The 72,089-nt window shown below is 29.5% G+C and overlaps 2 protein-coding genes, 1 long non-coding RNA gene and 1 other non-coding gene across 4 annotated transcripts; 3 read left to right on the top strand and 1 right to left on the bottom strand.

The window, feature by feature from the left end:
- The first annotated feature begins 1,846 nt into the window (after positions 1-1,846).
- On the top strand, positions 1,847-1,952 carry LOC148543801 (small nucleolar RNA R71). The gene has a single exon (XR_015900531.1). It is a non-coding gene; the product is annotated as a small nucleolar RNA R71 (small nucleolar RNA).
- Positions 1,953-20,566: 18,614 nt separating this feature from the next.
- On the top strand, positions 20,567-23,832 carry LOC148543800 (uncharacterized). Its single transcript, XR_015900160.1, has 3 exons — positions 20,567-20,700; positions 22,572-22,616; positions 23,695-23,832. It is a non-coding gene; the product is annotated as an uncharacterized LOC148543800 (long non-coding RNA).
- A 10,062-nt stretch (positions 23,833-33,894) lies between these two features.
- Positions 33,895-35,770, top strand: LOC107617040 (uncharacterized). Its single transcript, XM_016318873.3, has 3 exons — positions 33,895-34,022; positions 35,178-35,237; positions 35,581-35,770. Exons 1-3 carry the CDS (start codon positions 33,911-33,913, stop codon positions 35,760-35,762), a joined length of 354 nt encoding a protein of 117 aa, XP_016174359.1. The 5' UTR covers positions 33,895-33,910; the 3' UTR covers positions 35,763-35,770.
- A 35,453-nt stretch (positions 35,771-71,223) lies between these two features.
- On the bottom strand, positions 71,224-71,817 carry LOC110266756 (serine/threonine-protein phosphatase 7 long form homolog). The gene is made up of 2 exons (XM_088498718.1): positions 71,378-71,817; positions 71,224-71,281 (listed from the first exon to the last, which is right to left on the bottom strand). The coding sequence occupies exons 1-2, from the start codon at positions 71,815-71,817 to the stop codon at positions 71,224-71,226; spliced, it is 498 nt and encodes a 165-aa protein (XP_088354844.1).
- Between the last annotated feature and the right edge of the window lie 272 nt (positions 71,818-72,089).

The following is a 72,089-nucleotide window of genomic DNA, read 5'->3' as shown; positions in this document are numbered from 1 at the left end:
GTTTCTCCATCCTCTGGGTACTTTCTTTTTGGGGACCTCCTCCTTGGTGGATGATGCATTCCCGATACCAAACTTAGGTTTGATGTCAGGAGAAATTTTATTGGTTGTCACTAAAGGAGGTTTGAGCTACAATTTCTGCTGTGCATCATCATGGGTTCTTGAAGGTTTGGATCAATAAGCTCAGTCTGCATGTACCTCTCTTCTTCACATGCTGAATGTATATCTTTGAAGACATGAAAGACAAGTTTCTCATTATGCACTCTAAGCACTAATTCACCTTCTTCCACATCAATTAGAGCTCTTCCTGTAACTAAGAATGGCCTTCCTAGAATTATAGAGGCATTCTCATCCTCCCCTATGTCAAGAATCACAAAATCTGCTGGGAGGAAGAACTTACCCACTTTGACCAAGATATTCTCCACTAATCCGTATGCAGGCTTGATAGATTTGTCTGCCATTTGTAATGCTATCCATGTGGGTTGTGCTTCTTGGATTTGCAGCTTTTTCATCACAGACAAGGGCATTAAATTTATGCTTGCCCCCAGATCGCATAGGGCTTTCTCAAAGGTGGTGCTCCCAATGGTACATGGAATTTGAAAGCTCCCTGGATCTGGCATCTTCCTTGGCAAGTTATTCTGAATGATGGTACTACATTCCTTAGTCAAGACCACTATCTCATCTTTCTTTAAAGGCTTCTTCTTTGACAACAACTCCTTCATGAACTTGACATAGAGGGGCATTTGCTCCAAAACCTCAGCAAAAGGAATATTGATTTGCAACTTTCTAAAGACTTCCAAGAACTTCAAAAACTGCTTGTCCTTGGTCTCCTTTTGAAGTCTCTGAGGATATGGCATTTTAGGCTTGTACTCAGGAGCCTTTGGCAATGTAGGATAAGTGTCAAGAGAATTCGGGAATAGGTTGTCCGCACGCTTTGGAGGAACGTGCTCTACTTCTTCCTTCTTCTCCTCTGGAGCTTCTTTTTCAACTGGCTCCTTATTAACTTGTACTTTCGTACTTGCCACTTGTTCACTTATCAAGGTGATAGCCTTGCATTCCTCTCTTGGATTTGGAATTGTGTTACCAGGAAGGCTATTAGTGGTCCTCTGATCAATTTCATTAACTTTTGTGGCTAATTGACCCATCTGAATCTCTAAGTTCTTGATTGATACTCTGGTTTCCTGTCTAAAACTTGCCAACATTGCTTCCAAATCATTATTCTGCTGGGGCTGAGAAGTTGCTTGCTGAGATGACTGAAACTGGTGGTTATTAAAATTATTCTGTTGGAAACCACCTTGAGGCTTGAGAATTATTATTAAAATTTTGTGGCCTCTGAGGTTGCTCTCTCCACCCAAAATTTGGGTGATTTCTCCACCCCTGATTATAGGTCTTAGAATAGGGATCATTATTGGGATTTCTAGGAGCACTCCCCATATAATTGACCTGTTCAAAAGAAAATTAAGCATAATCATAGTTTTCATTTTGCATAAAATTACCTGTCATGTCATAAGAGGCTTCTTGGGGTGCCTTCTGAGTGTTGACGGCTGAAACTTGCATTCCACTCAACTGTTGAGTAATTAGATTTATTTGCTGAGCCAATAGCTTGTTCTGAGCAAGAAGAGCATCAACAGTTTTCACTTCCAAAACACCTCTCTTCTGAGAGGTATCAGAGTGCAAAGGATTCCTGTTGGAGGAATATAAGTATTGGTTGTTAGCAACCAACTCAATAAGCTCAATAGTCTCCTCTGGTGTCTTCTTCATGTGCAAAGAACTACCTGCAGAATTATCCAAGCGCATCTTGGACATTTATAAACCCTCATAAAAGATATCCAGCTGAGTCCATCTAGAGAACATGTCTGGAGGGCATTGCCTAGTAAGTAGCTTGAATCTCTCCCAAGCTTCATAAAGGGTCTCACCATCTTTCTATCTGAAAGTCTGAACCTCCACCCTTAGCTTAGTCAGCTTTTGAGGTGGAAAAAATTTAGTCAGAAACCCGGTGACAACCTTGTCCCAAGTATCCAGACTCTCCTTGGGTTGAGAATCTAACCATAGTTTTGCTCTATCCCTCACAGCAAATGGAAAGAGCATGAGTTTGTACACCTCAGGATTCACTCTATTGGTCTTCACAGTATCACAAATCTACAGAAAATCAGAGATAAATTGATTTGGGTCTTCATGAGGAAGTCCATGATACTGACAATTTTGTTGCACAAGAGTGACAAGTTGAGGCTTCAGTTCAAAATTGTTTGTAGCTATAGGAGGCACCACAATACTTTTGCCATAAAGATCTGCATTAGGAGCAGTGTAAGAGCCAAGCACTCTTCTAGGTTGCTCATTCTCAACTGGATTTACTACATTGGCATTAACATCATTATTATTATGATCCATAGTGAACTTTGCAGCCTTGTAAAGTCTTGCTTGTTGCAAACGCCGCCTCAAAGTTCTTTCAGGTTCAGGATCAAAGTCTAACAGAGGTTTCTTGTCCCTGTTCCTGCTCATAAACAAACCAAAAACAAGAAAAGATGGGAATCTCTACGTCAAAGTGCAGAAAATTCCCAGTGAGGTAACCTGTGTAAAAAAAATAAAATAAAAAACTAAATAAATAAGAAGTAAAAGCTTCGAAAATTATAAAAAAATGAACAAGAAAATAAAAATAACTAGGGGACACCAAACTTAATTTCAGAAATTAAGAAAAAATAATATAAGATGCAATTTTTTTTAAATTAAAGACAAAAATAAAATAAAACTAATAGAATATAAAAAGTTAAAAAAATAACAAAAAAGAAACAAAGTAAAATGAAAAAAATGAGAATAAAAAGAAAAATAAAATAACATAAAAAAATGACGAGATTTAATTAAATAAATAAAAAAATTTTAAAAGGAAGTAAAAAAAATAAAAGAAAACGGGACACGGGATGGGAAACTTCTAACGGAAAAAAGGAAAAGAAAAATTAAAGAAACGAAAAATAAGCAAATAAAAAAAATAAAAATTAATAATATTAAAATAAAATTAATTAAAATAAAAATGATCTAATCTAAGGAATCAAACAACGAATAGTTGTCAATCACAATCAATCTCCGGTAACGGCGCCAAAAACTTGGTGCGGAATTTAGAGTCCACAAACTAACCGGTAAGTGCACCGGGTCGTACCAAGTAATACCTCAGGTGAGTGAGGGTCGATCCCATGAGGATTGATGGATCAAGCAACAATGGTTGAGTGATTGGCTTAGTCAGACAAGTAGAAAAGAGTGTTTTGGTATTCAAAAGCATTAAACAGTAATTCAGAAATTAAACAGCAAGCAGTAAATTGATGAGAATAATATATGGAGAAACAGTTAAGGCTTCAGAGATATCTATTTTTCAGATTGATTTTTCTTACTAACTATTTTAATCATGCAAGATTCAATTCATGGCAAACTATATATGACTAAGCCCTAATTCCTTAGACATTCTTAGTCTACTCTAACTTTCATCAACCGCCAATTCCTTGGTCACTTAATTCCAATTAGAGGATGAAGTTCAATTCTAATTTATGTGCCACAGAAACTCTAATTACCCAAATATAAAAGGATTATATGTGATGAGCGGATAATTTATACGCTTTTTGGCATTGTTTTTACATAGTTTTTAGTATGATTTAGTTAGTTATTAGTATAATTTTATTAGTTTTTAATAAAAATTCACATTTCTGGACTTTACTATGAGTTTGTGTATTTTTTTATGATTTCAGGTAATTTCTGGCTGAAATTGAGGGACCTGAGCAAAAATATGATTTAGGCTGAAAAAGGACTGCAGATGTTGTTGGACTCTGACCTCTCTGCACTCAAAGTGGATTTTCTGGAGCTACAGAACTCCAAATGGCGCGTTCTCAATTGCGTTGGAAAGTAGACATCCAGGACTTTCTAGAAATATATAATAGTCCATACTTTGCCCGAGTTTAGATGACGTAAACTGGCGTTCAACGCCAGTTCCATGCTGCATTCTGGAGTTAAACGCCAGAAACAGATTGCAAAGTGGAGTTAAACGATAGAAACAGGTTACAAACTGGCGTTCAACTCCAAGAGAAGCCTCTACACGTGTAAAGCTCAATGCTCAGCCTAAGCACACACCAAGTGGGCCCCAGAAGTGGATTTCTGCATCAATTACTCATTTCTGTAAACCCTAGTAACTAGTTTAGTATAAATAGAACTTTTTACTATTGTATTAGGGAATCTTTGATCAGTTTTATGCTATCTTAGACCTTTATGGGGGCTGGCCATTCGGCCATGCCTGGACCTTCATCACTTATGTATTTTCAACGGTAGAGTTTCTACACGCCATAGATTAAGGTGTGGAGCTCTGCTGTTCCTCATGAATTAATACAAAGTACTACTGTTTTTCTATTCAATTCAAGCTTATTCCTATTCTAAGATAACTATTCGCACCCAAGAACATGATGAATGTGATGATTATGTGACACTCATCATCATTCTCACCTATGAACGCGTGCCTGACAAACACTTCCGTTCTACATGCAAACAAGCTAGAATGAGTATCTCTTAGATATCAAATACAGGGGACCGAGTCCGAGATATTAGAATCTTCGTGGTATAAGTTAGAACCCATGGATGGCCATTCCTGAGATCCGGAAAGTCTAAACCTTGTCTGTGGTATTCCGAGTAGGATCTGGGAAGGGATGGCTGTGACGAGCTTCAAACTCGCGAGTGCTGGGTGTAGTGACAGATGCAAAAGGATAGTAAATCCTATTCCAGTATGATCGAGGACCGACAGATGATTAGCCATGCAGTGACAGCGCATTGGACCATTTTCACAGAGAGGATGGGATGTAGCCATTGACAACGGTGATGCCCTACATAAAGCTTGCCATGGAAAGGAGTAGGAATGGTTGGATGAAGACAGCAGGAAAGCAGAGGTTCAGAGGAACGAAAGCATCTCTATACGCTTATCTGAAATTCTCACCAATGAATTACATAAGTATCTCTATCTTTATTTTATGCTTTATTTATCTTTTAATTATCAAATATCCATAATCAATTAAATCCACCTGACTGAGATTTACAAGGTGACCATAGCTTGCTTCAAGCCGACAATCTCCGTGGGATCGACCCTTACTCACGTAAGGTTTATTAATTGGACGACCCAGTGCACTTGCTGGTTAGTTGTGCGAAGTTGTGACAAAGAATTAAGACTATGAACGTGCGTATAAAGTTTTCAGCGCCGTTACCAAGGAATGGAACCGTCACGGTTTCTGCGCACCAAGTTGTTGGCGCAGTTGAGATCACAAATTCGTGCACCAATATGTCACGTATCCCGTTAAGTCCAGATAATTAGAAGTTTAGGAGAAATTATTTTCAAGCTGTTGTTCAAGTAATGAGCTTTTCCAAGTTATACAAGAACTCAATTAGAACAAGGGTCATACTTCCGTTCCACCCAAATTCATAAGATAAAGAACGGAAACAATTCTTGAAATAGAAATCAATTCATGAATTAAAATAGAAAAATAATAGTATCAATTCATACAATAGATAGAGCTCCTAACCTTAACAGTGGAGGTTTAGTTGCTCATGGTTCAGAGAGAAAACTAGGATTTGTAAAAAACTGTAAAGTGCGGAATGAGGTAGAAGAGAAGAGAGGAGCTCGAAGGGCTGATTCATTTCCCTTTTATATCTAATCCTAATTAATGTAAAATATATTTCCTAAAAACTAAATAATATCTTTTTCTAATTATAAAAATAATAAAAGTTTAATAAAAAATAAATTAGATTCTCGTGTAGCCTTTGTTGGAGTGAATGGGGACCATTCGATTCATTAAGCTCCACGCTGAACTTGGCTTTTTTCAAGTTCAACATGGAGAAGGCAACAAGTGCTTCAGCGTGTTCCTTTGAATCCACGCTGAACTTGGCTTTTCCCAAGTTCAGCGTGGAGAAGGCAGCAAGTTTTTCCCTGGAAGTTCTCCAATCAACGCTGAACTTGGCAAGAACCAAGTTTAACGTGGAGGATGTAGAGGTTGATGGAGGAGAAATGTGCACTATTGTTGGAAAGCCCTGGAAGTTAACTTTCTAATGCCGCTAGAATCACATCAATTGGACCTCTGTAGCTCAGGTTATTCCAGTTTGAGTGCAAGGAGGTCAGGATTGACAGCATCATTCGCTTTCTCCCTTTTCTGCTACAAAACCCCATCAAATCCCTCCGGATGCTACCTGAAATAAATAGAATTGTGCACAACTCAAAGTAGCATTCATAGTAGCTAAAAGATATTTAAATCTTGATTAAACTCAACAATTTGAATGCAAATTTACTAGAAAAAGATAGAGAAGATGCTCACGCATCAGAAGCCAGCGCCGCCATCGTCATCATCACGAACTGCTGCTGCGTGACATCGCCGCCGCCTCTGAGTCCGTCGCTGTCAAGCAGAGCGCGCACAGAGGAGAAGCCATTCAAGCCACTGCCAAGTCACCGTCGATGAAGCTTCAGCCGCCGCCGTACCTCTGGTTGCCAGAAACCACCGCTGGAGCCGCCACCTTCTTGGTATACTCTAGCCCTGTTCTGGTTTTATCTTTTTGTCGGTCAAAATTCTGGTTACTATAAGAGTTGTTGCTGAGGTTGTTTATGCCAGGGATTGTTTATCGCGAGTTGCTCTGTCGTACGCCGCTGTCGGAGCTACCATTCCACTACTGCCGCCTTTGCTCTGAGCTGTTGATTGTAGTGAGTATTCTTGTCATTGCGGCTGCTGCGTTTAGTCACTCCTCTTTAGTACAGTAAGCTATTCCTTATTTCAATTTCGAACTCTGTCAATCGTTGTTCTATTATATGTTGTTAAGATTCTACGACGTTAATGCTTTAGAATCGAGATCCGGTTGCTGCACGTTGGCGAATTTAAGTCACTGCTGTGGGTGCGGACACCGTGGAGCTATGGTTGCGGCTGTTACCAATGTCGGGCAGAAAGGAAAAGAGTTCTGGTGACGTGTTTGGTCTATAGTTTTGACTTATTGAGGTAGGAGTTTTTCTAAAAATCTATTTTATATTACAGAGTTGTTATAAATAGATATTGATGCAAAAAGATATATTTCTGTGATTATACTTGTCCTGTGGATGGGATGGTTTGTTAGACTGAATTGTTGGTTGCTTGATTGCTTGAGTGGTATACGGTTGTTGATAAGAAAATGATTTGAAGCGGTTTGATTTTGAGTTAGTCTGATTTTATATGATTTAATATGTGAGCTGCTTTGATTTTAAAAAGAGTTTTATTATTGGAATTGGTTCAATTTGAAAATAATTTGATATTGGAACTAGTTGAATTTTGGAAAATGATTGAGATTTAGAAATAGTTGAGAGAAGGTTTGAGAAATGTTTGGATGGGACCCGAAAAGGGTGGCAGTGTCCGAGTTTTAGAAGAGATGATGCCAAAATTTTAAGTTTTATTTGAAGTAATTACTTAAAAAGGTATGTTTTTAAGCATTATACATTTTAAGATTGATTTATTTATCAAAGAAAGAATTATGTTCTGAATTGGGATTGTTAATGGACGGGATGAAAAGAAGGATGATGAGAATTGATGAGGATTTTCTTTGAAATATGGTTTTTGAATGAATTTGGAAATGAACATTTGGATTGATGAATGATTATGATGTTGAGAATGTTGAAATATGATCTTTGAATTATTCATATGGCTTATGAATTTGAAATATCTGAGATACGAGGTTCCCTGGATTAAGTTCCGTGGCTTGCCACCGCGTGTACCAGGTTAAAAACTCGATACTCTGTTGACCCTACGATGTAAGCGTGACCGGGCACTATATAAATTCCCGGGAATGTTACCCCCATTGAGCAATATTGATTATTTGAGAAAAAGCTATGCATAGACTCTTGGAATGCACATCGGGGGACAGTCTAAAGACAATTCAGACTTGTCGAGTTGGCTGGATAACCGACAGATGAGCCTCATCAGCCATAGAACAGGCATGCATCATATGCATTTGTATGCTTTGCTTGGGTTTGAACTTGTTTTGGTTTGCCTAATTGCTAAAATGTTTGTAACTGCTACTTGAACTATTTGCTGTAACTGCTGCCTACTTGTGCTTTCCTTGTCTGTCTTGCCTGTGTTTGTCCTGGCGTGCTACATTTGAGAATGAACTTTGGTGCTGAGTTAATGATTGTGTTGTTTGATTGCGTGGTTAATTTCTGATTGAGATTCTCTTATAAGAAAGGAAAGGTTTCGAATTTTTTGAAAAATTAGACATTGTTTCTTCGAAAAGGTTTTGATCGACTACCTATTGGTTTTTAAAAGATTCATGAGGCAATGCTAATCACTAAACTTGAAAACAGTTTTCTTATTAAATATCTTCTTATGACAACTTTGAAACTCCGTGGTGAGACCGTGTGGTTAGGTTCTCACCCCCTACAGCTTTACCTTTTCAGGAACCCGATGAAGAAGCATTAAGAATAGTTAAACTGTGTTTGGTTTTATATGTTGTTGTATTAATTGGATTATTTTCTTCCCTCGTCTTTGTTATCACAAGTTTGTAAGAGGGATAGGAGTTGTATGTTTTATATGTATATTATATTATAAGATATTATGTAAGGAGTCTTGCATATGAATCTATGCCTGCTTGTATTTTTTTTTAAGATAAAGTATTTATTTTCCGGTTTTCAAAGAACGCAGCGATACAGTGTCGAGTCACAGGCTCCTATTTTAATATTTAGTATGTAAAATAGTCATAATACTTCTTGCTATCAGAGTGGCGCAGCCGGAAGCGTGACATTCTGGTAATGAGGGTGTTACACAGTCCATGTAAATCGAATAAAATAAAGTCGATTTATCTTAGTACGCAGTATATCGAATGGAATAGATTCGATTTACTATAATATGTAGTAAATTAAATGAAGTTTTTTCAATTCACTAGGCGGGAAGATGCAACCCATAATAATCAAAATTGTCCAAGATAAATCGAATGAACAAGCTTTGATTTAGTGGTTGTGATGCCCCTAATAAATCAATTTAATGGATTCGTTTTTATAATTCTCAGCTTTATCATTGATATTGATAAAAAAAAATTTAAGGATCAATTATAATATAAGTTAGGGATAAGTAATGTTTTAATTCCTAAAGTTTAGGGTCAAAATCAAAATCGTCCCTAATCTTATTTTTTATTTAAAATCATCCCCAACGTTTTATTTAGTATTAAAATCGTCCTTTCGGACAATTATACCCTCCTATAATCATCTCCATCACAATCCCTTATTCTCATTCCCACCGCCAGAAGAGAGAAAGAAGTTGAGACTCAGAGAGACATAGAGAAGCAGAGACTCAGAGAGAAGGAAGTCTCGCCGCGCCTAGCCGTCGCTGTCGTGACTCACCCTCACCATCACCATCGCCTCGCCACGACTCCCCATTGCCAGCACCGCGACTCCCCCACGTACCGTCACCCATCGCATTCGCAGCGCTGCGCCTGACCCTCGCCCTCCTCGTGTTTGTCGTCGCCGGAGAGGTGATGGTGGTGGTGGTGGTTGTCATGTTCCTCGCGTTTTCAAGTTCCTAATTTTTCTTGTTCATTACAATCCCTACTTTCTTAATTTTTGTTCTTGATTTGTGCTCGTGTTCTTCGTATATATATAAGCACACACAATTATAATGAAGAAACAAGAATTTGATTTGTAGCGTGAGATATTAAGACAGTAAAATGTGTGAGGTTGGTTATTTTTGAATATCCATGAAAGACAAAGCAGCAAGAACAATTGTGTAACACCCTAATATTCAAATCCTTATGCTCGAGTCATAAGTCAATGATATTACGGTGGTACGACTCTCAGGTGGATTTTTAATATATAAATATAGGTAATTTCGAAAAGAGTATTAATCGAGAAGCCTGAAAAGAGTAGAAATAAAATTGCGAAGACGTATCACTCACGTTTCGACAACAAAAGATAAATCGTGAAGCCGAAAACGATATACGGACAAGGCGTAGAGGAGATTAAGAGATAGATAACAGATAGATATATATAACATAAGTAAATAGCCACTAGTCGCGACCCGCGAAGTTTAGGCCGGCTAGGGTACAGTATGAAAGTAGATGACAACAGTATATCCTAATCTCTCCCAAAGGAAACATAAGAGCCTCTATAGGCAAGTTCCAAAAGAGTTCAATACATAATATAATCTTTTCAAAACATAGGTGGAGAGATTCTAATCAAACACAAAGTAGAGGAAATAAAGATCTTCGCCGTCTCTCAGACGACCCACAAACTCACTTCTGAGCACCTGGACCTGTATCTGAAAAACAAGAGATATATACGGAATGAGAACCCCGGGCCCATGGGTTCCCAGTACGGTAAAAGTGCCAAATAAATACAATGCACTGCAATAAAAACTCACCAAGCATCCTAAACTCCTTTTCACCAAGTATCCAGCCTAGATTCTCACTAATCTATAAATAGGCATCTGTCGTAAGGGAATACTAAATCTAGATCACATCTCATATGACTCCCAACTCGCTGACTCTCCCACGAATCAGATTTCAGAATCATAAACAAAGCCATCATCAGTCGTGCTGTCTCAGCAATTCTATATCAATATATCATGCCCTCCCTGGAACTAGTGAAACCACATCACTGCGTCTACCCAGGGAGCTCAAATCATCTCAACTAATGATCACCATCATCATGCAATCGCATCATCAATTCATCTCATCAAGAACAGCCCTCAACCTCCACCGACACCAACATGAGGGGCCTCTCAGTTGTACAAACACAAGCAATACAGGCAAGTAATACACAATTAGGGTACAAGTAGAACAAGTAGCACATAATCAGGTAACTTAGCATATATAATGTAGAAATCCAAAACAAATAAGCAAACCCAAACAATTCAAACATATGCAAATGATGAATGCCTGCCCTATGGCTGATGATATCATCTGTCGGTTATCAAGCCAACCCGACATGTCCGGTAGCTAACCCGGGCACAGTCTCTCTGTTGCGTATTAATATCATTAGAGGGAATATGTGCCCTGTCACCATTAGAGGGTATCTGCGCCCTGTCGCCATTAGAGGGTATCTGCGCCCTGTCGCCATTAGAGGGTATCGGTGCCCTGTCACCCTTACAACCAGAGAGAAAACACAAGCATGCTTACATTCAACATTTTTCATCATTATTCATTTATCATATTCGTTAATTTATCATATATGCCTTTATACTCAGCCATAATCCATAATGGCTTTGCCGTAACTCGGCAATAACTCAGCCACCCGGCTCACAGTTCAATCCAGAACTAGCCAATTTATCAACATGGCTCTGCTGTATCTGGCAAGAACTCAGCCATCCGGCTCATGGTCCAATCAAGAACCAACCATTTATCAATAAATATAGCCCTTCGGCTCATGGCATACACGGTACTTCCACCGCCATCCTCCATATCTCATATAATCATATCTGATCATCATTGATCATAACCTTTTCCCTTGCTTCACTCGCAAGTTACCACATCCCCTAGCTCCTTCCTCATTGCTAGGCATACCATAATGATTTGATACATAAGGGGTGAGATCGGAGGCTTAAAAGTATGAGGTTTGGCTTTAAAAACTCAAAAATCAACTTTGGCATGAAAATAGGGCCACGCGTACGCGCACTCCACGCGCACGCGTGGATGGCCAAAAACTCATCGACGCGCGGGTTGAAAAATATCCAAACGGCGCGCAAGCGTCAGCCACGCGTACGCGTGGGTGCTCTTGTGCCCAGGCACAAAACTGGCACGACCCTGGCACAACTCTCTGGAAAATAGCTGGGCATTTGGTACAGCGCATCGACGCGCCCGTGCACACCACGCGCACGCGTGGATGGTGCTTTCTGGAAGAACGGCGTGCACGCGCCAGGTGCGCCTACGCGCGTAGGGTCGTTCTGCTAAAAATTTTCTAAGTTAAAAGCTGCAGAATTTACAGATTCAACCCCCAATCTTCCGACGGACATAACTCTCTCATTTTAAATTGTTTTTCACCCGTCCTTCGAACGGCATGGACATCCCGGATCCAATTTCATTTCTAAACAGATTTGGCAGAAAACAGAGATCCGTAGTCCAGGTTATGTCCCGTCAAAGTATGCCCCAAAACCATGTTTCCATACAAAACCACAAAGTGCCATTTTCAAAACAAGTCATTTTCAACTCTTTTCAAAATCAATCAAAACATGCCAATTTCAGCATTTTCTTTGAAATCAATCAAAATATACCAAAATCAACATCAAGCCTCCTCAACTCGCACGTTGACACTTTCTCAAACTCAAACACATTTACATATCATATACTCTTTCACATGCCAAATTTCAACAACACTATTTCCAATCAACCATCATTATACATAATCAATATCGTACTCACTATCACGTGGCTTTACCCACAAATCAACCTTAATCATTCCTCAAGCATATATCACGACAAACATATCTCTAATGCATCATCATACCATCAAGGCATCAATAATCATAATCACATATATGACCATATAATATATCTCAACCAAAACCAACATACCTCATCTATATAATTGCACCCAAATTTACCAAATCCCATACCTCAACTCCTCAAACCTTATTATTCAATAACCAACCCAATCATTCATATATTCATTATCTGAAATTCATCCAATCACTTGTGTCATCATACAATGCACACATCAACTTACATTTCTTACCTTTTTTCGGCCTCCGGCCCAATATCATAATTTAAATGCATAAACCACAAATCAATACTCATTACCCAGTACATCAAATTCTCAATACACCAAGCATACAAGGCCACACAATTCTCAACCCAAATCATCAATTCACATTACATACCAACTATGCATATTAGCACCAACCATTTACACAATCCAAACTTAATCCTAGGGGCATCTAGCCTAGGAATTCTCATCACAACACACGGTACTTAAATGAAACTTAAACCGTACCTCTTGTAGCCAAACCAATTGATCCTCTTCTTTGGAAGTCTTCACCAACCTTAACTCCAAGCCTCACCAAAGCTCCTCAAGCAATACCAATCTCCCAATTGTGCACCAACATCACCAAATACACTAACATAACCAATATCACATACATACATCAACCTAGGGCTCATAAAAATGACAAGTCACAAGGGTTTGAGCACTTCTTACCTCAGCCCATATGAAGTAGGGATAGAACCCACTTAGAATCCATGTTGGAGTATCCCTAAACACCCAAAATCACAAGATTTCAACACTAATTACCCAAAAACGTGTAACAGTGAGGAATTTCGAAAACTGGGCAGAGATGAATGGAATACTCACCACAAAACTTAGATAGAATTGTAGAGGATGAGAAGAGCGACGCGTGGCCGCAAACGGCTCGTCAATCGGAGCTCCGTAGCTCAAGTTATGGTGGTTTGAAGATCAAAGAGAGTTAGGTTTTCTCTCTTCTCTTCTCTCTTCCCAATTTCAGCGCCCAACACCCCTTCTTTAGGGCAAAATGAGCTGAAATGCTCATAACTAATATTTATATATGTTGGGTCTTGGGCCCACTTAGGCCCGGTTCACTTATTTTTGTCCATTGACCCAATTTTGGGCTAAAACCTTTAAGATTAGCGCTCTAAATTGCACTTTAAATATTTCTACCTTCCCTAATTATAGTTCCTCATTTATTAATCTTATTTACCCATAATCAATTTTCTCAGCTGTAGTACCAGACAGATCTCAGCCGGTACTGCCGGTCAAAATTCTACTGCGCGCTTTTACGCAGAAAACTATGTTTTCCGACTCGAAAAAATTCACTGAATCCAAATATCATATTTGAATTATCAAATTCCAATTGCCAAATCTTCCAACCATATTCGCTCTTATTTAACTTATTATTTAATTAATTTCGGTTAGACCGGGTATTACAAATTGAACATGGAAGTTATTTTGCTTCTTCCATTTTTTAAGGTTGCTATGTTTCATGTGTTTGAATAGCAGGGTTGGAAGAAAACTAAGGGAGCCATTTTTAAAGGTTGTTGTGTTTCATATATATTAATTATATGTTCTTGGTAATTGCATTTATAAATTTTTTATTTTTGTAATTAGAGATGAATTTGGAGATTTTTTATTCTGGTTAGTTGGATTTAAGTTCTGAATTTTGTTAATTGAAAAAGAAGATGAAAGTTTTGTTATTTGACGAAGAAAAAGACGATGAAGAAGAAGAGTAAAATGTAGAAAAGAGAGCGTATTTTTGTCATTTAAAAAAATATTTTATTCAAAAAGGACAATTATAATACGAAATAAAACGTTAAGGATGATTTTAAATTTAAAATAAGGTCAGGGACGATTTTGATTTTAACCCTAAACTTTAGGGATCAAAATAATACTTATCCGATCCCTATAAGTTAACTAAGTCATTCTTCTCTTATTTTTTATTTTAAAATTTGAAAAAATTAGAGTAATGATGTTTTTTTTTTGTAATGAACTTTTTTTTAACTAATTGGTTTCCTAGAAAAATAAAATAGGAGAAAAAATATAAAAAATTAAATTGGCTTTGAAGAACTTCAAAAGTTGCATTAGCGATGTGCTCTGGGCACCCTTGTTTCTTTATTATGTAAGGAAAATAATTATGGTATTTTTTCCCTTTCAAAAAAAAAATTTGTAACTTGGAGGGAAAAAAAGCATTGTGGTGAAGACAATGCAAAAGGAAAATAATAGAAGGAAGAGAGGTGAGGATAATGACCCATAAAAAACAAGATTGAGATGAAGAAGAAGAATAAGAAGGATTGTCGTTAAACTTGAAGTAATGATTTTTTATGGCTGAGAAGGTGAGACCATTGTGGCCCCTATTGAGAGAGCCAAGTTGCATGCTTTCTGCATATACAAGACAGCGACGATGTGGATCGGATATTATTTCGAGTGGGTGTCACAGATTAAAGGGCGTGTTTAATTGTAGTGTTCTATCTTCTCTGGCATTCTTTCCGATATTTATTGGTATTTGTAACCCATGTAGAACAAAGTAAAGTGAACTGGGATGGGCAAAGGTGGTGATGGTTGTTGGTGAGATGATGGGGAAGGGTTAGGAATTGGAGATAAATAGGATTAGAGTTAGAGGTTGAATTAGATTAAAATAAAAAAAAGTATTTGAAAAATTTAAATAATTTTTTAGAATTTAGATAATTTTGTTAATAGAATTTATTTTTTTTATAAATACTAGCAGCTCAACAGGCACGACCTGTTCAGCCGCTTTTCTATTATTTTTAAGAAATTAATTTTATTTTTTGTTAATATATCATTCACTTTTTAAGTTTATTAGATAAGTATTTTTTTATTTTAATATTAACGTGACCTTATTTATATCATATTTTATTAAAATTAAAATTACTATAAAAAATTTTTTAAATGTTAAATTATAAAAGCACATAATAAAGAGGTATATATATTATCAGAAAAAATATAGTTCAAAAAATAATGATAATAATATTTAGAAACATTATTTACAAATTTACCTATTTAAAATTGTTATTAAGTTTAATTATTTATTTTTAATAGTATTTAATTTGAAGCCGTGATAAAAATTTATATTCAAAACACACTCTATCTTTATGCATAATTTTAATTGATAAAAATATATTTTTTAATTTTATATTTAGTTTTTTAAATTTTTCTTTAATTTCATTATTTTTTAAATTATTAATTTATATTTTTATTATATTATCTTACTATATTAAACACTATTCTTTCTCTTACTATTATTCAATATACACATACCTGTCATTGTCTCATCGTCATTATTATATTATCTTGTTCTTCTTTCTCATTTTTTTATAAGCATATATTCTGTTAACTTTTATGAGTGGTTGAAGTTTTGTTAAAAGAAGTAAGACATAAAGCGTTTAATTATTTTTTTTTCAATTATCATAATTTGATGTCAGTAATATTAAAAAAATAATATCAAAATATATTATTTTCAACTAAAATAATACATAATTGTAAGTTTTTTAAATAATAATTATAAATGTAAGTGGCAATTTAATATAGTAACTTGGGACAGAAGACAGCCATTGCTATCTATATTTGACTGCTACTATATAAGTTTCACATTTATTTTTTTGTGCACATTAATTAAAATGTACTTTATTATTTTATTTTACATGTTTTGAAATAATACCATTGTATTATAAGGATGAGATTAATTTTCATAATCTAACGGAAATCTTTTTATTTTTTTTATTTGTCATTTAAAATTTTGAATACTATCCATAAAAAATAGTTACTTAAAGTGAAACACTATATAAAGAGAGATAGAAAATTTTTAGATTTATCATTCTAGTTTGCTTCTTGTTAATCCTCACTTAATATACTCAAATTTAATAGCTTTGACGGTGGTGAATTTTTGTAATTAGTTAAAAAAGTTCAACTTTCTCTTTTTTTCTCTCTACCATTTTGGACAAACTCAATTTTATTAGTAAAAAGTTTTTTAAGTTCAGAATATTTTTAACTTCTTATATAATAATTAGACTTAATAAATTACCAAAATTTGAACCTATTCTCTTGAACTACTTTTTGATCATATAATTGAAATCGTTTAAACGGGAGATCTTTAGATTCTAAAATTTTCAAAGTAAAAAAAATATGATAAAATAAATTAAAAAACCTAATAAAATAAAATAGTTTAAAAATATTAGAATATATATATAGAAAAAATAATAAATTAAAACTTACATGGTCCATGAGATGAAAAAATAAAGAGAAGAAAATAATCATTAAGGTTGAAACAATAAAAAATGTATAACCCAATTCTTATCTTACCAATTTAAATATTATATGTCTATATAATAATCAATAAAAAATAATATTATTTAATGTAAAATAGATTAAAAATAAAAAAATGATTAACAAAATCAATTAACAAATTTTTTATCTTAGGTCGCCAGATTATTTGAAAAATCAATTAACAAAGTTCTTATATTGCTACATTTATTGTGTTATATGTTGAACTAATAATCAATAAAAAATAATATTATCCAATGTAAAATAGATTACAAATAAAAAAAAAAAATTAATAAAATATGCATCAGAATTTTTTTATTCTACCATTGATAGGTGTAAATTTTTTTGTATCTTTTATATGTTAATCAAGTGACAAACGAATAATATTAAATTAATTAATTTTTTTGCAATATAATTTAAAAATTAATAAAAGTCAAATCAAGTACTCTATATAATTAAATATCAAATTCAATACTCTACATAATTAATAGTTTAGATAGTTTAGGAAATTAACATATTAATATTTTTAAGCGAACTTTCTTGCGTCTTATATATATGTCAATCAAATAAATTGGCCAATATTCAAAACAAATAATATTGTAGTAGACAAAATTAATAATTTAATTTATTTTCAAAGTAAATATTTATGTACTCAAATATCAAATATAATACTCTACATAATCAATATATTAGAAAATAAAAAAAAATTATTACAAAGAAATTTAAAAAGAAAAAATAAGTTAACAAAATATTTATGAGACTTTTTTCATTCAATCGTTAATAGGTAAAGACATATCAAAAAATAAAAACACATATCAAATAAAAAAACTGTTTTCTTTCTACATCAAATTGATAAGATAAAAAAATTATTTCTTTTTACATTAAATTAATAAAAAAAGAGATAGTATTTTTTTTATACGTAAAAAGTTTAGAATAAATTAAAAAGATAGAGGAATTACCGAGAATATAGATTAGATAAGTAAATTAAAGAGAAAAAAAAAGGTGGATGTTATGCATGTGAAAGCAGTAACAGCTGCAAAATCGTCCAAAATTTGCAACCGAAGGCAATGAGAGATGATGAAAGTGAGGGTATTGAAGAAAGGAGAAGAACGAACAGCAAAAAAAATACAGAAAAATAGAAACCAAATTAACATAAAGTTACACAATAAAGCATGAAGATTGTGAAGAATGTGAAAATATTGAATTTGATTTTCGTCCATTTTTTGATTTATTACCAATTTGCAAACCGTCTACATCTTTTTTTGGAGATGTGTTATTATAGTTATAGGAGTAACAAAACGGTTTTTATTTTAGTGGGAAGTCATTGGATTTTTCAAAACAAATTTTTTGACTATTTTGTCCTTATAATTTACTTTATGAAATAGTTTCTTATAAGGTTAATACAGTCCAAAAAAATTGGACACTAAAGTCATAGTCAACCTTTTGTATTGGTTTTATATATTGTTATAGATAATATTAATTTCATGACTAACCTCATCGAACCGTAATCGGTCGATCGATACCCTCTAGTACAGGACCCTGGCCTGATGTTGATCTCTACTCTGCTGCTGCAATTCAACCAACCTGACAGTAACAGAGATATATACAATTCATTAATTAACAAACCATGTGAATTAACAACAATGTTTAACGCGAAATAAAAATGTAATATTTGGTTACCTCGAAGCTTGCGGATATTGCTATACTCCTCTATTTGGTGGACACCACTGAGAAAATCTCTGGTAAATCCAACTCATCAACAGCGGAGTGCAACCGACGATGTCCGTGACGTCCCGCTGTGCCACCAAACAGAGTGACTGGTAAGTCCAGGCCAGCACAGCAGAGCCCTAAGATAACGCCCTACACTCCCCGAAGTCCCGGAGAAGCGGTAGCCACCGTACGTGAACCAGGTTGTTGGACTTGTCTGTCAATAGATACCTTCCGATCAGTAACATAATATAGCATCGGGCATACTGTCGGAGGGTCTCAGGATCGTCGGTCGGGGGCATTCGGCGAACACGATCACGCAACCAAACCAGCTTTAGCGTGAACGACTCCTTCCTCTGCGCAGCCTGCTGTGCTGCCACCGGAGGCCTGACACCAAGCAGTTGCTCAACCATGCCTACGTCTTCGTGCCGTACCACCTACCAAAGTCACGAAGGCACCCCCCAACGGAATTTTCGTGTGCACGTAGGCCTAGGTGGTACGCCACGTCCTGCAGGGTGATAGTGACCTTACCCCATGGGAGATGAAACGTGTGCGTCTCCGGACACCATCGCTCCACGAGTGCCGAAATCAGGGAATTGTCAAATGTGAAGTCCTTGAGGGGCACCGTGTCGCCGAATCCAACCTCAGCCAGATACGGAACGATGGCGTCCGGTGAAGGAAGGGTATGGATAACTCGCTGGGGCAGTAGAAGGCGAGGCGTCTGCGAAATAAAAAAAAAAAAGATTTTTAACTTATAAAGAGATAATAATAAAATTTTGTACTCTACTTAAGAACAAAGTACTACTACTACTTAGGAACATACTACCATGTGTCTATTCTACAGATGTCTCTAAATTACTTATGTCGGTAAGCAAATCCTAATTAAGTTATACCAATCTTACACAAGCAAATATTGTTCCAAATTCATCATACAGTCCAATCCCTAAAGCATTTTAATCAGTGCTTGTCACTACCAGACTACCCTAACAATTTCCACATACTTAGATTAACCGAACATAACGTAACTAACCTCGAAGTCGGCCGCTCCGGTGTAATGCGACGTCTCGTTTAGTCTGTTGATGTCCCTATCGTTCCCCGCCTGACTGCCATCACCGTATCGGACTCAAATATGCATGGTAGGAAATGGTAAAAAGAGGGGAGAAAGAGTTTGACTAAGTCAAAATAGGGTCCAGGAACAGGCTGTAAACGACTTATACTTATAGGCGTCGTTCGGTCTTATCTTATTTACAATGTAAACGAGATAGCAACGTTGCGACTGACGTGTCATATCTCGTTTACACAGTAAACGAGATACATGCAATTTCATCTCGTTTATAGTGTAAACGAGATATGACTGGAGAACACAAATCGATAATATATTTTTAAAAATATTTATTTCGGTAATTATTATTTTTATTTTATTTATTTAAATAAAAAATCCTACCAAAAAAGTAACACGTATTTTAGAATGGAGGAGGTAAAGCTAAATTCTTTTTTTAATTTGGATTAATATTTAATTTTATAATTAATTTATTCACATTAATTATAAATTTGACTTTTTTTTCTCTGTTAATGTTTAATTTAATGTACATGAAATTAAGGATTTTTTATTTTAATAAATAAATTAATTATAATAATTATTGAAATAAATAATTTAAAAAATATTTATTAAAATAAATATTTTTTTCTTATTTCGTTTACACTATAAACGAGATAATTTTGCATGTATCTCGTTTATAGTGTAAATAAGATAAGACAGATGGACGTAATATGTGTATATCTCGTTTATAGTGTATTTTTATGTGTTTTATTTTTTGTAAAGCACATGTTTACACTGTAAACGAGATACATACAAAATTATCTCGTTTACATTGTAAACGAAATAAGAAAAAAGTATTTATTTTAGTAAATAATTTTTAAATTATTTATCTCAATAATTATTATAATTAATTTATTTATTAAAATAAAAAACCCTAAAATTAATTACAAATTTTTCTCGCATAGTTATCAGGGCGGGGGTTTTGTTTTGGGTGTGGGTGGGTTATATTTAATTTAAGTAACGATGGTCTTTCTTCTCTTCTATATAAACTATCCTTCTCTCGATTATTTTCACATATTTCTTCATCTAATTTTAGTTTATCTATTAAAAATGGCTTCAAAATATGCAATAGTCATTTTAGGACTTTTAGCTTTAGTTGTTATTGTTCCTTCAAAGATAGTTGCTAGAGATTTTTTTGAGACTTTCTCTAACTATGAAGCAGGTGATCCCTTTACGCATTACTGTATGTTATTCTCACATATTTTTAATAATTGATTTGTATCTGTCTGCCATATAATAATTGTTAGTTTGTTACGTAAACTATTTTATAAAACAAGAATAAAATTAGAATTAAATTATTAAAAATTATGATTTAAGACTAATTAATTTAAAAAAATTATTAATTAAATTTTTTATAATAGTAAACAGTAGACATATATGTCTTTTTATTAATGGATAATGTAAAATAAGATAAAATTACTCACATATTTCGTTATTTATAGTTATATATGTCTTGTTTGGATGCCATTTTTAGAAAAGACTGTTTTTTAATGATCTTTTTTAAAAAATCTTTTACAAAAGTAAAAATGATTTTATGTCTAGATATCTCATATACTATGATGCACGGACATTGACATGGATACGGGACACGACACAACACGGGACATGCCGACACGCGAATTTTAAAATCTTATCTGACACGGGGACACGTATACATATATAATATAAAATATTTTTTAGATAAATCATAATGATATTTTGATATTTTATTGATATTAAAATATAAATTAAAATTTTTAATGTCTTATTTTAATTATATCAATTATTTAAAATATTTTTTTGTTTTAATAAATAATAATATATACTATATCTAAATTTATTTTAAGAATATATATTAAGAATAAGACTGGACACGCTGACACGTGATGATATTTAGGCGTGTCCAGGTGTGTCCGGAGAAGAATTTTTTATTTTTTATTAAGACACGGTTGGACACAGCAGACACGCGTGTCGGACGAGTGTCGGTGAGTGTCGTGTCCGAAATGTGTCCGACACGCGGACACGGCAACTCAGCCAAGTGTTCGTGCTTCATAGCTCGTATAAAAGATCTCTTTATTTATCAATTATATTTGGGTAAAATAATATAAAAGTACTTTTTTGTTCATTTATTATGTGAAAAGTATCTTTTTTATTTCAAGAAAAAAAGATCTTTTAAAAAAAGATGTGAATTGTAACTTCTCAGAAAAAATATTTTTTTATCTTTGATAAATTTCTAATAGTAAAAGTAAAAATATTAAAAAAATTAAAAAATATCGTTTTTGAGAAGCTACCATTACATTTTTTTAAAAGATATTTTTTCCTTAAAAAAGATGTTTTTTGCATAATAAATAAACAAAAAAGTACTTTTATCTTATTTTACCCAAACATAAAATAACTTTTATTTTTGTAAAAACTTTTTTAAAAAAAGATTTTTTTTCTAAAAATGACATCCAAACAAGTCCTTAGAAATTTGCCAAACACACTAAAAAATAAAAAAAAAAAAACTTTTTTCATTGAAAATTTTTTTTTTTATCAATTTAGTGACACCCAAACAAACACTAAAACAGGTAAAGTTTTGTTTCAAAAATTATTATCTACATAACAATCTTTCACAAATAGATGTGTCCAATAATTAACGGTACATATAAACTCTACTATTAAATTTTACAAAATAAATTAATAAAAAATATAACATGTATATTCACTGTTTATTATTATAGAAGACCAAATTAATACTTTATTTTTTTAAAAAACTAATTAGTTCGAAGCCAAAAATTTTAAAAAACTAATAGTTACTTTACTTATAAAACAATTATACAAATAAAAATGATTGAAATAAATTTAATAATTTTCTTTCGCAATGACATCTTTTTGCCTCTAAATTCTCTACACATAATTCCCCTTATATATCTTATATATCTTAAATAAAGATTAAATAAAAATAAAATATTAATATTCCATAAAACATATTTATTTATATAATTGCTCTAAAATGTTTGTGTTGAATTATAAAAATCACCTTCATCATTAATTACTGGTGACGATATATTACAGCAGGTATATTAGTTGGAGGCAACCCTGCTCATGCCCCAAACCAAGGTATATATGCCTGCTTCCGTGCTTGTCTAGACCACACTCTTTCTTCTTTTCTTTTGCTTTTGTTCTTTATCCCCCCATGATTCAATGCAAAATTATCTTAATTATTTATGTGATCAACTGGTACAGTTAATAAAAATAATTTTTTGTATTTTAATATTTTAAATTAATTAATTACTAAAATATTAGACCGATTCGATCGGTTAATTAATTGTTTGATCAATTTTTTTATTTTAACTAATTTATTGTTAACCAATTTTTATACTGAACCGATTCGTTTTGGTGATCAATTCTTGATTAATTCCATCAATTAATTTTAATTGACTAAGTATTTTGATATAAGAAGTCATTTAAATAAAAATGCTTAAAATGTCTTTTTTTAAAGATATTTTTTAGTAATTAAAATTCAGTATATATAATTAATTAAATTATGTTATTTTTGTCAAAATTAAATCAAATAATTTGATTTGGCTAAAAAATCAGTGAACTATACCTTAAACCGATCTAAATTAATATTTTTTTATAAAAATGACTACAACATTTCTATATAAAAAATAACTAAAATACTATTATTATTATTATTATTGAGAATCCTAAATCTTAACATTTTTCTTCTTTCTTTGCTGTTATAGAGTTATGATTTATAATTTTCAATATATATATATATATATATATATATATATATATATATTATTTTAGTTATTTTTATAATAGAATTATTGTAGTTATTTTTTATTAAAAAATATTAATTTAGACCGATTCAAGATTTGGTTTACCTTTTTGGACAAATCAATTTATATGATTTAATTTCGACAAAAATAGCACGATTTAATTAATTATATATATTAAATTTTAATTTTTAAAAAATATTTTTAACAAAAGACATTTTAAACGTCTTTATCTAAGCGGCTCCATTTGATATATTGAGTTCAAGTTTAAGAGAAAAAAGAGAACAATCATTTAATTGATTCTTCTTGGTAATAATACTTAGATATGGATAATTTAATTTTATAAAATCCTAATTATTTGTTAAGTTATTACTTTGTGAAGAACTTTTCAAAGAATTATTGCGTATTTGCAGCATATAGGGAAGAAAAATCAGAATCAAATGTTGGATTAGACGGATTGGTTGAACAAAGTAATATGTCGGGCGTGGGAGGAAGTGTTGATAGACGTTGTTGGAGGTCTTGCTGCTTCTGGACAGGGTGTATATGTTGCGACTTCTTGTCTTTCTTTAATCCACTACCTGCGGGTAATTAAAGAAGAATGTGTTGTTAGAAATAATATATGTTTCGCTAAAATAAGATGTAGACAATAAAATTCTAAATACAAACTCAGTCTTCTTTTGCTCGTGTGATAGCCATGACTCTTGACTCATTTTAGTCTAAAATAAAAAAATTAAAAAAGTAGTAAATTAAAGTAAAAAATGAAATATAAATTAAAGAAAAATTGAATAGATCAAATCTATTTATTATTTTTTTTTTTTTTAACTTTTGATGGTGAACATACAGAATTTCATCAACTAGAAATTAGAAGCCCAACCTTGTAAGAGTATAAAAGAAACGAGGATTTTAGAATAAGATTCTAAGTTGTTTATTCAGGGGAATACTCTCATGAAGACATCTTCACATAAAGATAGTATTGTACACCATTAGATAAGTTGATATATTTGACTAAATATATTTGATTAACCATTTAAAAATTTATAATGTCATCTGCATATAAAGATATCATCATGTGATTATTTTCCGTTTATTTATCTTAAAAAGTTATTTTTACTACATTCTTGATATATGATACACGTCAGACGTCACTCAAAGACTTAAAAAAAAAATTGAAATAATGGATATATTTGACTAAATATATTTGATTAACCATTTAAAAATTTATAATGTCATCTTTATATAAAGATATCATTATGTGACTATTTTTCGTTTATTTATCTTAAAAAGTATAAAAAGTTATTTTTACTACATTCTTGATATATGATACACGTCACTCAAAGACTTTAAAAAAAAAAATCGAAATAATGGATATATTCTGTTCCAAATATGAACATGCTCAACAAGTTGAAATGTTTGAAAATAACTAAATAAGTTTTTCTCGTATAAAGAAATTAAAGTAGCAAGATTAAAAAGTTAAAACGTTTAATAAAATCTTACTTTATTTACGTAAAAATCATATAATGAAAATAATAAGATTAGAAATTAGCCACCCAAAAATTATTACCAGATACACTCTTTTCGTTTTGTCAAACAACTGATTAAGTACTAATTAATTGAAATATTAGTATGAGAAGTAGTTTTTTTTTTTATTTTGACTTAAATAAAGTAGGAATTATAAATTGAAGAAGTATTTCTATCAGTAATATTTTTATTTTATTTTTATTTTTTTAAAAATTAGTAGGTATTTAAAGCATAATTTGAATCATACTTGGATTTCTACTTCGCCTCAGCTTGATTAAGTTGGGTTAACAATAGAATATGTGATATAAATCTTTTCAATTTTGTTCTTAAACCATCATAATTAGATAATAACAAGCTAGGTCTTGACAATTTAAATCTTCATGTCATCTCTAGTTTTTTATTTATGTAGAAGCAAAAATTTACCTATATTTATTTAACAAAAAAAGATAAAAACGATAATATTGCTTATTTTTTATTTTTTTAACATATAAATAAAACAATTCAAAATAGGTTTTTATTAAGAAAGGAAAAAAAATTAACTCTCAATATTTTCATGTATTATATATTAAATGAACTAAATTTAATAAATATTTGGATAAAAATTATATTATATAATGATATTTTTAACAAAAATAATTATTTAATAATTTTAATTTTTTTTAATGAAACAATCTATCTATTTGTCAAGTAATATGAAATAAATATAATTATTTTATATTTTATATGTTATAAATAAAAATAATGATAATTCACGCAAAGAAATAAGATGCAAACCAATATTATATGGATATGTCTTAAAACCAAATATTTTATATGTATGTCTGGATTTAGAGTCTATTTTATATAAATTGAAACTATTAAACTCGATTTAGGGTCATTCTATGTAAATTGAATAAAATAAAGTCGATTTATCTTAGTACGCAGTATATTGAATGTAATAGATTCGATTTACTATAATATGTAGTAAATTGAATGAAGTAGTCACTAGGCGGGAAGATGGAACCCATAATATTCGAAATTGTCCAAGATAAATCGAATGAACAAGTTTTGATTTAGTGGTTGTGATGCCCTAATAAATTAATTTAATGGATTTGTTTTTATAATTCCCAGCTTTGTCATTGATACTGATAAAAAAAAATTTAAGGATTAATTATAATATAAGTTAGGGATAAGTATTGTTTTTATCCCTAAAGTTTAGGGTTAATCAAAATCATTCCTGATCTTATTTTTTATTTAAAATCATCCCCAACGTATTATTTAATATTAAAATCGTCTTTTCGGACAATTATATCTTCCTATAATCATCTCCATCACAACCCCTTATTCTTATTCCCACTGCCAGAAGAGAGAGAGAAGTTGAAACTCAGAGAGATATAGAGAAGCAGAGACTCGGAGAGAAGGAAGCCTCGCCACGCCTAGCCGCCACCGTCGCGACTCACCCTCACCATCGCCATTGCCGCACCACGACTCCCCATCGCCAGCGCCGAGACTCCCCCACGTACCGTCACCCATCGCATTCGCAGTGTCGTGCCTGACCCTCGCCCTCCTCGTGTTCATCGTCGTCGGAGAGGTGATGGTGGTGGTGGTGGTAGTCATGTTTCTCGCGTTTTCAAGTTCCTAATTTTTCTTGTTCATTACAATCTCTACTTTCTTAATTTTTGTTCTTAATTTGTGTTCTTGTTCTTCATATATATAAATTATAAATGAAGAAATAAGAGTTTGATTTGTAGCGTGAGATAGTAAGACAGTGAAAGGTGTGAGGTTGGTTATTTTTGAATCTCCATGAAAGACAAAGCAGCAAGAACAATTGAACATAGAAGTTATTTTGCTTCTTCCATTTTTTAAGGTTGCTTTGTTTCATGTGTTTGAATAGCGGGGGTTGGAAGAAAACTAGGGGAGCCATTTTTAAAGGTTGCTGTGTTTCATATATATTAATTATATGTTCTTGGTAATTGCATTTATAAATTTTTTATTCTTGTAATTAGAGATGAATTTGGAGATTTTTTATTCTAATTAATTGGATCTAAGTTCTGAATTTTGTTAATTGAAGAAGAAGATGAAAGTTTTGTTATTTGCCGAAGAAAAAAACGGCGAAAAAGAAGAGTGAAAGGTGGAAAAGGGAGAATATTTTTGTCATTTAAAAAGATATTTTATTCAAAAAGGACGATTATAATACGAAATAAAACGTTAACGCTGATTTTAAATTTAAAATAAGGTCAGGGACGATTTTGATTTTCACCCTAAACTTTAGGGACCAAAACAATACTTATTCGATTCCTATAAGTTAACTAAGCCATTCTTCTCTTACTTTTTATTTTAAAATTTGAAAAAAATAGAATAATGATGTTTTTTTTTTTTTGTAAGAAACTTATTTTTCAACTAATTGGTTTCCTAGAAAAACAAAAATTAGGAAAAAGAATATAAAAAATTAAATTGGCTTTGAAGAACTTCGAAAGTTGCATTGGCGATGTGCTCTGGGCACCCTTGTTTCTTTATTATGTAAGGAAAAACAATTATGGTATTTTTCTCCTTTCATAAAAAATTTGTAACTTCAAGGGAAAAAAAGCATTGTGGTGAAGACAACGCAAAAGAGAAATAATTGAAGGAAGAGAGGTATGGATAATGACTCAGAAAAAGCAAGATTGAGATCAAGAAGAAGAACAAAAAAAATTATCGTTGAACTTGAAGTAATGATTTTTTATGGCGGGGAAGGTGAGACCATTGTGGCCCCTATTGAGAGGGCCAAGCTGCATGCTTTCTGCATATACAAGACAGCAACGATGTGGATATTATTTCGAGTGGGTGTCACAGATTAAAGGGCATGTTTGATTGTAGTGTTCTATTTTCTCTGGCATTCTTTCCGATATCCATTGGTATTTATAACCCATGTAGAACAAAGTGAAGTAAACTGGGATAGGCAAAGGTGGTGATGGTTGTTGGTGAGATGATGATGAAGGGTTAGGAATTGGAGATGAGTAGGATTAGAGTTAGAGGTTAGATTAAATTAAAATAAAAAAGTATTTGAAAAGTTTAAATAATTTTTTAGAATTTAAATAATTTTGTTAATAGAATTTATTTATAAATGTAATATTAATTTTATTTTTTTGTAATTAAATTTATTGGTGTTCTAAATATTTGTAAAATTTATTCTTTAAATTATCTATTCATGTTATCATTTAATACAAAATTGATTTTTTTATCTTGATTAATATTTAATTTTATAATTAATTTTATCTACATTAAATGCAAATTTGGCTTCTTTCCATTGATGTTTAATTTTATAATTTAATGTATATGCATATTAATTGCAAATTTAACTCTTGGCAGTTGGCACTTGGCACACATTATCATGCACTATAGTGGCAAGTTTGGTAGGAAGCTTTGTAAATATTGAAGATTTTTGTGTTAGATTTTTGTTTTATCAACTAAATATTATGGTAACTTATAATACAGTTAAACCTGGATTGAATTTTTGCAATAATAAATTTTATCTTTAATAATGAGTCATTTTTAACCAACGACCTGAGAGTATCTGTAGTTGTGTCTGAGTCTAATATAAAATAATTTTGTGAAATTGTCCACACACTATATGTATATTGTAACACTTTACTACACAAAACTTTACGCTATAGTCGTAAATCAAAAGTGGTGACTGATGAGGTATTACGATACCTAAAATAAAAAATACATACATAGTATTCGAAGGATAATAATATAACTAGGAGGCTGTGAAGGAAAGATAAGCAAAACAATAACCATTACCACACTCGAAGCGTCAAAGATAGAAAATGTCGTATATGGAAACAATATATATATATATATATATATATATATATTTCGACTTGCGAAAAAAAAGGCCGGTTAGATTATTACAAAACTAGAAAAGTATACAAAGTAAGATCTTGCTTCTCTAAAATAAAATCTCTAGGAAGAATATACAATAATATTTTTAAAAGTAGAGAATAAATACTAAGCCACAAAATACAGCTCAAAACACAAGTCTTCTTCGCTTCGCTAAAAGAGTCTTACACACTTAACCAGATGCATCACGTCCTATATCTGAAAAACAGAAATTTTCACAACGGGTGAGAACTCGAAGGTTCCTAGTAGGATAATAGTTCCAAATATAGACTATATAAAGAGACATAAACCTGCTAGACAATTCTAGTCTCCAAACTCACACGGTTCAAACCTAGGATTTTACTAATTCCAACAGGGTTAATATGCTAAGTCTCAGCCCTTATATATTGTCTCTAGCCTCAGTACTTTCCAACACAAAGTCATCATTGGTCTCAATATCATAATTGTTTATTTCAGTAATTCAATATTAAATTTAGTAGTAACAAACACAATTAATAGTCAATGCAAATTAGACACAAGTAAGAAATAAGTATAGCACGTAATATAATTAACAATTAACATAAAATTCAGATAGACAAACCAAATATAATATGCACACCCAAACAACAGCAAGTAGATGCATATGATGCATGCCTGTTTTATTGGCCATGAGCTCACATGTCGGTTATTCTACCAAATTCGACACAAAATCCGGCTGGCAACTACCAGACGGTCTCTCAGCGTGCATTCCCAGGAGAAATTTAAATAAGTCATGGTACCATTATCTCAACGGAGAGTGTTGTCTCACCTTCTCCTAGAGGTAAAAATCATGTCAAAACAATGGAGAGTGCTATCTCACCTTGCAACCTGCGAGAATAGTGCTAGTAGAGATATAGTGCCCTGTACACTCTTGGGATATAGTGCCTAGCACACTCTTCAATCATAATCACAATCGAAATCGAAATCGGAGTTGAAATCATAATTCCTTATTTTTATATTCATTACAAGGATAATTATCCTCAAGACGTGAGTGGGATGAAATTACTGTCCTCACCACAGTTGGGAATTGAACCAAAGAGAATCCTCAACCTTCTAACTAATCTCCCAATGTAATAAGAGAGGGGATTCTCAACATCAAACTTGTCCACAGCAACAAGAGAGAGAATCCTTCATCCTCAATTTGTCTAATTACTCCAGGATATAGTTTCCACCTCACTCTTAGGATATAGTGCCCGCCATACTTTTCAATCATAATTTTCATCCTAAGCCTCATATAAATCCTCACTTTTTGATCTAAGTCCCAAATTAATTCAGTTCAATCCTAGTCATAATTTTAACCAACCTCGTAAAGCATAACCCATCATAACCCCATTCACATACATACATACATATATATATATATATACAATTGGGGGAATCCTCAACCTCCCCAATTTGTGAGTGAAATTAAACCACTGTCCTCACATCACACCATAACCACGAATAAGCGAGATGGAACCACTATCCTTGTCCGGTGCAGGTACCAAATCAATACGCAAGGGAGACGAAACCCACGACCTTGCCACACAAGTAGGACAAACTTCTGACCTTGTCAATTAACTAACAGTTCTAAGTAGACGACTCATTCCTATCCTGCAATTACCAGAACAACTACATGATTCTTCTCAAATGAATGATGATTGTGACGACTTCGATAATTTAGAAGAAAATTATTTAGATGAATATGAGTATAATTATTTATTTTATTTTGGATAATTTGTATTATTAGTTGATTACGATTTAGATGAATATAAGTCTGAATTTTATTATTTATTTTATTTTAAATTTTTATATTAAAAAATTATTGTTTATTATTTTGCGAAGTTTGCAAATTCATTATCTAATATTTAGTATATTTATTTTTATATTTAAAAATTTATTTATATTAATTGTCTATTATTTTTAAATAAAAAATTAATAAAAAATATGACTAATAAAATCGATAGAACTGCTTTTTTTAATGTGAAAAAAGAGATAACAGTCTTGTGGGTACTTTAATAATAGTAATTATAATCTCTTAAACATAATTTTTTATTTAAATTTGAGAGTAAAAAATTGTTCGAAATAATATACTAAATATGTATTAATATATTATATAAATTTATTATATAATAAAATAGAAAGAATATGTAATATATTAGTACATGAATGATAAAATTTATGTATGATTAAAGTTATGATGTGTGTATTAATGTTTTAAATTAATTAATGTAAAAAAAACTATATAATTATATTATTAAAAAAATAATATTATAATTTATTATTAATTAAATTAAAGATGATTAATGTAAATTGTACTATAATTATACATATTTTTTTTAAAAATTAAATAATCAAATTATTGTATCATTAATTGAGTAATGTATTTTTTAAGGTCACATATTTAGAGGATAATTCTAATAGAAAAAATTTCTGTGACGCATCGTCTAAGACATTGAAGATACAACCAATATAATAATTCACAAATTTTTTATACATTATAGTGATGTCTTGATATATTCTTTTTATTTTTGTCTATTAAATTTACCTCAATAATTAGAGAATTATTTGTTACTATTTTTAATAATATATCTATCGTTAATTTCTAACTACTACTCAAAATGATATTATTATTATTATTATTATTATTATTATTATTATTATTATTTGATATTCGTACAGATGAAAAAAAATAAGAAATTATTTTAAACAAGTTATATATGTGTATGATATTTTTTTAAAATATATTTCAAACATAAATATAAGAAAATAAATATTTTTTGTGCATAAGTATATACGCTAGTTATCATTTAATACAAAATTGATTTTTTTTTTATCTCAACTAACATTTAATTTTATAATGAGTAATTATTTAAATCAGTTTTCAAAGATTTTAAAAATAGACATTTTAGTCTTCAAGAAAAATTAATATACCGATTAATACCCATGGTTTTATTCTGTCAGACAAATTAGTTTCTAGTTCATTTTCTAGCAAAATAATTACCTAAATCAGTCTCCAAATATTTTAAAAGCAGGCATTCACTATAAGGGAGGCGGGAATTGGCGGCGGTTTTTTTCTTGATTACCGCCGCAAAATCAAATGCCGGCGGTTAACCGGACCGCCATGGATATGGGCGCCGGGATTGCGTTTGGCGGCAGTTTCCAGCAACCACTGGTATAACCGCCGCTAAATCAAAATTTCGCGGCACCCCAATAGAAAACCGCCGCCAAATGAGACTGACACGATTTGCTTCATATTTACCGGCGGTTTTCAAACCGCCACAATTTATCTCCATATCTCTAAGTTCCCGCACATTTACCAGCGGTTGCAAACCGCCGCCAGATATAACAGTTTTCATAATCTTTGAATCTAAACAGAGGCGGTTTAAAACCGCCGCTAATTTAAGAAAAATTAAAAAAAGAAAATTTGAGTTTTTTCAAAAAAAAAAAACACACATAATTTAATTAAAACATTATTGAATTATTTTTTTAATTTTTTTTATATTTTTTATTATTTTAAGAGTGAATATTTTCAACCATAGAATCTAAACTTGTAGCAAAATCAAAATTACAATATAAGCAAAACGAAATAATATATCCATCAAAATACGAAGAAAACAAATCTCTTTTAAAGAGGTGATCAGTCTAATTCAATAAAAAGTTTGCTTCAATGCAAAATATCTCTAATCCTAATATTCTATTTTTCACTCTATCATTCCACGAAACTCATCCCTGCAGCGATGTCTGGTGGCAGCTCCTCACCCTGCCGTTGAAACAAATAAATCAGAGCACTCTCCATTGCCTTCATCTTTTTCTTATCTGCTGCTGCGTCAACTTCTATCGCTTCCTCTTCAACTTCTCGCCTTCCAGGTCTGCCTGCAGTTCAAGAAGCTTTCTCTGGGTCTCCTCTAGCTGGACTCCGTTGCCCAGCGCATGTGAGTTCAGACCAAAAAGTTAACTAGGAGTCGGTCCAAAACCCACACCACACACTCTTCTCGGTTTCTCTTTTTCGAAAACCCGAGCAATGGAATCATTTTGAGACAACACTCTAGCAGACGCATCCTCTTGCTCAATCTCCTCAATTCTTTCCTATAGTCACAAATTAGCAAATACAATCATGTTGTGGATAGGTCCATCTCATGTCAAGAACACGCCAAATAGGAATATTAATTATATCACTTTTATCACAGTAAAACAGACACAAATATTACAATAAAAATTGGGGCACAACATATAACAACATAAAACAACTAAAATAGAACATCTGTTTTATAGGATGTCAATCACTATAAAAAGAAATAAAGGATAAGTGAAACTGAATCATTTAAATTCTACCCCAACTGTCTCTAAGTTACTATTTAGTTGAAAATGTCTAGAAACATAGCAAGGTAAATCTGTAACAATAATTAATAAGTAGTACTTACACCAATTGCTCTTGCTTCTTCATTGATATAGGAGCTATCCTTTTTTTTTGTGCACTGTGATCCATAATTCTCTTCTACCGACTCTTCTCGATCCCTTGTTGTTCCGACTGTATCAACAAAGTTCAAGCCATCACCATATTCCACACAACCAAGGTATCTTAAGTCATAAAAAAAATTATAAATTATATTTTTATTATTTTATATAAACATACTTTTCATATACAAATTTAATTTTTTAATATATATATATAATTCTAGCTTCAAATTATAAATACTAGTGTATCAGTAGACACTAATGTGTTAATTGATTCAGTCTTTTATTATTAAATATGTATAAAAAAATTAGTTAGGATAATAAGTTATCTATAATTTAATTAAAATATTTTAAAATCTGCATGTCGACGTGTCCCGTATCGTGTCGTGTTTCGTATCTGTATCCGTGTCCATGTATCGTCATAGCTTCATATAATTAATAATGTTTAACAAAATTTATTTTAATATATATATTTTTTCCTCCGCTCTTAAAATTTTCTGGATCCGTCACTGTATACTAAAAAAAGCAACTAATCTGGATTGATATTTAATTTTATAATTAATTTTATTCACATTAATTACAAATTTTACTTTTTTCCCGGTTAATGTTTAATTTAATGTACATGAAATTAATTACAAATTTTTCTCGCATAGTTATCAGGGGGCGGGGGGTTTGTTTTGGGTGTGGGTGGGTTACATTTAAGTAACAATAGTCTTTCTTCTCTTCTATATAAACTATCCTTTTCTTGATCATTTTCACATATTTCTTCATCTAATTTTAGTTCATATACTAAAAATGGCTTCAAAATATGCAATAGTCATTATAGGACTCTTAGCTTTGGTTATTATTGTTCCTTCAAAGATAGTTGCCAGAGATTTTCTTCAGACTTTCTCTAGCTATGAAGCAGGTGATCTCTTTACACATTGCTTTATGTAATTATGTTATTCTCACATATTTTTAATAATTGATTTGTATCTATTTACTATATAATGATTGTTAGTTTGTTACATAAATTATTTTATAAAATAAGAGTAAAGTAAGAATTAGATCATTAAAAATTTTGATTTAAGATTAATTAGTTTTTAAAAAAATAAAATTATTAATTAAATTTTCTATGATAATAAACAGTAAATATGTATGTCCTTTTATTAATGGATAGTATGAAATGAGACGAAATTGCACATATATTTCGTTATTTAGAGTGATGCGCGTCATGTTTAGAAGCTATTTTTAAAAAAGATCTTTTACAAAAAGAAAAGTGATTTTATATTTAGATATTTCATGTAAAAAGATCTTTTTATCTATCAATTATGTTTGGATAAAATAATATAAAACTACTTTTTATTAATTTATTATGTGAAAAACATTATTTTTAAGAAAAAAGATTTAAAAAAAAAAGATGTGAATTGTAACTTTTCAAAAAATATATTTTTATTTTTTATTTTTTTATTTTTTATTTGTACTATTAGAAATTTGTCAAAAACACTAAAAAATAAAAAAAGATCTTTTTTCATTAAAAAAAACTTTTATCAATTTAATGGCGTCCAAACAAATACTAAAAAAGGTGAAGTTTTGTTTCAAAAATTATTATCTACATAAAAATCTCTCATAAATAAATAATACATCACGGTAGTTAACGATACATATAAGTTTTACGGTTAAATTTTATAAGATAAATTAATAAAAAAACATAACGTGTCCACTATTTATTACTATAAAAAACCAAATTGATACTTTTTATTTTTAGTCCGAATTCAAAAACTTCAAAAAAAACTAATTGTCACTTTACGCATAAAACAATTATACAAATAAAAATTATTGAAATAAATTTAATAATTTTCTTTCGAAATGACGTCTTTTTACCTCTAAATTCTCTAACATAATTCCCCTTATATATCTTACATATTCTGTTGCAATATATAATTTGGCACTTGATTGAAAATAAAGATTAAATAAAAATAAAATATTAGTATTCCATAAAACATATTTATTTATATAATTGCTCTAAAATATCTGCGTTGAATTATAAAAAATCACCTTCATCATTAATATATTATTACAGGTAGTGGCATTGCCAAGGATATATTAGTTGGAGGCAGCCCTGCTCATGCCCCAAACCAAGGTATATACACCACACTCTTACTTCTTTTCTTTTGCTTTTGTTCTTTATTCCCCCATTATTCAATGCAAAATTATCTTAATTATTTATGTGATCAACTGGTACAGTTAATAAAAATTGGACAAATTCGATCGATTAATTAATTGTTTGATCAATTTTTTTTTATTTGGACTGATTCATTGTTAACCGATTTTTATATTGAATCAAATCGTTTTGATGACCAATTCTTGATTAATCTAATCAATTAATTTTAGTTGACTAAGTATTTTGATATATTGAGTTCAAGTTTATTTGTTAAGTTATTACTTTGTGAATAACTTTTCAAAGAATTATTGTATATTTGCAGCATATAGGGAAGAAAAATCAGAATCAAATGTTGGATTAGACGGATTGGTTGAACAAAGTAATATGTCGGGCGTGGGAGGAAGTGTTGATAAAACTTGTGGGAGGCGGCCTTGCTGCTTCTGGGGAGGGTGTATATGTTGCGACTTCCTGTCTTTCTTTAATCCACTACCTGCGGGTAACTAAAGAAGAATGTGTTGTTAGAAATAATATATGTTTTGCTAAAATAAGATGTAGACAATAAAACTCTAAATACAAACTCAGTCTTCTTTTGCTCCGATCCTCTGTGATAGCCATGTCTTTTCACTCATTTTAGTCTAAAATAAAAAATTAAAAAAAAGTTGTAAATTAAAAAAAAAAATGAAAGATAAATTAAAGAAAAAATTGAATAGATCGACTCCATTTGATTTTTTTTTTAATTTTTTTATGGTGAACAGAATTTCATTAACTACAAATTAGAAGTCTAACCTTACAAGAGTATAAAAGAAAGCGAGAATATCTTAATTAGAACAAGATTTTAAGTTGTTTATTTATCTTAAAAAGTATGAAAAGTTAATTTTTACTGCATTCTAGATATACACGTCACTCAAAGACTTTAAAAAAGCATTCGAACTAACAGATATATTTTGTTCTAAATATGAACATGTTCAACAAATTAAAATATTTGAAAATAAGTAAATAAGTTTTTCTTGTATAAAGAAAGTAGCAAGATTAAAAAGTTAGAATGTTTAATAAAATCTTACTTTATTTACGTAAAAATCATATAATGAAAGTAATAAGATTAGAATTTAGCCACCCTAAAATTATTACCGAATACACTCTTTCCGTTTTGTCAAACGACTTCTAAATTCAAAGTGACTAAGTACTAATTAATTGGAATATCAGTATGAGAAATAGTTTTTTTTTTATTATTTTGACTTAAATAAGGTAAAAATTAGGAATTGAAGAAGTATTTTTATAAGTAATATTTTTATTTTTATTTTTTAAAAAATTAGTAGGTATTTAAAGTATAATTTGAATCATGTTTGGGTTTCAATTTTGTTCTCAAACCATCATAATTGGATAATGACAGGCTAGGTCTCGACAATTTAAATCTTCATGTCATCTATAATTTTTTATTTATGTGGAAGCAAAACTTTACCTATATTTATTTTAAAAAAAGGTAAAATCGATAATATTATTTATTATTTATTTTTTTTAACGTATAAATAAAACAATTCAAAATAGCTTTTTAATAAAAAAGAAAAAAAAATCAACTCTCAACATTTTCACGTATTATATATTAAATGAACTAAATTTAATAAATATTTGGATAAAAATTATATTATATAACGATATTTTTAACAAAAATAATTATTTAATAGTTTTAATTTTTCTAGTGAAATAATCTATCTATTTATCAAGTAATATGAAATAAGTATAATTATTTTATATTTTATATGTTATAAATAAAAATAATGATAATTCACATAAAGAAATAAAATGCAAACTAATATTATATAGATATGTTCTAAAATCAAATGTCTTACATGTATGTCCAGATTTAGAGTCTATTTTATGTAAATCAAAACTATGAAACTCGATTTAAAGTCATTCCATATAAATCGAATAAAATAAAGTTGATTTACCGTCCTAGTATGCAGTATATCGAATACAATAGATTCAATTTACTATAATGTGTAGTAAATCGAATGAAGTAGTTTCAATTCACTAGGCGGGGAGATGCAACCCATAATATTCGAAATTGTCCAATACACAACCTCAGTTCTCAATCATCTCAATATACAAACTAATAGTACAGGAAATAGATCAACACACAAACAAATAGCAATAAGGTAAACAGCACAATCACCGAGAGACAAGATAAGCAAACACAATCAAATGTAAATGTGCAAACAATGATAATGCATGTCTAGTCCTATCGCAGGTAATGAGCTCATTTGTCGGTTTCGACCCACACCCGACGCAATCCGACTCGCAAGTCAGATAAGGCATTCCAACGGCATAACCTCTGCAAGTTTCTACTTCTTACAGGCGCTGATTCTCCAGCTGAAGCATGTGCCACTTTCTCCTGGAAGCCATTCCATACACACGGGCATCCCCGCACAATCCTTCACACATAAAGCCCACGGCTTAACATTTTCACATCCGCACCTTAACCACTTACTTTCCGTCACCCTCTCGTGACCTTTTAATCATTTCATAAATCACACGTATCGTGTTCTCTTTTTCCTTTCTTTTCTTCTTCTTAACAAACCGAACTCAAATCATTTTTATTTAAAATCAACAACAACTCCAAACCCATTTCAGATTTAAACCTCTTTCAAAAAGACTAAAAAGAATTATTTATTAAGTAAATCTCACGGCAGAGTTCCGACACTTTAGGGAGGACGACAATCAAACTCGTTCTTTAAAATTAATAAACTCCTTGAATCATAATTCCTTAAAATGTAGTTCTTTAATCAAACTCAAAATATAAAGTCTTCTTTAATGAGTAAAAACTCAATACATAATCTTTTCTTAACTAAATAAAACTTAAATAATATCATTTTCCAAATCCAAATCTTCTAAAATAACTTTTCAAATAAAACCTCAGATTTTATAAAATTTTGGCAACATCTCCCCTAAAACTCGGACTTTGCCACCCTTTTCGGGTCCCAACCGAACCATTCTCAACCTCTTTTCAAACATTTCCAAAATCAGAAATCATTTTCAAATCTCAGTTCAATACCAACAAATCAAACCGAAATCAATCTCACCAGTTAATCACTCATAACAACGAAACCAGTCATAACCACGGCCATAACCCAAATTCAATTCATCAATTACTCATACAATAGATTTTCAATAATCAACTCAGCATATTCAAATTAATAAATAATCCCAGATTAATCATCATTTACAGCCACAATTCAACCAATTTCATCACATTCAATTATATTCACAATCACCAACGATCTCAATCTCATCAATTTTCATCGGTTAATCAAACGAGACATTTATGAATTATTTACATTTATTCACTAAACTTCAATGGCATTTGTAAGTTAGAACAGTTAATTTTAAAATAAATCTCCTACTTCCGTACGAAATCAAAGTCAACGAAGATTCCAGAAAAATTTTCTGACCGAGCTGCTGAAGAAAAAGACGTTAGAAATCGTCCGTGCTTTCTAGAACTCCAACTGGCCGAACTCAAGAAAAAGGGGAGTTACATTACCGTCAACTTCCACCGAACAAAGTAACATCAACGCGTAGAGAAGAAAGATACAAATACTTTTATTGAATTATATTTTTTATTGGAGTTACGGATCACAAAAAAATGGAAGCCGAAAGCTCAGGGGATTTCACGGTTTCTCTCTTCTCTCTCGGTCACTCCTTTCGGTGGTTAAGGAAGAAATGAATAAAGTATAGGTGTTGATTAATGAAAGTAAGGAAACATGTGTCATTTGTGTTTTATATATATAAAGGCAACGTGGCTTGGTTTTTAAAGATATGTGTATACATGCATAAATTCTATTTTCTTTCCTTTTGTTTCTTTAAAGGCTTCGGCCATGGGAAATAATAATAATAATAATAATAATAATAATAATAATAATAATAATAATAATAATAAATTTAAGTTTTGTCTAATCAAAATAATTTTTGATAAATAATTTAAATTTAATAAAATAAGTAGTAATTAAATTAAACTTCAATAACTATAAAATTTTATTTAATTATTTTTGTTGAAAATAATTTTCTTAAAATTTATATCTCAATATAATATAATAATTTGTAAATAGTCAATTATTTAATTTTTAAAAATCTGGGATTTTACATCCTATTCCATTTATAAAAATTTTCGTCCTCGAAAATTGATATAAGATGAAAGAAGTTCAAACTAGCTTTACTTTTAAACACAGTAGAAAAAAAAGTAAAATATTTTGATATATATAAGATGTAATATATAAGGAAGAAGCTTTAAGGTCTCAACATATAAATATACTTATACAGTTTTCAAATCCAAAATATTCTTATGGCTTAAAAATATAGGAAAAAAGTCTGGCGCAAAGCGAAAGACACAAGAAAGGCTAGATGCAGAAAGATTACAAGGCAGGCTGGTATTAGAATGATGGGTATATCGTTTGCACATTGAACTCATACCAACTTTAGAGCTTCAGCTGCCTAAATTTCAATATGACGTAACTTCACCATTCCCAACCATACCATATTAAACGGATTCTCCGCGAATTCTCAACCTCATCAAACACTCCGCAACTTACTAACAGGCACAAGTCTAACATCAACAAAACTCCTTCGCAAGAATTAAGCTCCTCAACATTCTGTGATGTCACACACTTACAAACTCCACCTTCCGCGTCCGCACAACATATCCTAAAGAACTAACATATCGCTTGCCATATCTAACGATCGCATGTGTCACCAAAACAAGTCTCAAGTCACTCAAAAGGATACAAGACCTTAGAGAAAGGACAAGCAATAAGGAAAATATTCACCAAGATTTCTACGTTTCTCTTTGATGCATCAATAAGTCCAAAGTTACATCAGAAAATACATGAGCCAAGAAAAAGAGTTTAAACAGCACAAGGAAGAATCGCACGTTACTCTAAAATAAGCTTGAGTTACCTAAAAAGATACCAAACTTAGGAGGAGAAGAACAAAATTAATGGACGGGGTTCACAGGAATTCAAGAGAATGTTGAAGAACACTATCAGGTAGGGAATAATTCAGAATGTAAGGTTTGAAACAAGAACTTCAAAAGAACCAAATTCAATCGGAATGAAATATATATAAGATGGAAGACATGAAGCAAAAGAACCAAACCGCATCTTAAGAAAAGCAGATATCTCAGGAAATTCAAGTAAACGTATACAGTTAAGATTAAATGAAAATAGCATATGAATAAGGAACAAGATTGGGGAATAATTAGTTCACTTTCTAAGAAAGAAACCCCAAACAAAACTTCAAGATAAACCATGGAAGAACAAGATACGTGATCGAGCAACCCCGAGATGCAACTTCTAACGTTCCCAAAATCCGTAATTCGCATCACCTATTAATTCTATTTCGTCTATGACAATCTATTAGTGTTTCCCTATGCACAAATCAACAGTATTAAGTTGGCCAGACCTAATACCATGAGAGATGCAATGGTCGACTAACAGCATTAATTAATAGATAATCATGCATTTGAAACTCAAACTCTTGTCATTAGGACAAGTCCTACTGCATGACAGACACTCAGAGTATGCAGTAAAGCATAGTCAGTCCATTCCCAAGGCTCTAACGGGAATGAATTGCTCTGATACCATAATGTAACATCCCAACTTATAGCACGTCATGATCGTACCAGAAGTGATGAGTTACTAACATGTTTTCTTTTATTATCTATTTAATATTGAGCCTTTATGTCGATATCACGTTTCAGTTTTTAAGAAAATTTCAGAAAATTAATTTTAGTAAATAAAATCACATAACAAAAGATCTTTAAATAATAATAATAATCACATAATTATTAATAATAATAGATGCTATACAATTAAATTTAATATAAAACTCAAATACAATACCTATCCCTCTGGATAAAATAAAGACCCTGAAGCAACAAGGGCGAGGGAACTCTATAAAAACAACAGAACTCACAAGTAAATCTACTAATCGTCTGCAGCTTCTTACTGAATCTTCGAACCTGTCAGTGAAAGGGTGGAAGATTTTGTGGTGAGAACAAACCACGCATTCTCAGTAGGGAATGGGAATGCCGTAAGAGTAATGTAATAAAATGCAAATAATTAACTTTACTCAATAAAACTATATTTTTATCAAACCTTTTGAAAATATTTTTTACTATTACTTTATATAATTAATTAACTTCTTTAAATCTCCGAACTTAAGACAAATCTCAATCACAACCTCAATTCTCAGTCACCTCAATACACAAACTAATAGCACAGGAAACAGATCAATGCATAAACAAATAGCAATAAGACAAACAGCACAATCACATAGAGACAAGATAAGCAAATATAATCAAATGCAAATGTGCAAACAATAATGATGCATGTCTAGTCCTATCGCAGGTAATGAGCTCATTTGTCGATTTCGACCCGCACCCGACGCAATCCGACTCGCAAGTCAGATAAGGCATTCCAGCGGCATAACCTCTGCAAGTTTCTACTTCTTGCAGGCGCTGATTCTCCAACTGAAGTATGCCGAACATGACCTCTGCAAGTACTTGCAGGCGCTGATTCTGCAGCTGAAGCATGTGCCACTTTCTCCTGGAAGTCATTCCATACACACGGGCATCCCCGCACAATCCTTCACACATAAAACCCACGGCTTAACATTTTCACATCCGCACCTTAACCACTTACTTTCCGTCACCGTCCCGTGACCTTTTAATCATTTCATAAATCACACGTGTCGTGTTCTCTTTTTCCTTTCTTTCTTCTTCTTAACAAACCGAACTTAAATCATTTTTATTTAAAACCAACAATAACTCCAAAACAATTTCAGATTTAAACCTCTTTCAAAAGACTAAAAAGAATTATTTATTAAGTAAATCTCACGGCAGAGTTTCGACACTTTATAGGGAGGACGACAATCAAACTCGTTCTTTAAAATTAATAAACTCCTTGAATCATAATTCCTTAAAATGTAGTTCTTTAATCAAACTCAAAACATAAAGTCTTCTTTAATGAGTAAAAACTCAATACATAATCTTTTCTTAACTAAATAAAACTTAAATAATATCATTTTCCAAATCCAAATCTTCTAAAATAACTTTTCAAATAAAACCTCAGATTTTATAAAATTTTGGCAACATCTCCCCTAAAACTCGGACTTTGCCACCTTTTTCGGGTCCCAACCGAACCATTCTCAACCTCTTTTCAAACATTTTCAAAATCAGAAATCATTTTCAAATCTCAGTGCAATACCAACAAATCAAACCGAAATCAATCTCACCAGTTAATCACTCACAACAACGAAACCAGTCATAACCACGGCTATAACCCGAACTCAATTCATCAATTACTCATACAACAGATTTTCAATAATCAACTCAGCATATTCAAATTAATAAATAATCCTAGATTAATCATCATTCACAGCCACAATTCAACCAATTTCATCATATTCAATTATATTCACAATCACCAACAATCTCAATCTCATCAATTTAAATCAGTTAATCAAACGAGACATTTATGAATTATTTACATTTACTCACTAAATTTCAATGGCATTTTTAAATTAGAACAGTTAATTTTAAAATAAATCCCCTATCTCCGTACGAAATCAAAGTCAACGAAGATTCCAGAAAAGCTTTTTGACCGAGCTGCTGAAGAAAAAGACGTCAGAAATCGTCCGTGCTTCCTAGAACTCCAACTGGTCGAACTCAAGAAAAAGGGGAGCTACGTTATCGTCAGCTTCTACCAAACAAAAGTAACGTCAACGCGTAGAAGAAAAAGATACAAACACTTTTATCGGATTAGATTTTTTATTGGAGTTACGGATCACAAAAAAATCGAAACCGAAAGCTCAGGGGATTTCACGGTTTCTCTCTTCTCTCTCGGTCACTCCTTTCGGTGGTTAAGGAAGAAATGAAAGAAGTATAGGCGTTGATTAATGAAAATAAGGAAACATGTGTCATTTGTGTTTTATATATATAAAGGCAACGTGGCTTGGTTTTTAAAGATATGTGTATACATGCATAAATTCTATTTTCTTTCCTTTTGTTTCTTTAAAGGCTTCGGCCATGGGAAATAATAATAATAATAATAATAATAATAATAATAATAATAATAATAATAATAATAATAATAATAATAATAATAATAAATTTAAGTTTTGTCTAATCAAAATAATTTTTGATAAATAATTTAAATTTAATAAAATAAATAATAATTAAATTAAATTTCAATAATTATAAAATTTTATTTAATTATTTTTAACAAAAATAATTTTTTTTAAAATTACATCTCAATATAATATAATAATTTATAAATAGTCAATTATTTAATTTTTAAAAATTTGGGGTCTTATATTTGTAACCCATGTAAAACAAAGTGAAGTAAACTGGGATAGGCAAAGGTGGTGATGGTTGTTGGTGAGATGATGGTGAACGGTTAGGAATTGGAGATGAGTAGGATTAGAGTTAGAGGTTGAATTAAATTAAAATAAAAAAAAGTATTTGAAATACTAGCGGCTCAACAGACACGACCTGTTCAACCGCTTTTCTATTGTTTTTAAGAAATTAATTCTATTTTTTGTTAATATATCATTCACTTTTTAAATTTTTTAGATAAGTGTTTTTTATTTTAATATTAACGTGACTTTATTTATATCATATTTTATTAAAATTAAAATTACTATAAAAATTTTTTAAAATATTATCAGAAAAAATATAGTTCAAAAAATAATGATAATAATATTTAAAAATATTATTTACAAATTTAACTATTTATAATTGTTATTAAGTTTAATTATTTATTTTTAATAGTATTTAATTTGAAGCCGAGATTAAAATTTATATTCAAAGCACACTCTATCTTTATGCATAATTTTAATTGATAAAAAATATTTATTTTTTTAATTTTATATTTAGTTTTTTAAATTTTCTTTAATTTCATTATTTTTTTAAATTATTAATTTATATTTTCATTATATTATCTTACCATATCAAACACTATTCTTTCTCTTACTATTATTCAATATACACATACATACATGTCATTGTCTCATTGTCATTATTATATTATCTTGTTCTTCTTTCTCGTTTTTTCTTATAAGCATCTATTCTGTTAACTTTTATGAGTGATTGAAGTTTTGTTAAAAGAAGTAAGACATAAAACGTTTAATTATTTTTTTCAATTATCCTAATTTGATGCCAGTAATCTTAAAAAAATAATATCAAAATATATTATTTTCAACTAAAATAATACATAATTGTAAGTTTTTTAAATAATAATTATAAATGTAAGTGGCAATTTAATATAGTAACTTGGGACAGAAGACAACCATTGCTATCTATATTTGACTGCTATTATATAAGTTTTACATTTATTTTTTTATGCACATTAATTAAAATGTACTTTATTATTTTATTTTACATGTTTTGAAATAATGCCATTGTATTATAAGGATGAGATTAATTTTCATAATCTAATAGAAATCTTTTTATTATTTTGTTTGTCATTTGAAATTTTGAATACTATCCATAAAAGATAGTTACTTAAAATGAAACACTATATAAAGGGAGATAAAAAATTTTTAGATTTATCATTCTGGTTTGCTTCTTGTTAATCCTCACTTAATATACTCAAATTTAATAGCTTTGACGGTGGTGAATTTTTGTAATTAGTTAAAAAAGTTCAACTTTCTCTTTTTCTCTCTCTACCATTTTGGAATTCGGACAAACTCAATTTTATTAGTAAAAAATTTTTAAAGTTCAGAATATTTTTAACTTCTTATATAATAATTAGACTTAATAAATTATTAAAATTCGAACCTATTCTCTTGAACTACTTCTTGATCATATAATTGAAATCGTTTAAACGGGAGATCTTTAGATTCTAAAATTTTCAAAATAAAAAAAAATGATAAAATAAATTAGAAAACCTAATAAAATAAAATAGTTAAAAAAATTAGAATATATATATATATATATATATATATATATATATATATATAAAATAATAAATTAAAACTTACGTGGTCCATGAGATGGAAAAATAAAGAGAAGAAAATAATCATTAAGGTTGAAATAATAAAGAATGTGTAACCCAGTTCTTATCTTACCACATTTAAATATTATATGTCTATCTAATAATCAATAAAAAATAATATTAATTAATATAAAATAGATTAAAAATAAAAAAAAGATTAATAAAATCAATTAACAAATTTCTTATCTTAGGTCGCCAGATTATTTGAAAAATCAATTAACAAAGTTTTTATATTGCTACATTTATTATGTTATATGTTGAACTAATAATCAATAAAAAATAATATTATCCAATGTAAAATAGATTACAAATAAAAAAAAATTAACAAAATATGTGTGAGAATTTTTTATTCTACCATTGGTAGGTATAAATTTTTTTGTATCTTTTATATGTTAATCAAGTGACAAATGAATAATATTAAATTAATTAATTTTTTTGCAATATAATTTAAAAAATTAATAAATGTCAAATCAAGTACTCTATATAATTAAATATCAAATTCAATACTCTACATAATTAATAGTTTAGATAGTTTAGAAAATTAACATATTAATGTTTTTAAGCGAACTTTTTTGCGTCTTATATATATGTCAATCAAATAAATTGGCCAATATTCAAAACAAATAATATTGTAGTAGACAAAATTAATAATTTAATTTATTTTCAAAGTAAATATTTATGTACTCAAATATCAAATATAATACTCTACATAATCAATATATTAGAAAATAAAAAAATTATTACAAAGAAATTTAAAAAGAAAAAATAAGTTAACAAAATATTTATGAGACTTTTTTCATTCAATCGTTAATAGGTAAGGACATATCAAAAAATAAAAACACATATCAAATAAAAAAACTGTTTTCTTTCTACATCAAATTGATAAGATAAAAAAAATTATTTTTTTTACATTAAATTAATAAAAAAAAGAGACAGTATTTTTTTTATACGTAAAAAATTTAGAATAAATTAAAAAGATAGAGGAATTATCGAGAATATAGATTAGATAAGTAAATTAAAGAGAAAAAAAAAGTGGATGTTATGCACGTGAAAGCAGTAACTGCTGCAAAATCGTCTAAAATTTGCAACCGAAGGCAATGGGAGATGGTATTAAAGAAAGGAGAAGAACGAACAGCAAAAAAAAATACAAAAAAATAGAAACCAAATTAACATAAAGTTACACAATAAAGCATGAAGATGGTGAAGAATGTGAAAATATTGAATTTGATTTTCATCTATTTTTTATTTATTACCTATTTGCAAACCGTCTACATCTTTTTTTGGAGATGTGTTATTATAGTTATAGGAGTAACAAAACGGTTTTTATTTTAGTAGGAAGTTATTGGATTTTTCAAAACAAATTTTCTGACTATTTTGTCCTTATAATTTACTTTATGAAATGGTTTCTTATAAGGTTAATATAGTCCAAAAAAATTGGACACTAAAGTCATAGTCAACCTTTTGTATTGGTTTTATATATTGTTATAGATAATATTAATTTCATGACTAACCTCATCGAACCATAATCGGTCGATCGATACCCTCTAGTACAGGACCCTGTCCTGATGTTGATCTCTACTCTGCTGCTGCAATTCAACCAACCTGACAGTAACAGAGATATATACAATTCATTAACTAACAAACCATGCGAATTAACAACAATGTTTAACGTGAAATGAAAAAGTAATATTTGGTTACCTCGCAGCTAACGGATACTGGTAGACTCCTCTATTTGGTGGACACCACTGAGAAAATCTCTGGTAAATCCAATTCATCAACAGCGGAGTACAACCGGCAATGTCCGTGACGTCCCGCTGTGCCACCAAACAGAGTGACTGGTAAGTCCAGGCCAGCACAGCAGAACCCCAAGATAACGTCCTACACTCCCCGAAGTCCCGGAGGAGCAGTAGCCACCGTACGTGAACCAGGTTGTTGGACTTGTCTGTCAATAGATACCCTCCAATCAGTAACATAATATAGCATCGGGCATACTGTCGGAGGGTCTCAGGATCGTCGGTCGGGGGCATTTGGCAGACACGATCACGCAACCAAACCAGCTTTAGCGTGAACGACTCCTTCCTCTGCGCAGCCTGCTGTGCCGCCACCGGAGGCCTGACATCAAGCAGTTGCTCAACCATGGCCCACGTCTCCGTGCCGTACCACCTACCAAAGTCACGAAGGCACCCCCCAACGGGGTTCCCGTGTGCACGTAGGTCTAGGTGGTACACCACGTCCTGCAGGGTGATAGTGACCTCACCCCACGGAAGATGAAACGTGTGCATCTCCGAACGCCATCGCTCAACGAGTGCCGAAATCAGGGAATTGTCAAATGTGAAGTCCTTGAGGGGCACCGTGTCACCGAATCCGGCCTCAGCCAGATACGGGACGATGGCGTCCGGTGGAGGAAGGGTATGGCTAACTCGCTGGGGCAGTAGAAGGCGAGGCCTCTACGGAATGAAAAAAAAAAAGATTTTTAACTTATAAAGAGATAATAATAAATTTTTGTACTCTACTTAAGAACAAAGTACTACTACTACTTAGGAACATACTACCATGTGTCTACTCTACAGATGTCTCTAAATTACTTATTTCGGTAAGCAAATCCTAATTAAGTCATACCAATCTTACACAAGCAAATATTGTTTCAAATTCATCATACAGTCCAATCCCTAAAGCATTTTAATCAATGCTTGTCACTACCAGACTACCCTAACAATTTTCACATACTTAGATTAACCGAACATAACGTAACTAACCTCGAAGTCGGCCGCCCTGGCGTAATGCGACATCTCGTTTAGTCTGTTGATGTCCCCATCGTTCCCGCCTGACGTGCCATCACCGTATCGGACTCAAATATGCATGGTAGGAAAGGGTAAAAAGAGGGGAGAAAGAGTTTGACTAAATCAAAATAGGGTCCAGGAACAGGGTGTAAACGACTTATACTTATAGGCGTCGTTCGGTCTTATCTTGTTTACAATATAAACGAGATAGCAACATTGCAGTTGACGTGTCATATCTTGTTTACAGTGTAAACGAGATATGACTGGAGAACGTAAATCGATAAATATTTTTAAAAATATTTATTTCAGTAATTATTAGTTTTATTTTATTTATTTAAATAAAATATCCTACCCAAAAAGTAACACGTATTTTAAAATGGAGGAGGTAAAGCTAAATTCTTTTTTTTTATATAATTTGGATTGATATTTAATTTTATAATTAATATTATTCACATTAATTATAAATTTGACTTTTTTTCTCTGTTAATGTTTAATTTAATGTACATGAAATTAAGGATTTTTTATTTTAATAAATAAATAAATTATAATAATTATTGAAATAAATAATTTAAAAAATATTTATTAAAATATTTTTTTTTATTTCGTTTATACTGTAAACGAAATAATTTTTCATGTATCTTGTTTATAGTGTAAATAAGATAAGACAGGTAGACGCGACACGTGTATATCTCGTTTACAGTGTATTTTTATGTGTTTGATTTTTTGTAAAGCACACGTTTACACTGTAAATAAGATACATACAAAATTATCTCGTTTACATTGTAAACGAAATAAGAAAAAAATATTTATTTTAGTAAATAATTTTTAAATTATTTATCTCAATAATTATTATAATTAATTTATTTATTAAAATAAAAAACCCTGAAATTAATTACAAATTTTTCTCGCGTAGTTATCAGGGCGGGGGGTTTGTTTTGGGTGTGGGTGGGTTATATTTAATTTAAGTAACGATGGTCTTTCTTCAGTTCTATATAAACTATCCTTCTCTTGATCATTTTCACATATTTCTTCATGTAATTTTAGTTTATCTATTAAAAATGGCTTCAAAATATGCAATAGTCATTTTAGGACTTTTAGCTTTAGTTGTTATTGTTCCTTCAAAGATAATTGCTAGAGATTTTTTTGAGACTTTCTCTAACTATGAAGCAGGTGATCCCTTTACGCATTACTGTATGTTATTCACTTATTCTCACATATTTTTAATAATCGATTTGTATCTGTCTGCCATATAATAATTGTTAGTTTGTTATGTAAACTATTTTATAAAACAAGAATAAAATTAGAATTAAATTATTAAAAATTATGATTTAAGATTAATTAATTTAAAAAAAATTATTAATTAAATTTTTTATAATAGTAAACAGTAGACATATATATCTTTTTATTAATGGATAATGTAAAATAAGATGAAATTACTCATATTTCGTTATTTACAGTTATATATGTTTTGTTTGGATGCCATTTTTAAAAAAGACTTTTTTTAATGATCTTTTTTAAAAAATCTTTTACAAAAGTAAAAATAATTTTATATCTAGATATTTTATATAAAAGATTTCTTTATTTATCAATTATATTTGGGTAAAATAATATAAAAGTACTTTTTTGTTTATTTATTATGTGAAAAATATATTTTTTATTTCAAGAAAAAAAAGATCTTTTAAAAAAAGATGTGAATTGTAACTTCTCAGAAAAAATATTTTTTTATCTTTGATAAATTTCTAATAGTAAAAGTAAAAGTATTAAAAAAATTAAAAAATATCTTTTTTGAAAAGCTACCATTACATTTTTTTAAAAGATCTTTTTTCCTTAAAAAAGATGTTTTTTACATAATAAATAAACAAAAAAGTACTTTTATCTTATTTTACCCAAACATAATTGATAGATAAAAAGATTTTTTTACATGAGATATCCAAACATAAAATCACTTTTATTTTTGTAAAAAAATTTTTAAAAAAAGATTTTTTTCTAAAAATGACATCCAAACAAGTCCTTAAAAATTTGCCAACACACTAAAAATAAGAAAAAAAAAAATCTTTTTTTCATTAAAAAAAAGATTTTTTTTTTATCGATTTAGTGACACCCAAACAAACACTAAAAAACGTAAAGTTTTGTTTCAAAAATTTTTATCTATATAACAATCTTTCACAAATAAATGTGTCACAATAATTAACGGTACATATAAACTCTACTATTAAATTTTACAAAATAAATTAATAAGAAAACATAATATGTATATTCACTGTTTATTTATTATTATAGAAGACCAAATTAATACTTTATTTTTTTTAAAAACTAATTAGTTCAAAAGTCCAAAACTTTAAAAAACTAATAGTTACTTTACTCATAAAACAATTATACAAATAAAAATGATTGAAATAAATTTAATAATTTTCTTTCGCAATGACATCTTTTTGCCTCTAAATTCTCTACACATAATTCCCCTTATATATCTTATATATCTTAAATAAAGATTAAATAAAAATAAAATAGTAGTATTCCATAAAACATATTTATTTATATAATTGCTCTAAAATGTTTGCGTTGAATTATAGAAATCACCTTCATCATTAATATATTATTACAGGTAGTGGCATTGCCGAGGATATATTAGTTGGAGGCAACCCTGCTCATGCCCCAAACCAAGGTATAAAAATCACACTCTTTCTTCTTTTCTTTTGCTTTTGTTCTTTATCCCCCCCATGATTCAATGCAAAATTATCTTAATTATTTATGTGATCAACTGGTACAGTTAATAAAAATAATTTTTTGTATTTCATTATTTTAAATTAATTAATTACTAAAATATTAGACCGATTCGATCGGTTAATTAATTGTTTGATCAATTTTTTTATTTTAACTAATTTATTGTTAACCAATTTTTATACTGAACCGATTCGTTTTGGTGATCAATTCTTGATTAATCCCATCAATTAATTTTAATTGACTAAGTATTTTGATATAAGAAGCCATTTAAATAAATATGCTTAAAATGTCTTTTTTTAAAATGTCTTTTTTTAAAGATATTTTTTAGTAATTAAAATTTAGTATATATAATTAATTAAATTGTATTATTTTTGTCAAAATTAAATCAGATAAATTAATTTGGCCAAAAAATCAGTAAACTATACCTTATGCCGATCTAAATTAATATTTTTTCATAAAAATGACTACAATATTTTTATATAAAAAATAACTAAAATACTATTATTATTATTATTGAGAATCCTAAATCTTAACCTTTTTCTTTTTTCTTTGTCATTATAGAGTTATGATTTATGATTTTCAATATATATATATATATATATATAGAACTATTTTAGTTATTTTTTATAATAAGGTTATTGTAGTTATTTTTTTATAAAAAAATATTAATTTAGACCGATTTAAGATTTGGTTTATCGATTTTTCGGACAAATCAATTTATATGATCTAATTTTGACAAAAATAATACGATTTAATTAATTATATATATTAAATTTTAATTATTAAAAAATATTTTTAATAAAAGATGTTTTAAGCGTCTTTATTTAAGTGGCTTCCTTTGATATATTGAGTTCAAGTTTAAGAGAAAAAAGAGAACCATCATTTAATTGATTCTTCTTGGTAATAATACTTAGATATGGATGATTAAATTTTAAAAAATCCTAATTATTTGTTAAGTTATTACTTTGTGAAGAACTTTTCAAAGAATTATTGTGTATTTGCAGCATATAGGGAAGAAAAATCAGAATCAAATGTCGGGTGTGGGAGGAAGTGTTGATAGACGTTGTTGGAGTTCTTGCTGCTTCTGGACAGGGTGTATATGTTGCGACTTCTTGTCTTTCTTTAATCCACTACGTGCGGGTAACTAAAGAAGAATGTGTTGTTAGAAAATATGTCTTCACATAAAGATAGTATTATACACCATTAGATAAGTTAATATATTTGACTAAATATATTTAATTAATTATTTAAAAATTTATAATGTTATCTTTATATAAAGACTAGTATTTTTATCCGTAATACTATTACGGGAATATAAATTTTTTAAAATTACGTCGATCCTGGTATTATAGATTATGACACAAAAAATTTATAATATTAAACTATTTTTATAAAATGATCGTAAGGGACAAAAGTCCCCGTCGACTAAGAAGACCAGAGTCTTAAACAAAATTAAATAATAAGTTTTTTAGTTATTATTTTCAAATGAAAGAATTTAATTTTTTACTTAATTTTAACATTCGTTATCTAAAATTTGAAAAAATTTAACGTGTATATTTTTATATTTGATTTGATATTAAGTTTGTTGTACAAATAGAAATAACTAATTTTTATACTTGCTATTTAAAAATAATATTTTTTTCTATATATATAAAAATATAATTAGATATTAACATAAAAAAATTTATATTGATAGTTATAAAATTAACTTATTTTTTTTTAAAATAATTGAATCTTAATTTTAAATTTTAATCACAACATTAGTATTTTTTTAAAAATTATATGTAATAAATATTAAAAAAAAGTGAAAATATATATTAAAAAGATAAGCAGTAAAAATTTAAAATTAAATAAAAAATATGTATATAATAATAGTTTTAATTTAAATTATATTATGTTGTTAATTCTATTTTTTGTAGAACTTAAAGGTAGAGAAAAATAAAGAATGAGAGAAAGATAAAGAAGAATGAGAGAGGAAGTTTGTTAATTTTGGAAGCTAAAAAAATTTTTTATTTTAATTATAATGAAAATATCTGGTGACACATTTTGATTTGTCAAATTACTAATATAAAATATGAATTATAAATTATATATAGAGTGGGAAGGATAAAGAGAAATAGAAAAAAAGAGAGAGGTAGATAAGAAAATATAAGAAGAATGTTCACTAATTTTAGAGAAAAATATTTTATCTAAATTTTAATAAGAGAGTGACATGTGACACATTTTAGTTATTAAATTAGTTAGTAATATATAAATATAATATATAATATAGCTATATTTTAATTTTAATTTTAATTTAATTTAAATACAATTAGAGAATGTTATGTTGTATATTTTGATTGTCAAATTCGTAATTAATCATTGATAATGATATATAAGAGAGATAGAGTAAATGAAAAAATGAAAGAGATAGAGAAAGGAAGAGAGAAGAGAGGAGAGTTCTTTAATTTTGGAAGGAAAGATTTGATTTCAATTGCAATGAGAGAATGACATGTGGCACATTTTGGCCTTAAAATTAGAGATATATAATAGATAATAGATGTCATCATGTGAGTATTTTCTATTTATTTATCTTAAAAAGTATGAAAAGTTATTTTTACTACATCCTTGATATGAAAAGTATGAACCAATGACCCGGTGACCCAGTAGTCTCACCGGGTTGATTACTGGTTCGGTTCTGATAACTATGCCTTGAACACGTTTGATTATAATCAAACTTTGTGCGATGATTAGAATATGTTTAATTAATTATAACATGAATATAACATTAAACTTTGATTTGGATTCTTGTGTTTTATTATTATCCTAAATATGCGTTTGATTATAACAAGATTTTGTTCTATAATTTAAACTGTGTTTGATTATAGTCTGATTATAGTATTGAACTTTGATTTTGATTATTGAGTTTGATTATTACTACAACTTGTTTGATTATAATCGAATTTTGTATTATAATTTAGAATGTGTTTGATTATAATCTAATACTCTATAATCGAAGCTTTCGTGTATATGCAATTAGTATATATTTAGATACCTTTCTTTCTGAAACTAGTATACAACTGTATTTACATTTCTATGAATAATGTAATAAAACACACAAGAGATACCAATTTTACATCTTAGCTATGGATTATGGCACAAACACGACTCTAGAGGGGTTCCTGAACATGTTGAGGAACCATTGACATCAGAAAATTCTAGGTTGCAACACTTTGGAAATGAGAGTTATCTGCACCCTGAATTTCTCCATGTCAGTACCCCAAGGGCTTAACTAAAAGTCTGTAGATATAATGATCTTCTCCAAAACTGCAGAATTAGACATCACAAATTCTACAAGACAAATCTCATGCTCATCTACATTGAATCCTTCAAATTGAACAACTTTAAAGCTTGACAGAAAGCAGTGAGGCACTAACGCTGAAGTCAACACATCTTTGTTTACAAAAGTACAATGCAAGGGTATCACGTGTAGTATCATGTGAACCTCAAAGGAGGTTAGTCAAACAATTTTTTCCATTTTTCGTATGCAAAGAAACTTGCTGGCCATGAAAGTTTTGTATCAGAAACTAGCAAAATTGATTTTATTAAATAATCTTTAATATCATACCGAAATTGATATTTTAAAGGAAAAGTATAAGGTAACGATATACTATCTACCAACTTATTGTCAATAATAATTAATATTAAAGACATCTCCACTAAAAGACACATGTATAAAAAGACATATTCAAGAGATACATCTATAAAACACTTCCATTAGATATAGCCATAAAAAAGATATTTTCATTAGACACATTCATAAAAACACTTTCATTAAACACAGTTATAAATAAGAGTTGGCAGAAGTTGATAGAATCTTTGTTGGTTACATAGCGGAATTGTATTTAAAATAATGAAATTGTTGAACATGCAGAGGTCTTGGTTTTAGGGTGATTGATCAGTCATGGAGTATTACGCTAGACATACTCTGGTAAATGGTTGAGAAGCACGATATGGTACTTGGAAAAAAGAGACTCAAGTAGAAGGAAAAGTGAAAAACCCTGGCCAAACAACAACACTCAAGTAGAAGTAGAAATAGTGGTGTACCACTGGCCAAGGAAGAGCTTTGCAAGCCAAAATTTCCTACCACGGAGGAGGAGCGGCGACTAAGGAGGAAGGACTAACGCAACTTAGTGAATCAGATCTAGAACCAGGTGAGGAGACCGAAACCAGCAGTCAAAGGGAATCAAAACAAAGGTGAAAAAGGAGGCAGTCCGGCATGAAGAAAAATGAGGCGACAAGCAGCAAAAAAAACAAAAACGACCTGGAGGAGCCGCGAAAAATCAGGAATGATCAGCGCTAGCAGCGAGCCGTCTGGCCTCCAGTGTGGCAGTGACACAGGGATGATGGTGGTCAGTGATGAGAGAGACTGAGAAAGCGAATGTCCGAGAGAGGTGGCGACATTTAAAATGGGAGGTCGCGTGACGTATAACTTGTGTGGCAGATTTGTTTTAGACTTTTATACATATAAAAATTCAAAAATACATTATTACTGATTTTTATAGCTGATTTTAGTGTTAATATCATAAATATATTTAATTTGTTTAAAATAATTTTATATTTTTTTCATCTATACGAATATCAAACAATGGTATAAAATATAAAAAATTATAGAAAATAATAGATAATTAATGCAGATAAATATACTAAATATTAGATAATAAATTTGTAAACTTTTTAAGATAATAAACAATCTTTTAATATACCAATGAGTAATAGCTCAAATGGCATAGTTTCCTATTTTTGATAAAAAAAAAAAAACAATCTTCTAATATAAAAATTCAAAACAAAATAAATAAAAAGACTGAACATATATTCATCAAAATCATAATTTACTAATAATATAAAATATTCAAAATAAAATAAATAACTCTATTTGTATTTGTTTAAATAGTCTTCATCTAAGTTATCGAAATAGTCACAATCATCCTCTATTTAAAAAGAACCATATGATTGTTTTGGTGGCTGCAGGATAAGAAGAGGTTGTCTAGTTGGAGCTGTGCCTCTTTTGAAACTTAAAATATAGAGATTAAAAATTACAAGAAGCTAAGTTATATCATATTTTGCAGTAACCACAAAAATTCATTACTTTTCAAAAGGCAATGGGGCACACACACTAATCACAATAATAAAGAAAAGAAAATGTTAAAATATAAAGACTTATTTTTCTTTGTCATTCGCAGAGTACACTTAGATTTAGTTTAGTAAAATTTTTAATTTTTTAAAAACAGTTTATAAAAGTTAGCTTTTAAAAGTTAGTTTTTTAAAAGTTGTAACATTTATATTTGATAAATTAAATTAAAAATAATTTTTAATAAGTATAAATAACAACAAATATATTTAGTAAAATAATTTTTAAAATATATAAATATTATAATAGACATTAATGTAAGAATTAAATTTGAATATTAATTAATGTATAAAATTATATTAGACTTTTTAATTTTCATAAGTATAAATTAACTTTAAAAAATTTTTTATTAGGTACTTTCAAAAACACCCTTGGCTTTTAAAAGCTGTAAGTATAAGCACATGAGGTTTTTATTTACCAATGTAAAATGAAGCGTTTATATTTTTGAAAAGTACAAGCACCTTTCTAAAAAATTTTACCAAACTAAACCTTATTTTAGTTAAAACTTGACTACATATTGAACTTTTTGTTAGAGTAAACACTCTGCCCGTAACACAAACAACAAATCTTTTTAATCTAAAAAATCGATGAAAAACTTGATTATAGATGATTTGACAACGTAAAAAATCCCAAAATAAAGAACAATTTGCAACAAGGAGAGCTTCAACAAAAAATTGACTGCAACTTTATCGATTTTAGTTAAAAAAATCAACATTCTATCTGTCTATCTACACAATTCATTTAATTTTGAAAAAAAAATATTCATTGTCCAAATTTATCGACAGTAAATATGTCAATATTATAAATATTAAAATAAACTACATACGCCTCCGTCAATTTTAAAGAAAAAGCATTCTCAATGCACTACTCCGTTAGCAGTGCGACAATAATATAAAAACGTTCTAAGGTAGCCAAAATAATGGACATCGTTTTAGAGAGTCTAGCGTACATTCAACTATCCACATCAGCCATGAACGTCTGTACGTCGAAAATTATTTTAGTGACTAGCATGAGCCATATTTACAAAGTTTGAAACTAACTAAATAAAAACAATTAAAATTTCAGATATTAAATTGAGACTTACATACAAATTTAGATACTAAATTAAGTATTATTTCTACCCTTCTCAAATTTTATATATTTTTAATTTACAAATAAACTATTTAAAAAATATTTTTTGATATTTCAAAAACTAAGCAAATAATTAAAAATAAATTGATAAAATTTATAAATTATATTTATTATTTATTAATCATCAACTCTATTTGATATATAGAGTTAACATCGTTTAGAAATTTTCTCAAAATTTGACTATTTTGAAAAACTTAGCGAAAATGATAGTGTACTCACTTAGAATATTTCTTTAGAATGATAAATCTATGTGTATGTAAAGTCAGATTTTTAATTTCTAGTTAATAAAATTCTGTTCACCGTAAAATAAAAATAACAAACGAATTCCAACCAAATAATTTTTTCCTTTATATTTCATTTTTGTATTTTAATTTATTACTTCTTGTAATTTTTTATTTTGGACTAAAATAAATAAGTCAGGAGGCATGGCTTATCTCTCAAGAATAAAAAAAGAGAGATTCATATTTAAATTTTTATTCTCCACATCTTATTTCAATAATATGTATTATTTCTTAGGAATTTTTTTAACAAAAAATAAAATTAGGTCCAGACTAAAAATTTATTCTTAATGGATAACTTTTTTTTATAAACTTTCTTTTATTAAAAAGATAATATTTATTCTTCACCGAAACCTTTTTTCTTTAACATGATATTACTCTTGTTCTAACACATTAATTCTTCCTTAGTAATCCACAGGTGGGGGTGGAGGTGGAGGTTTTGGAAAGCAACATTTTCGGCATGACTCTGGCGACATCGGGCAGCAAAGAGTACACCATTTAAGACTTTCTCCCACGCCTTCCATATATCCGTGTCCTTCCAATCCATTCAATCCAATATTTAATTTCGATTTTTCTTCCGTATATGCTGCAAATAGATAATAATTCTTTAAAAAGTTATTGACAAATTAAAAGTACTAATTTAGCAAATAATTAAAATTTTTTTAATTGAATCGTCAATATCTCGAAATATTAATTATTAAGAATTAATTAGTTCGACTCAATCGGATTGATCTTTTGTGGAAGAACAAAAATGTTATATTCAAGCCAATAAGTAATAGCTCAAATGGCATAGTCTCCCCATACTCAATTAAGAGGTTGCGGGTTCGAGTCTCCTATCTTTGGTAAAAAAAAAATGTTGTATCCAAATAAAAAATCAACTATCAAATCAATCAAAATATATTTATATATAAATATATGTAAAATTTATTAATTTATTGTATTTTGTATTTTATTATGTATGTTATATTGTTAATTAATTTTATAGTTCATTTTTGATATATATTTAATATGGTTGATTAAAGAAATAGAAGTCGCTTAACAAAATAATTAATGATGAAGGTGATTGAAATATTTTGGAGAAATTATATAAATAAAATTATTTGTATAGAATGATATATTATTTTTATTTAATCTTCATTTTCAATCAAGGGAAGAATTATGTATCACAACAGAAGATATATATGTAAGATATAAGGAGAATAATGGGTATTTTAGTAAGCAAAATTTAATGATAAAAAATAAAATTTTTATTAATGGATATTTTTTTAAAAAATAATTTATTTTTTTAAAAAATGAATAAAGTTAATATTAGTTAACACAAAAAGTTTAAAATGGATTAAAAAATAGATTTTTTAAAAGTTAGAAAGAAGGAGAATGTACATTTATAAAATAGAGGGGAGGAGAGTGTCATTTTAGTATTTTGCAGGAAAGAAAAGTGTAATTTTCTCTTACTTTTACTACTAGAAATTTGTCAAACACGCAAAAAAAATCTTTTTTATTGAAAAATGATTTTTTTTATCAAAATAATAGCGTTCAAACAAACATTTAAGATGTAAAAAAATAGATAGATAGCGGGAAAAAGATGTTATTGTGAAAGAAAAATTGGATTGAAAAAAAAAAAAGGACACGCGTGATAACATATCTATTGGTTATTTACTAACTACTTTATGTATAAGGTGTGTTTTGGAATACTGATACATTAAATTTATTTTAATAATTTTTATTTGGGGTAAAGAATTATATTAGTTCTTAATGTTTGAATTAAGTTTTAGTTTTGTCTAATGATTTATATAAATGTGGCACATTTAATAAATACATAATTATTTTGTGGAAAAAAAATTAAAATGGTTTCTGACAATTATCTCGAAAGATAATGAGGCTCTTAACAAAAAAAATTTTAACCCGATTTCTGACAATTACTTCGAAAGGACAACAAAATCTCTATGTCAAAAAAAGTCAATGTTATTTTTTTTGTACAAAGACTAATCAGTTCCAAAAAAAAAGTCAGGAGCCGGATTTAATTTTTTTCTTTTAAAGACTTCGTTATCTTTTCGAGATAATTATCAGAGATCGATGGGATATTCACTCTTATTTTGTTCATTTTAAACATACCTATTATTAACAATATATTGATACAGATTAATCATTAACAAATAATAACATAAAGCAATGCGCAAATTGATCACCTGCTTTATATCCAGAGAAAGTCTCAGAAAAATCACGGGCAACTATCTTTGAAGGAACAATAACAACCAAAGCTAAGAGTCCTAAAGTGACTATTGCATATTTTGAAGCCATTTTTAGGAGATGAACTAAAATTAGATGAAGAAAGATGTGAAAATGATCAAGGGAAGGATAGTTTATATAGAAGAGGAGAAAGACCATCGGGGCTTGCATATAACCGGGGAAAAAAACAGTGAAGAGCCAAATTTGTAATTAATATACGTATACCTTAAATTATAAAATTAAACATTAATTGGGAGAAAAGTCAAATTTGTAATTAATATGGATAAAATAAATTTTAAAAGAGTAATTATTTAAATTAATTTTTAAAGGTGTTAAAAGCGAATATTTTAGTCTCAAAAAATTAATATACATCTTAATTTTTAAGGTTTTATTCCAATAGACAAATCAACCTCAGTTTATTTTTTGGCATAATAATTATCCAAATCAGTCTCCAAAAATTTTTAAAAAGGATATTTTAATTCTTAAAAAAAATTAATACACAGATCAATTCTCAAAATTTTTTCTGTCAGATATAACAGTTTTCGGGTATGTCTAAAACGAGCACAATTATTATATGCTTATTGGATACACTATACTTATATAAACTATTAGATTTGATTAGATAAAAATCAAAGGCTAATATGAAAGAAGAGCATTGATGAACTCTAATAAATACAGAATATTTTAGTACATAAATAAATGCTTTAAATAACAATATTTTAATATACAATATTTTAAATGGTAATAAAATCTTTTATTCTTAAATAATTAAATATAAAATATATAAATACAAAAATATGAGTATTCTTTATTCAATAAGATTAATTATTATGCAAAAAATTTTTATGATATTAAAAAATCATATTAAAATAAATTTTAAACAGTAACATAAAAATATAAAATAATTAAAATTTTATTTTATATTACTTGATAAATAATTAAATTATTATATTCAAAATTTATTAATGAACTAATTTTGTTAAAGATATTATTATATAAAATAATTTTTCATCAAAATATTTTAAAAATATAATTTATTTAAAATATTATATATAATACATGAAAATATTAACTTTTTTTTTTTCATTTTTTTATAGAAAAACAGAATAAAAATAATATAATTCTATATACATGCTTATTACATTATATATTTACTTATATTAGTAAGACCTAAACTAATCAAACTTACATAATTAAAAATATAAAACATATAAATATAAAAAAATAAATATTTTTTATTTATTAAAATTAACATTTAAAGTTTCATATATATAATATTTAAAATTATATATTTATAATAAGATCTTTTTTATTTTTATTATTTTCAAGTATTTTTTTATTGTTTTAGTTAAATCTTTTATTCTCTAACTCAACCAAATTTATATATATAGGTGAATTTTACCCAATCTCCTATAAAACAACATATAAATTAGCCTCTATGACATGACACATTTAATTAGATATTTAATTTTAATTTGAGTTAATTTAACTCAATGAGAATTAACATCTTAACTAAAGTAGGACCATTTTATAATTAAATTTTTTTTTAAATAAATAATTATATAATTTTTGTAAATATTAAAAAATAAATTTATATTCTTTTACCAAATCATTATTACTTAAATTCGTTCCACCCTTCCATTGAAAAACACCTTCTGTGTTGAGTGAAGTATATTTTCTCTCTTCCACTATTTCTTCATCACTCAAAGTGCGTTGAAAGCACACTGTAACTCGAAGCAAGACGGAGAGTAAAGATGCAAGTATCCTTTGAATATCTAATGCAACGGATCTTGTGTACGATCCAATGATCCATAGCTAGGGGTGGCAAGCGGGAAAGCCCGCCCCGCCCTGCCAGAAGCCCGCCCTTTGGCGGGCTGGCCCGCCCCGTCCCACCTAGTGAGGCGGTCCCAGAATCCTAGCCCGCTCGCCTAACGGTGGACTGGCGGGCCAGTGGGCTAAACCCGCCAAATTTTCTTTTTTTTATTTTTAACTATTAAATAATATATATAAAGGCATAAAAAAATCTTTTATATTTTTTACTTTTAACTATTATAATTTCTAAAAGTATAAACAAATTATAATTTTTATATTCACAAACATTAAAGTCTTTGTAATTATAAATATCTAATAAATATAATTATAAACCAAGTTTTCATCCAAAACATAATTATAAATATTGTTCCCAAAGCAAAATAAACATAATCCAAAACATAATTATAAATATTGTCTCTAAAACAAAATATAAATAATCAAAAATACTCAATTTTCATCTTCATTCTCTTGTAAGTTGGGTTGGGGAAAGTTGGATTTTGGCAAAAAATATTGTAAAAATACCCCTTGCCAAAAAAATACTAAGCCCGGCGGGAAAGCTTGCCCCGCCCCGCCCCGCCAAAGCCTGCGGTTTAAGCGGTGCGGGTTAGGCGGGCTTTTGCTATTTGGCGGTCCCAATTTTCCAGCCCAATCTGCCTTTTTTGGCGGGTTATGCGAGCCGGCCCGACGGGTTTGGGCCCATTTGCCACCCCTATCCATGGGAATGGATCCTCTCCAATGGAAAAAAAACTGGATGCTATCCATTGTATAATCTAACCCTTCATTGCTTTCTCTTTTCTATTTAATTTTGGTCTCACTTAGAGAATTAAAGGTGAAAGATCACACTTTATTCTTTCAAGTGTTTTTTCCACTAGAGAGGATCCATTTCCCCTATCCATAGCCATTCCAAAGAACTACTTTGAACTAATTGATATAGTCTAATTTAAATTCTAATAGACGGACGGATCAAATGCATATTTAATTCAAGCATCACTTTAATATATGCAATAGTTATCACAACCCTAAATTATAGATTAATGCATCCTGATAATAAAAAATTTATATGTGACACAAAATTATGTGAACTAAAGAGCAAAAGACAACTACAAATAGCAGCACGATCAAATACACTCTCTTTAACTAATCGCAGATCCACTACAAATTGAAATCAAACATAGAAGAGCAATCAGAGAGAGAAACAACGAGGTTACAGAGAGTAAAGATTCAGTTTTTAGTATTTTATCAAATTATATATTTATTCTTTTAAATAATTTTTTAATTACAAAATAACTTAATCATAGTTAACATAATAACCAATTAAAAGGTGACATGTCATAAAGGATAATTTACATGTTAAAATATAAAAAATAGAGTAGAATTTATCATATATATATATATATGAAAAATTAGTGTACAAATGTCATAATATTTTTAAATTAATAAATAATCCCAGATTAATCATCATTTACAGCCACAATTCAACCAATTTCATCACATTCAATTATATTCACAATCACCAACGATCTCAATCTCATCAATTTTCATCGGTTAATCAAACGAGACATTTATGAATTATTTACATTTATTCACTAAACTTCAATGGCATTTGTAAGTTAGAACAGTTAATTTTAAAATAAATCTCCTACTTCCGTACGAAATCAAAGTCAACGAAGATTCCAGAAAAATTTTCTGACCGAGCTGCTGGAGAAAAAGACGTTAGAAATCGTCCGTGCTTTCTAGAACTCCAACTGGCCGAACTCAAGAAAAAGGGGAGTTACATTACCGTCAACTTCCACCGAACAAAGTAACATCAACGCATAAAGAAGAAAGATACAAATACTTTTATTGAATTATATTTTTTATTGGAGTTACGGATCACAAAAAAATCGAAGCCGAAAGCTGAGGGGATTTCACGGTTTCTCTTTTCTCTCTCGGTCACTCCTTTCGGTGGTTAAGGAAGAAATGAATAAAGTATAGGTGTTGATTAATGAAAGTAAGGAAACATGTGTCATTTGTGTTTTATATATATAAAGGCAACGTGGCTTGGTTTTTAAAGATATGTGTATACATGCATAAATTCTATTTTCTTTCCTTTTGTTTCTTTAAAGGCTTCGGCCATGGGAAATAATAATAATAATAATAATAATAATAATAATAATAATAATAATAATAATAATAATAAATTTAAGTTTTGTCTAATCAAAATAATTTTTGATAAATAATTTAAATTTAATAAAATAAATAGTAATTAAATTAAACTTCAATAATTATAAAATTCTATTTAATTATTTTTGTTAAAAATAATTTTCTTAAAATTTATATCTCAATATAATATAATAATTTGTAAATAGTCAATTATTTAATTTTTAAAAATCTGGAATTTTACATCCTATCCCACTTATAAAAATTTTCGTCCTCGAAAATTGATATAAGATGAAAGAAGTTCAAACTAGCTTTACTTTTAAACACAGTAGAAAAAAAAGTAAAATATTTTGATATATATAAGATGTAATATATAAGGAAGAAGCTTTAAGGTCTCAACATATAAATATACTTATACAGTTTTCAAATCCAAAATATTCTTATGACTTAAAAATATAGGAAAAAAGTCTGGCGCAAAGCGAAAGACACAAGAAAGGCTAGATGCAGAAAGATTACAAGGCAGGCTGGTATTAGAATGATGGGTATATCGTTTGCACATTGAACTCATACCAACTTTAGAGCTTCAGCTGCCTAAATTTCAATATGACGTAACTTCACCATTCCCAACCATACCATATTAAACGGATTCTCCGCGAATTCTCAACCTCATCAAACACTCCGCAACTTACTAACAGGCACAAGTCTAACATCAACAAAACTCCTTCGCAAGAATTAAGCTCCTCAACATTCTGTGATGTCACACACTTACAAACTCCACCTTCTGCGTCCGCACAACATATCCTAAAGAACTAACATATCGCCTGCCATATCTAACGATCGCATGTGTCACCAAAACAAGTCTCAAGTCACTCAAAAGGATACAAGACCTTAGAGAAAGGACAAGCAATAAGGAAAATATTCACCAAGATTTCTACGTTTCTCTTTGATGCATCAATAAGTCCAAAGTTACATCAGAAAATACATGAGCCAAGAAAAAGAGTTTAAACAGCACAAGGAAGAATCGTACGTTACTCTAAAATAAGCTTGAGTTACCTAAAAAGATACCAAACTTAGGAGGAGAAGAACAAAATTAATGGACGGGGTTCACAGGAATTCAAGAGAATGTTGAAGAACACTATCAGCTAGGGAATAATTCAGAATGTAAGGTTCGAAACAAGAACTTCAAAAGAACCAAATTCAATCGGAATGAAATATATATAAGATGGAAGACATGAAGCAAAAGAACCAAACCGCATCTTAAGAAAAGCAGATATCTCAGGAAATTCAAGTAAACGTATACAGTTAAGATCAAATGAAAATAGCATATGAATAAGGAACAAGATTGGGGAATAATTAGTTCACTTTCTAAGAAAGAAACCCCAAACAAAACTTCAAGATAAACCATGGAAGAACAAGATACGTGACTGAGCAACCCCGAGATGCAACTTCTAACGTTCCCAAAATCCGTAATTCGCATCACCTATTAATTCTATTTCGTCTATGACAATCCATTAGTGTTTCCCTATGCACAAATCATCAGTATTAAGTTGGCCAGACCTAATACCATGAGAGATGCAATGGTCGACTAACAGCATTAATTAATAGATAATCATGCATTTGAAACTCAAACTCTTGTCATTAGGACAAGTCCTACTGCATGACAGACACTCAGAGTATGCAGTAAAGCATAGTCAGTCTATTCCCAAGGCTCTAACGGGAACGAATTGCTCTGATACCATAATGTAACATCCCAACTTATAGCACGTCATGATCGTACCAGAAGTGATGAGTTACTAACATGTTTTCTTTTATTATCTATTTAATATTGAGCCTTTATGTCGATATCACGTTTCAGTTTTTAAGAAAATTTCAGAAAATTAATTTTAGTAAATAAAATCACATAACAAAAGATCTTTAAATAATAATAATAATCACATAATTATTAATAATAATAGATGCTATACAATTAAATTTAATATAAAACTCAAATACAATACCTATCCCTCTGGATAAAATAAAGACCCTGAAGCAACAAGGGCGAGGGAACTCTATAAAAACAACAGAACTCACAAGTAAATTTACTAATCGTCTGCAGCTTCTTACTGAATCTTCGAACCTGTCAGTGAAAGGGTGGAAGATTTTGTGGTGAGAACAAACCACACATTCTCAGTAGGGAATGGGAATGCCGTAAGAGTAATGTAATAAAATGCAAATAATTAACTTTACTCAATAAAACTATATTTTTATCAAACCTTTTGAAAATATTTTTTACTATTACTTTATATAATTAATTAACTTCTTTAAATCTCCGAACTTAAGACAAATCTCAATCACAACCTCAATTCTCAGTCACCTCAATACACAAACTAATAGCACAGGAAACAGATCAATGCATAAACAAATAGCAATAAGACAAACAGCACAATCACATAGAGACAAGATAAGCAAATATAATCAAATGCAAATGTGCAAACAATAATGATGCATGTCTAGTCCTATCGCAGGTAATGAGCTCATTTGTCGATTTCGACCCGCACCCGACGCAATCCGACTCGCAAGTCAGATAAGGCATTCCAGCGGCATAACCTCTGCAAGTTTCTACTTCTTGCAGGCGCTGATTCTCCAGCTGAAGTATGCCGAACATGACCTTTGCAAGTACTTGCAGGCGCTGATTCTGCAGCTGAAGCATGTGCCACTTTCTCCTGGAAGCCATTCCATACACACGGGCATCCCCGCACAATCCTTCACACATAAAACCCACGGCTTAACATTTTCACATCCGCACCTTAACCACTTACTTTCCGTCACCGTCCCGTGACCTTTTAATCATTTCATAAATCACACGTGTCGTGTTCTCTTTTTCCTTTCTTTCTTCTTCTTAACAAACCGAACTCAAATCATTTTTATTTAAAACCAACAATAACTCCAAAACAATTTCAGATTTAAACCTCTTTCAAAAGACTAAAAAGAATTATTTATTAAGTAAATCTCACGGCAGAGTTTCGACACTTTATAGGGAGGACGACAATCAAACTCGTTCTTTAAAATTAATAAACTCCTTGAATCATAATTCCTTAAAATGTAGTTCTTTAATCAAACTCAAAACATAAAGTCTTCTTTAATGAGTAAAAACTCAATACATAATCTTTTCTTAACTAAATAAAACTTAAATAATATCATTTTCCAAATCCAAATCTTCTAAAATAACTTTTCAAATAAAACCTCAGATTTTATAAAATTTTGGCAACATCTCCCCTAAAACTCGGACTTTGCCACCTTTTTCGGGTCCCAACCGAACCATTCTCAACCTCTTTTCAAACATTTTCAAAATCAGAAATCATTTTCAAATCTCAGTGCAATACCAACAAATCAAACCGAAATCAATCTCACCAGTTAATCACTCACAACAACGAAACCAGTCATAACCACGGTTATAACCCGAACTCAATTCATCAATTACTCATACAACAGATTTTTAATAATCAACTCAGCATATTCAAATTAATAAATAATCCTAGATTAATCATCATTCACAGCCACAATTCAACCAATTTCATCACATTCAATTATATTCACAATCACCAACAATCTCAATCTCATCAATTTAAATCAGTTAATCAAACGAGACATTTATGAATTATTTACATTTACTCACTAAATTTTAATGGCATTTTTAAATTAGAACAGTTAATTTTAAAATAAATCCCCTATCTCCGTACGAAATCAAAGTCAACGAAGATTCCAGAAAAGCTTTTTGACCGAGCTGCTGAAAAAAAAGACGTCAGAAATCGTCCGTGCTTCCTAGAACTCCAACTGGCCGAACTCAAGAAAAAGGGGAGCTACGTTACCGTCAGCTTCCACCAAACAAAAGTAACGTCAACACGTAGAAGAAAAAGATACAAACACTTTTATCGGATTAGATTTTTTATTGGAGTTACGGATCACAAAAAAATCGAAACCGAAAGCTCAGGGGATTTCACGGTTTCTCTCTTCTCTCTCGGTCACTCCTTTCGGTGGTTAAGGAAGAAATGAAAGAAGTATAGGCGTTGATTAATGAAAATAAGGAAACATGTGTCATTTGTGTTTTATATATATAAAGGCAACGTGGCTTGGTTTTTAAAGATATGTGTATACATGCATAAATTCTATTTTCTTTCCTTTTGTTTCTTTAAAGGCTTCGGCCATGGGAAATAATAATAATAATAATAATAATAATAATAATAATAATAATAATAATAATAATAATAAATTTAAGTTTTGTCTAATCAAAATAATTTTTGATAAATAATTTAAATTTAATAAAATAAGTAATAATTAAATTAAATTTCAATAATTATAAAATTTTATTTAATTATTTTTAACAAAAATAATTTTTTTTAAAATTATATCTCAATATAATATAATAATTTATAAATAGTCAATTATTTAATTTTTAAAAATTTGGGGTCTTATATTTGTAACCCATGTAGAACAAAGTGAAGTAAACTGGGACAGACAAAGGTGGTGATGGTTGTTGGTGAGATGATGGTGAACGGTTAGGAATTGGAGATGAGTAGGATTAGAGTTAGAGGTTGAATTAAATTAAAATAAAAAAAAGTATTTGAAATACTAGCGGTTCAACAGGCACGACCTGTTCAACCGCTTTTCTATTGTTTTTAAGAAATTAATTCTATTTTTTGTTAATATATCATTCACTTTTTAAATTTTTTAGATAAGTGTTTTTTATTTTAATATTAACGTGACTTTATTTATATCATATTTTATTAAAATTAAAATTACTATAAAATTTTTTTAAAATATTATCAGAAAAAATATAGTTCAAAAAATAATGATAATAATATTTAAAAACATTATTTACAAATTTAACTATTTATAATTGTTATTAAGTTTAATTATTTATTTTTAATAGTATTTAATTTGACGTCGAGATTAAAATTTATATTCAAAGCACACTCTATCTTTATGCATAATTTTAATTGATAAAAAATATTTATTTTTTTAATTTTATATTTAGTTTTTTAAATTTTCTTTAATTTCATTATTTTTTTAAATTATTAATTTATATTTTTATTATATTATCTTACCATATCAAACACTATTCTTTCTCTTACTATTATTCAATATACACATACATACATGTCATTGTCTCATTGTCATTATTATATTATCTTGTTCTTCTTTCTCGTTTTTTCTTATAAGCATCTATTCTGTTAACTTTTATGAGTGGTTGAAGTTTTGTTAAAAGAAGTAAGACATAAAACGTTTAATTATTTTTTTCAATTATCCTAATTTGATGTCAGTAATCTTAAAAAAATAATATCAAAATATATTATTTTCAACTAAAATAATACATAATTGTAAGTTTTTTAAATAATAATTATAAATGTAAGTGGCAATTTAATATAGTAACTTGGGACAGAAGACAGCCATTGCTATCTATATTTGACTGCTATTATATAAGTTTTACGTTTATTTTTTTGTGCACATTAATTAAAATGTACTTTATTATTTTATTTTACATGTTTTGAAATAATGCCATTGTATTATAAGGATGAGATTAATTTTCATAATCTAATAAAAATCTTTTTATTATTTTGTTTGTCATTTGAAATTTTGAATACTATCCATAAAAGATAGTTACTTAAAATGAAACACTATATAAAGGGAGATAAAAAATTTTTAGATTTATCATTCTGGTTTGCTTTTTGTTAATCCTCACTTAATATACTCAAATTTAATAGCTTTGACGGTGGTGAATTTTTGTAATTAGTTAAAAAAGTTCAACTTTCTCTTTTTCTCTCTCTACCATTTTGGAATTCGGACAAACTCAATTTTATTAGTAAAAAGTTTTTAAAGTTCAGAATATTTTTAACTTCTTATATAATAATTAGACTTAATAAATTATTAAAATTCGAACCTATTCTCTTGAACTACTTCTTGATCATATAATTGAAATCATTTAAACGGGAGATCTTTAGATTCTAAAATTTTCAAAATAAAAAAAAATATGATAAAATAAATTAGAAAACCTAATAAAATAAAATAGTTAAAAAAATTAGAATATATATATAAAATAATAAATTAAAACTTACGTGGTCCATGAGATGGAAAAATAAAGAGAAGAAAATAATCATTAAGGTTGAAATAATAAAAAATGTGTAACCCAGTTCTTATCTTACCACATTTAAATATTATATGTCTATCTAATAATCAATAAAAAATAATATTAATTAATATAAAATAGATTAAAAATAAAAAAAAGATTAATAAAATCAATTAACAAATTTCTTATCTTAGGTTGCCAGATTATTTGAAAAATCAATTAACAAAATTTTTATATTGCTACATTTATTGTGTTATATGTTGAACTAATAATCAATAAAAAATAATATTATCCAATGTAAAATAGATTACAAATAAAAAAAAATTAACAAAATATGTGTGAGAATTTTTTATTCTACCATTGGTAGGTATAAATTTTTTTGTATCTTTTATATGTTAATCAAGTGACAAACGAATAATATTAAATTAATTAATTTTTTTGCAATATAATTTAAAAAATTAATAAATGTCAAATCAAGTACTCTATATAATTAAATATCAAATTCAATACTCTACATAATTAATAGTTTAGATAGTTTAGAAAATTAACATATTAATGTTTTTAAGCGAACTTTTTTGCGTCTTATATATATGTCAATCAAATAAATTGGCCAATATTCAAAACAAATAATATTGTAGTAGACAAAATTAATAATTTAATTTATTTTCAAAGTAAATATTTATGTACTCAAATATCAAATATAATACTCTACATAATCAATATATTAGAAAATAAAAAAATTATTACAAAGAAATTTAAAAAGAAAAAATAAGTTAACAAAATATTTATAAGACTTTTTTCATTCAATCGTTAATAGGTAAGGATATATCAAAAAATAAAAACACATATCAAATAAAAAAAACTGTTTTCTTTCTACATCAAATTGATAAGATAAAAAAAATATTTTTTTTACATTAAATTAATAAAAAAAAGAGACAGTATTTTTTTTATACGTAAAAAATTTAGAATAAATTAAAAAGATAGAGGAATTATCGAGAATATAGATTAGATAAGTAAATTAAAGAGAGAAAAAAAGTGGATGTTATGCACGTGAAAGCAGTAACTGCTGCAAAATCGTCCAAAATTTGCAACCGAAGGCAATGGGAGATGATGGAAGCGAGGGTATTAAAGAAAGGAGAAGAACGAACAGCAAAAAAAAATACAAAAAAATAGAAACCAAATTAACATAAAGTTACACAATAAAGCATGAAGATGGTGAAGAATGTGAAAATATTGAATTTGATTTTCATCTATTTTTTATTTATTACCTATTTGCAAACCGTCTACATCTTTTTTTGGAGATGTGTTATTATAGTTATAGGAGTAACAAAACGGTTTTTATTTTAGTAGGAAGTTATTGGATTTTTCAAAACAAATTTTCTGACTATTTTGTCCTTATAATTTACTTTATGAAATGGTTTCTTATAAGGTTAATATAGTCCAAAAAAATTGGACACTAAAGTCATAGTCAACCTTTTGTATTGGTTTTATATATTGTTATAGATAATATTAATTTCATGACTAACCTCATCGAACCGTAATCGGTCGATCGATACCCTCTAGTACAGGACCCTGTCCTGATGTTGATCTCTACTCTGCTGCTGCAATTCAACCAACCTGACAGTAACAGAGATATATACAATTCATTAACTAACAAACCATGCGAATTAACAACAATGTTTAACGCGAAATGAAAAAGTAATATTTGGTTACCTCGCAGCTAACAGATACTGGTAGACTCCTCTATTTGGTGGACACCACTGAGAAAATCTCTGGTAAATCCAATTCATCAACAGCGGAGTACAATCGGCGATGTCCGTGACGTCCCGCTGTGCCACCAAACAGAGTGACTGGTAAGTCCAGGCCAGCACAGCAGAACCCCAAGATAACATCCTACACTCCCCGAAGTCCCGGAGAAGCAGTAGCCACCGTACGTGAACTAGGTTGTTGGACTTGTCTGTCAATAGATACCCTCCAATCAGTAACATAATATAGCATCGGGCATACTGTCGGAGGGTCTCAGGATCGTCGGTCGGGGGCATTTGGCAGACACGATCACGCAACCAAACCAGCTTTAGCGTGAACGACTCCTTCCTCTGCGCAGCCTGCTGTGCCGCTACCGGAGGCCTGACACCAAGCAGTTGCTCAACCATGGCCCACGTCTCCGTGCCGTACCACCTACCAAAGTCACGAAGGCACCCCCCCAACGGGGTTCCCGTGTGCACGTAGGTCTAGGTGGTACACCACGTCTTGCAGGGTGATAGTGACCTCACCCCACGGAAGATGAAACGTGTGCATCTCCGAACGCCATCGCTCAACGAGTGCCGAAATCAGGGAATTGTCAAATGTGAAGTCCTTGAGGGGCACCGTGTCACCGAATCCGGCCTCAGCCAGATACGGGACGATGGCGTCCGGTGGAGGAAGG

Source organism: Arachis ipaensis, chromosome B9 (assembly GCF_059453495.1).
Source record: "Arachis ipaensis isolate K30076 ecotype BB chromosome B9, ASM5945349v1, whole genome shotgun sequence".
In the NCBI taxonomy this organism is placed as follows: Eukaryota; Viridiplantae; Streptophyta; class Magnoliopsida; order Fabales; family Fabaceae; genus Arachis; species Arachis ipaensis.
The sequence above is the reverse complement of the archived record's forward strand: the minus strand, read 5'-3'. Positions and strand labels throughout refer to the sequence as shown.

What these genes read in the sequence shown, in the direction of transcription:
- LOC107617040 (XM_016318873.3), top strand. Translation starts at nt 33,911, where the DNA reads ATGGCTTCAAAATATGCAATAGTCATTATAGGACTCTTAGCTTTGGTT. An exon ending in TTTCTCTAGCTATGAAGCAG is followed by an intron (nt 34,023 to 35,177) that starts GTGATCTCTTTA and finishes ATATTATTACAG; the next exon opens with GTAGTGGCATTGCCAAGGAT. An exon ending in TGCTCATGCCCCAAACCAAG is followed by an intron (nt 35,238 to 35,580) that starts GTATATACACCA and finishes GTATATTTGCAG; the next exon opens with CATATAGGGAAGAAAAATCA.
- LOC110266756 (XM_088498718.1), bottom strand. Translation starts at nt 71,817, where the DNA reads ATGGTTGAGCAACTGCTTGGTGTCAGGCCTCCGGTAGCGGCACAGCAG. An exon ending in CAGTATCTGTTAGCTGCGAG is followed by an intron (nt 71,282 to 71,377) that starts GTAACCAAATAT and finishes TGTTACTGTCAG; the next exon opens with GTTGGTTGAATTGCAGCAGC.